The following is a 72089-nucleotide window of genomic DNA, read 5'->3' on the forward strand; positions in this document are numbered from 1 at the left end:
ACCCACACTGATCATCAGTTCCCAGAAATATTATGTCTACTGTTGATTAAGACATCACATCCTCCTGTCTATACCACTGTCACTTCTTTACAATTACACTGCTAAACTGGCCATATCCACATTGAGATTAAGAGCTTAGCAGGAATGGACATTTCATCTAGAAAATAAGAATGGTCAGAGTTACAATCAATAGTCTGTCCCACACTTGTCAGTACAGCAGACTAGGATGTTCAGGATGCACCAATCCTCACAGACAAGAAAATGAAGTGACAAGGTAGATTCGTTTCCCAGATCCTAATGACTGACTACCGGCTTCTGACTGGACTTATTAAATGTAATTCTTTGTGTCAGCTTGAAGCAAAGCTTGAACCCTTCTAACATGAAAGGGCAGAAAATATGTAACAATTGCTTTCCTACTCTAACTTGGATTTTTCTTATAAGTTATTAAGACCATAAATGCAAGTTTTGCTAGTAGTTTAAATCCTGATTCAGCTGTTCACAGTCTTGGACTACCATAAGCTAAGTAGCAATGTGTCCTGAGGAAAATTGATGGCTATCTCTCTTTTGTCTGTGTCCTGGCTTCTTGTTGGAAACAGTTGAATATTGTCAGAGACAGAGTTTGCTGAACTTATCTATGTTTTTATTTCATAATTGAAAAGTAGATTTGTTCTCACTTGGCAGTGTAGAGACTAATTGGATCCAAAGCAAGAGGAAGATTATTAAAATGACTAACCTTGCTCATCTGAATGTGTACCTGACTCATCTCTCTTGTGATCACAGGACCGATCCTAGAAGTATCTAGTATGACTTCAGTTGTCTTTTAGGGTTTGTTAAGAAAGAATTTTCATTTTAAAGAGGTTATGAAGATATAGGCATCTATTAGGGAAATAGGCTTTGCTGTGGACATTTTACACTTTTTTATTTGGACGGAAAGGTCAATTTTCAGAACAAAAGAAAGAAAAAAGACCACTTGTCTGCTATGAGAGAAGCAAACCCTTCCAGCTTTTGCGCATTGGCAGAATTACTTTTACTTTTCAGGTAACTAATCCTACATCCTTTCTAAAACTGCTATTCTTAATTCTTGACTTCTTATCTCAAGGATTAAAGGCCATTGCTGTTTAGAAGATATCTATCTTCCCCCTCCATTCAGTAACAAGGTGGAATAGGAAGTACAACCCACCTCCCTAACCATTACCTCTCCCTGTCTTCAGGGGAAATTTGCTGGGCTTTAATGCTTTCAAAAATTTTTGGGATGGCTTTTTTGGACTGTGCAAGATACTCTCTGAAAAATAAGTACTTTTTAAAATTACATGGAAAAACAAAACCAGTTCTATTTGCTAATGCTTCAGTTTCTGGCCTTACAGTCCCACTCAGTAAGAGGGGTTGTATTCACATGGAGTTCCTTGGCCCCACAGGAGAAGTCTTTGTTGCAGTCTTTACATTTGTCACTTGAGAAACAAAATGTATGATATATAGTATGATTAAGTATAGAAATTCCTCAGCTGGACCACTGAAGTCAGCCATAGGGGCTTCAGATGGAATGAATACTCATTTGTATTCCCCAGGACAGAGCTGGGCAACCAGACGTGTCACAAGAGTCTGCAAATTTAATGTAATATTCACAGCACTTGCCTTTTCTTAACCTAAATCCTCCATTCCTATAGAAACCAGCAGTGTGAAATCTCAGATTCCTTTCTGTTGTTTGTGTCTGTGTGTTTCAGTTTTAGTTCTCTGGCTACAGAAAATCTTGTAAATGTGGCACAGGTGCACAGTGCAGATGATGAACAATAAGACAAGTAATAAGATGCTTGATTCTATAACGTAATTCCAGGGTTCCTGGTTCTCATTTCCTGAATAGTGGGATTGCTACTATTGGTTTTTCTCTTATATTTGTATATTGGGTTTGTTGCCAACACAGTGCTTTAGGTGGTCTTCTGTTGAAAGATATTATTTAAATTATTATGGCCTTGGATACATACTGAAATGATTAACTCAAAAGGTTTCTGGATCCAGTGTTTGGGGAAAAAGTTAAAACATTTAGAGAGAATGGTTGCTTACCCTGCCAGTTAAAACCCCCCAGGCAAACACCACACATGAAAAAGGAAACAGTTTAAATGAAGCATCAAGAAAACATATGCACCAAGTCCTTCTCAATCTTCATTTTTCAGTTATCTTCATTATCACTTAATTGTCCCCTTGTTTAATATTATTTATTTGTTATGCTTGTGAATACTTTGCTTGTAAAATAGACAGGTTTTTTTCACTTTTCTCCAATGAAATCTTTTCCCAAACCAGTAGGGGGAGGGGCAGCTTGAATCTGCTTTCTAGAGAAGGTCCCTTTGGAACCTTCATCCCAAATTTGCCCTAAACCAGGACGGCTACTATGACAGAACTGAGGACATTCAAAGAACTGAGAAAATGAAATCTCAGATTTCATTCAGCACCCAAGTAGGGATGATATATTTTTCATTTTACATTAAGGAACTCCACTAAATTGTAAGTAGCAATACCGACCTACAGGCAATAAAACCCGAGATGAGACTCTCATTATCACCCCAAACTCTGGTATCCACCTGTTTACAACAGGCTCCATTATACTGCCTTAACACTGCCCTTTTCAAACTCTCCAGTTTATTCAAGAGACCCACAAATGGGTTCATAGATCTGACAAGGAGCCTGCTGGAGGAGATTTGCATCCTTTTGAAGCAACAGAAAGCTGCCAGGGGATAGCTTTTCAAAAGGTATTAGGCATCTATGTTTAGGTAACGGAATCAAGATCATTATATAAGCTCCCATTATCATTAATGGAGATGCAATCAGTGTAATCTATAAAGACCAGGGAGCTGGAGAGACTCTATGATTTGTATTGACAAGGTCTTCATCGATTGTAACAGGATCATAGACACCTAGTGTAACAGTAGACATCTGTGTTAGATAACAAAATTTAGATTTTTTAATCTTAAACTGAGCCAAACACCCTATCAACTTCATTTAGAGATTAGGAGCTGAAGTAAATGTTTCTTGAAAGTTAGAAGCAGTTTCAAATTAGTAATAAATGAGAAAATGTCACTGTGCAGTGAGAATGTGATTATATTTTTAGAAGAATTTAGTGAAAGTAGGGAAGAATATAAGAATAGTCTCACTTGGACAAATCCAAGATTTGTACAACCCAATATCCCATTTCCCACAGAGGCCATGAGCATATGTCAAGGGAAATGTAAAAACAGGGTAAGCATGGCGTTACCAGGATGCTCAGAATTGTTGTGACTACGACTTCATTTTAAATATACCTGTAATTAACGACATAAATGCAAGTCATAGTTACACACCTATATCACTTCCCAATAGGAATTTGAAGCTCACAGATTTTGAAGATTAGTCCTACCTTTCATTTTACAATTATGAAAGAATTTCAAAATGATAGGTTTTATAGTAGCTAATAATTTTTAGCCTTCTGCCTAGACAATTTATGTGAAAAGAATGTATTATCCACCAAAGTATGTATTGCAAAATCCATCCCCAAATACTCCTATATAATTAGCAAAAAACTAATTGTAGTTATGGAAGAAACCTTCCCTGTGACTTCCCAGAAATGTGCTAATCTGAAAAATCAATCTTTCGTTTTAAAATGGGCTTTTACCCTCCCTGCTCCTCTACTTCCTTTGTTTTGAGAACTTTCAGAAAGCAGTCTTGTCACATGTTGACAGTGACGAGACGGGGAGCTGATCTGTTCAACTCAATGGGCTGAGGACATCGGAGATGAACTGAACCTTGATCAATTTACAAGGGGGATTGTGTGTCTGTGCCAGTGGCAGCAGGGACTGGAAATGACGATCAGAAAGCCTCCAGCACTGTGTTCTTATTTTAGTGAAGCATGTTTAAACACAGGACTTTTTCTACATTTTTCCTTCGTTGTTTTTTTTGTTTGTTGTTGTTGTTTGATTAGTAAAGCCTGTTTAAACACAGTACTTTTTCTGCATTTTTCCTTTGTTGGTTTTTTGTTTGTTGTTGTTGCTTGATTGGGTTGGGTTGGGTTTGTTTGGGGTTTTTTTATTATTTTCTTTGGTTTTAATTGTCCCTTTTGAACCAAAAAGCACCGAGAAAACAAAATGTCCTGCCTTGCAAAACATATTAAGAGGCAAAATTCAGACCCAAATGAGGCAAGGAGTAAGGGTGGGAAATCCAAACTGGCTGGTATTTAGATATTCTACAGCTACTCTAATAAAGCAACATGTTTATGGCATTGCAGCAACAGGGCATTGAATGACCACATGCATATTAATGAATTCTTATAATCTACCTAAGACAAGAACCTCTGGAAGACACCCAGTGAGACTCATCCCTGTCCCTCCCTGACTCTTGCACTGTAATTGGAAGTGTTTGGGTAAAGGCAAGTTGCACAAATCAGAACAAGTCAGAGACTACTGCAATATTTTTGATATTACAGAAAGTCAAATTCCAAGGCTTAACCATTGGACACAATATTGATACAGCCTATTCATGAAGTCATGGAAAAGCACACACAGTGCAAATGACAGGGATACTCTCAGTTGTGTTCCAGTCAACCAAGAAAGACAAGTATCAGCACAGTCTCAGCTGCTGATGCAGCACAGATGAGCTATGATCTTCCGTATGGATTCTCTGTGTTTCTTCCCAGATATTTTCCCTTTCAATCCTGAGCAACAGGGTTGTTGCAAACTTTAAAACTAACTCATCATCTCTATATGAGTGACAATTAGGACACTTACCATGTGGGTGGAAGCATGAGCATATATCGGTTTTCTTCTTATTTATATTCTTGTCTCTTTCTGTTGCAAAATGAATGCCAATGAAACAGCAACTGGGGAATGTTAATGTGGGCACTGAAACATTAACTTCTCTGAGATATTTTTGTGATCTTAATTGTAAAGTCTTAAATAACATTGACAAATCTTTACTCTCTATTGATTCTATTGCTATACTAAACTCTTCATTATGAGAATTTGTGAATGCTCACAAGAGTCAATCGTAATTATGCATGGCCCAATATAATTGAAATCAAAACAAAGGATTGATTCATGCTGTAAAGTGTTTTACTTGTAGCAATCTCTGTGAGGCAATCAACCAAAAACTAGCTCTTTGTATTAGTGTTTTATTTATTTAAGTATTAAGCAATAGTTAGCAAACTTTCAGAGGTCCTTTTCACATAAGTTCACAACCGCAGACAAACTGATTTTAGACTTATATCACCAAAACTCCTAGGATTTATACTCAAAAGCACAAGGCCAAACTGTTTCTTCATTATAACTTAAAAAAGCAAACAAAAAAACCCAACACATTTTATTGTACTAAACCACGTTCCTAAAATTCTTAGTTTTAGTTCCACATAAATGGAATAAAAGTCAGACAAATTTTGTAAATGGGATGGAATGATACTTTTTATCTGAACCACTAATACGCCATTTTGAGTTAAGGGGAACAAACTACTATCAACAGTGACATGAATGTTTCAAATAACGTTTTGGTGGGATTTTTTTTTGTTTCGGGTGTGAGTTATTTTAGCCAGTCCGGGAAATGCCCTTAACAATTTTGATCCAAAGAATTCTATTGCAAAATGAAGGTTAAGCTTCAAATTTATCTACACATTATTAGCAACAGTAAAAAAAAAAAAAATAAATCTGGGGATTTGGTAACTCTAATGCAGTTTCTACAAAAGTATGACTGCTTAAAGAAGCTGAAATGCTGCCTAGTCCTAATTGCTAATACAGCAAAAGATGGCAAGTGGTAGGCAAGGTGGAATCACTGTGACCAGCTGCTGAGGTAACCATGTGCCTGATATTATACTATTAGAACACCAAATGAAAAAAAACCACAAAACATTGTTGCATGTAAATTATGGTAGGAGATAAGGAAAGATCCTTAAAATATTCTTTGATTTTATTTCATCCCAGAGATGGACCCAGGTTCAGAGCCTACAGACTTTTGCCAAGAGCTGAACAATTTAAGGACAAAAATTATGTACGATTATGCAAAATTCCTATGCCCATCAGATAGAATAAGGTGGGCTTAGGGATGTTCATCCTCTTCCGGTAAAATATAGATTTCTGCCTTAATGTTCCACAGACTGTTTATGCTGAGACACTCTTCTTTTGTCTGTCCCAACAGTTCTTTAAATTCTTCAACATTTTGATTTCATGTACTTCCTGCTTATCTGTAGTGGCTTAGTGAAGCCATTTTTTTAGCCCAGGTAGAAGAAAACTGTCAGTGCAATTGTCTTCCATGTTCAGTCAGGGTACTGGTGTTCCTGATTAGACTCCACACAGTGGGCAAAGGTTACTTCTTGCAAATTGGCCTTCAAAGTAGGCATAATACACCCCGAGGTGTCCAAGAGCAGGTTATAAATGTTCCTTCTTAAAAAGAAAATTGGTAAGCCATAGGAAAACTTAGTTTTCTCCTTCCTCCTCCTTGTCCCTCCCTATTTGAAAGACCATGAATAAAGCAGTATTTTTCTTTTTTTCTGATTAAATTCAGCTGGCTCTCCACCCTGGAGTTCATAGTCCTGCTCCACTGGAGAAGGACGGAAAAACAGAGAGAAATGTGTATCCTCACAAAGCCCTTCTCTGCCACAGGATTCCTCAATGCCTGCCCAAGGAGATAATTTCAAGAAGGCAAATAAGTTTAATTTAGCCTCTGAGCTTTTTCTCTTCTCATTTCTCTGATGAGATGTTCAATTCACTCCATTTTGTTGTCAGATTGGTGACACAGAGACCTGTCTCTGAGCAATGAGTCTAAAGCCAATATCTCATTTCACATACACCACTAAGCAGTCATCACATGGTAATGCTTTCCAGTCACTATGGATGCAAGGCTGTAAGCTTTCATCTATAAATTCTTTTTTAGTTGCTCATTTCTGTCAAGCTGGTCTAATCTACTTACACCTGGCACATTAATTCTTATCTTTTCCCTGCAACATTGTAATTATATGTTATTTCCAGCAATAATTAATTCTCTCTCGGGCGGGCTTTTTATAGCTTATAAGTCAAAGTGGGCTGCACCATACTAAATAATTAATTCAGACTCTGTTTTATGTCATGACATACACACAGCCCCCAGGTGTAACAGTTAGAGAATTCTTTTGAGAAGAAAGTCCTTGGCTCACAGGGGTTTACAGACCAGAAAGCATCAATTGCAATGGTTCTTTCTCTCAGACCAACTGTAGGTGTGTTCAGTTCTTTTTACCAACAATCTGTGTGGGGCAGCTGTTTCCAGAAGGCCTTGCTACAGTCTCAACTCACAAGGTCGTGCAGCTGCAGACCACGTGAATGACTCCAAACAATACACAGAGCCCTTCAGAAAAGCCTGCAACAGTTCACACACTTACCTGCAGTTTCCCATATTTCTTTGGCTTCTTAATTTTACAGAACAGGCACATTCACATGAAAAAAACGTGATATGAAATTGTAGCTATGAGGTATTGACAAGCTGTGCACGTAGAAAACCTAATCATTAAGCAAAGGTCGATAGTTAGATACGGTACCTTACCTAGGGGAAGTGTAATCTCAAATACCTCACCCTCCAGAAATACAGAAAAGAAAAAAATTAAGAGGGGGGTGGAGGGGGGGAAGAAAAATTTAAAACTAGCCAGGAAGACAGATTAGGTAACAGAAGCCTGAAAGTTTCAGTATGCCTAAAAGGATTTGCTGGAATCCAATGAGATAATATTTTAAAGACGAAAGAACTCTATTAATAGGAAAAGTATAATTACCAATCATGAACTATAAAGAATGCAAATATATTAAACAGAATTATAACACATACCTCCTTATCAGAGGAAGGATAGCAACTGTGCAAGGAAGACAAGGATCAGAGAATAACATTGTATAGAAAACATGAATAGCAGCAATTTAAATTGCTTGTGTATAATGAAGCATCAGAAGAGAACATGCTTGAGGAATATTTCCAGATACCTTAAAGCAATAACTTCCAAATTTGCTCTTCTATTGTGTTCTTGTAGTTGCTGGTGTGGGCAGTGGCAGTAGTAATGTGGGGTCTTATCTTCCCTTTTGTCCATACAAAGCCTTTTAACTATTTCAGGAATCATCTCATTCCAGCTACAGTACATTAACGAGTAGCACAGCATGTCCCTTCATCACAGGATCATCCAAGGAGTTAGACTAATTTAAATACTGTAAATTTACTCCTTTGGATTAAATAGGGCAAAATATTATATAATTTTACTGATAGGAAAACCCCTCTACCATAAACTATAATACAAATAACAAGAGGTTCAAAAACATAGATGTCCTACTGAACAACCTAAATAGCTTGGGCAAAATCTTGAATCACACTGACCATAATCTTCTTCTTCTTTTAGATGATATTTTGTCCTATTGATCTGTCTTATTTTCTGATTCCAGTTTTACAGGACTGGACAGCTCAATAGGAAGTTACAATAGCAATAGGACCATATATCTAGGTTTTTTTCTGAGAGGTAATTGTGTGGCATGACATCTTCCTTTCTTTTTGTAGAAGACAAATACTGTTCTGAAACTGAGTTACTAATAGGCAGATGTGATTCACACAAAGACAATCAATTAAAATAGAGTGAGGTCCTTCAGCAGTTGCTACCATGAGCTCTGTGCCTGGTGATTATAAGCATGCAACGATCCAAATCAAGGGTTTTCTTTGCATGTTTTGCAAATAGAAGAGGTTCCTGTAAGGCCCATCCCAAATCTGTTTTCTCCAGATAACAGCCATGAGGCAGAGCTGGTGGCTGAAACCTGATGAATATATTTGAGCAGGGAACAAAGGTTACAGTCCTTTCCCTTTATTTCAGAGAGGAGGCAGAGAATAAGCCTTGTCTTCTAGTACAGTCCAGGACTACTGGACCACAGCACACTAACTGCTGTCCCCAATACAGAGTGGAAAGGAGGATAAGAGTATTTTAGACTGCTTTAGAGTACCTGCACCAAATTTGGATCTCACTGAAGGAGGAAGGTGCCAGCCACTGGAGGGGGAACTGTGTGAAGCCAAGAATGTGTTCTCCAGTAATGAGACAAGGGCAGAAACATTCTGTGAATGCAATCAGGTTATAATGACAGGCTGTCTGTGTACACCCTCACCAGGAAAATGCCTTGAGTTTTCAGACTTCATAAGGAAGCATCATATCCTGCAGTTATCACGGTATTCCTTTACTACTTCTATTTGCACCATGGAGTTACAGCCATCAGACATCTCTGAGCAGCACAAGCATGGTAACAGACTGACAATTAATAGCAACCTTCAGCAATGTGGCTGCAAGGTGGCCCAGAGCTGTCCTGCAGCCCCTCAATATGAAAAGTGCTGGCAATATTTTTCTTTAAAAATTCAATAGATGGATGAGAACTAAACAGTCTGAATAAAATTAATAATTTCTGCAGCATATTGGTAAAAAAAAAAGAGCATGACTTTTCTGCTGTGGCTCTCAAACTTAGCTTGGAGGATAGAGCATACAGTTTTACTAGATATTGTCTAAAGAAAATTACTGGATGCTTTGGTCCTACCGGTGTTGAAATATTTTTTTTCCCAGCTGAGTTAATATTCAAATGGTTATGGTCAGCCAAAAAAAAGGAAAGCCATTGGATATGAAGAAAAAAGCACATACTTTTCACCTTTTAAATTATAGCATTCCTAAGATTTGGCAAAAAGCCAAAACTATGTCAACTTCTTGTCTAAATATGAAAGATTCTTGACAGCTCCATTATGCAAAATTTTCTACATCCTATGAGAGTCCTGGTGCTTATAAAGAGCACACTTGCTGTCTCCTTTCCCTCACAAAAGAAAGGTAAGTGCAGTTTCTTTAAAAGACTGAATAAGGAGCACACTGAAATTCCTTTCAATTTGCAAACTGTCTCACAAGGTCATTAGTGCTGTTACAGCTGTTTGTTTGTGCTGTTATTTATACCATGGCATCTGACCACACTGCAAGCATTAAAATAAAATATCTGTCCATAAGGCGTCTCTAATTGTCATCTTCCTATTAACCACCTCTACTTATCACACAGAGAGAAGAAAGCTGCAGCATTCTGGCTTGGCCCTGCTCATCCAAGGGACAGGGAAAGACTCATCTCAGTCTCTGAGCAGAAGTAAGTCTCTGCCATATACAACACTCAGAAGTGAAGTCCTCGAAATTCCATGCTTTCAGTCAAAAGTTTAAATCTGAGGATTCTGACAGATATCAAAATGTGCTTCCTGAGCTGTGATGATGACTACAGACAGTCCCTTGAGGCTCAGGTGTACATGGTGTGAGCTCTGCAGAGAAAGACTGGCTGGAGTATATGCTGCGACACTGGCATTAAGAAAACTTGAGGGTCTTGGACATCAAATCTTTAATTAAAATTTACAGAAAATGTTTATTATTGATGAACATATTTACTAGAAATTCCCCAGGCAGATCATTAAAATTAGCAATTTGCAGATTTATCCATGTCTTTGAAACACAATATTCATCCTGTAAATACATGAAGAAGAAAAAAAAACCTGCAAAAATAAAAGTGAAAAATACACTGATATTAATAAAGATGCTATTAAGATGTACATATATGTTGGTCAAAATAAGGTTTGTCTAGAAATGATAGCACAAACATTTACTAATTTTGAGGGCTCAGCTCTGAATCCTGCTATTTTTGCTGTCTTAACTCATCAGGTTTTTTCACTATTTAGATGCAAAATTAACCTTGTTTGAAACATATTTGTAAGGCCTTGCCTTCTGATTTAAAAATAAAGCTGAGAAATTTCACCTGCACTTTTAAAACAGTGGCACGGAAATGAAATGTAATTTCCTTAAATGTCAAGATTTCCAAATTTGATTGGGAATATGTTGCACATACATTTTATTTCTGTCTTACATCAACTATCTGATTTGTTAGCAGTATAGATTAAGAGAGCTGAAGGGTAAAAAATATAGCAATTTCCTTTTATTTTGATATCTCCAAAGCAGAAAGAACTGTATAACACTGAATACTGCATGTTCCTCCCATTTCAAGTACTTCTTGCCTTGGTCCCTGTGTACTGCCATGCATACGCCTTTCTGAAATGAAATTCTCTCATTTTGTGTCAATGCAAGTAAAAATAATTCTATATCAGAAAGGATGAGAAAGAGTTAAAATCATACAGACTGTCAGTATGATTCATCTGGCTAAATACAAATGCCTACCGTGCAGACATTTGCATCAATGATGCCAGAGAATATACCCCTTTCATACCTGATTGAGAAAAATTGCCACATCTAGAGCTCAGCTAATTTCATCTTTATGCTGGAAAGCAGACAAAATGACAAGGAAAAAAAAAATTAAAAAGCTCTGGAAGTGTCTATTCCTCTTATTCCTCTTCATCAGCTAAAGAAGGAGTCTAGACAGGCATTTAGATGGAGATGTCTGCTTTGTAGGTGTCTAAAGTCTGATGAGATGAATCTTACCCCAAGTGGATGTCAACCTTTCCTGCATTTTCACTGTGTTAATTAAGAGCTGGAATGCAGACTTTATTCATCATACACCAAGTGGTCTGGTTTATCTGTCATCATCTGGATTAGTGGGGACTTTTCAACATGACTGTTTATTCTTATCAATTTGTCTTTGTCACTTAAATTCTATTGTTTCATTTTGCTTCCAGGATTGAAGAACTGATTGAACAGTTTTTACATAAGGGAATAACACAGTATGTATTTTCTAAATTTTAAGACTATATTATTATCTTGAAGACTATTAATTTGAAATACTTAAAATATTGTTAAATGTGCCTTTAACAAGAGATTGTGGGTTTGGTTGTTTGGTTTTTTTCCCCTCCAATAAACTTTTCATGGCTTCAGAAACCCCGGGTTTGACTACAGTGGTACAAAGTATGCCTCTAGAATTAATGTGTTGTGTGACCTCCAAAAGTAAAAGTGAAACCAGTGTAAAGCCTACCCATTAAAAGGTAGTTGTGATCTCCACAATTTATAAAAACATTTGTCTGGTTCCTTTCAGGAATTGTTCTCATAAATGGTCCTTTCCTCCCTTCAAAGCAAACGCTGGTAGCCAGTGTGCAGCAAGAAATATGCTAGAGAAAAGGGTCATGGTGAGTACAGGCAGTTGCACTTATTAGATCAGACTGTTTTTCTGGTGAAGAAGAGTAAATATTTAACCCTCATGCACTGAATGAAGGGAAGATTCCACAGGTTTCCACAAGCATGTTTTGGTTTGGGTAGTTTTCACAGGTTTTATGGTTTTAATATTTTATGCTGTAACCTGACTATTTTAATACATTGAGTCCAGGGATTTTACCCAAGAAATCTAGATTAAAGATAGATAAGCTACCTCTATAAAGGCTCTGGTCCTGGAGCCCCTGGCAGCAGTGTGGATATTGCCTTACTAAAGCCTGATTTTTATGACCCTTCCAGCCAAAGGAGCAATACAGAGCCCAAGAAGCAGAGGTGCACGTGTTATACACTGGGAGAAGAAATATGTTTGGAATTGTTGCCTCAGTTAGAGGTGCCTTTCCTCAAACTGGCAATGCTGCTGCCAGTCAAACAATATTATATGGTTGATCTCTCCAGATGTGACATGCCACTGTAACAAACCTTCAGCCCATGATACAGATACTGTTTTCTGAAAATTGTGATTATAATAGTTTCAAAACAAAAGGAATTTATGGATTTTTTCTTTCTTTATAAGAGTTTTTGAACCCTTCTACCAAACATCAGAGCCCATGAAACAGAATTATGTAGGGTGCTCAAGTTAAGATGCTGGAGCAGAAATAGAGGAAAAACCTGGGTAATTTCCCATTACCAGCTAGTATCAAATACTTGAAATCTGGGTGCTCTGCTTGAATCATAATAAAGCCCTTTTTTCCCCTGTGAGAAGCAACAGAATCTTAACCAGCTTCATTATTGCCATTTCTCCACTGCTTATTTTTTTATATTATTAACCAGTCCATTACTGGAATCTGATATTTCATACCCATATGTAAGCACAAGGAATAAATCTGCAGGATTTTCATTATTAGAGCTTTGAAAGTATTAATACCTTTAGACCTTGCATTCTACTAGATTTCCTTTATATTGTTCTTTCTCTGACTTTTACTATAGTTGCCTTAGTAGGTGGGAAAATACAGGCATAGAAAAGTAAGTTCACCCAAGTTAGCTTGACACCTTTTGCTCAGGCTGAAAAATAATTTAGCGCTCTGCTTTCCCACTGCAGATCCTTAGCCTCCAGAGTATCCATTTCCTTTATGGTCAATTGCCCATCTCCCTTTCTGTTATATTTCTAGAAATGCTGAAATGCCTCAAACAGGCTGAAATGCCTTTGACCATTTATGCCAATAAGGAGTTTCAGCCTCTCTGCAGGAGTACAAGCTGGAAAAGTGTCTATACCCTCCCTGTATCTTTTTTAAAAACAAATCTGCTCTCATAAGGATATACTGACAAGAAATAATTATCTGTCCCTGAGAGTACAATGGATGTCTTCTGATCTAGCCTGTTTAAGTCTGTAGACAAAAATAAAAGAATTTGAAGTCTGGAAGGGTAGCAAATTAGTCTGTTAATTTTGGGGAGACAGTCAAGAGAATTTGAGGGACTTACACTTCCTTACACATTTAATGCACAAGGATACACACCAATGTCTCACCTAATAAAAAATTTTTGTCTGAGACACATGACTATAAAATTAGACTCAGAACTGTTTCCTTGTCTTGAGTTTAATCATTTTGTACATGCACCCCAAGTTCCTCAGCTGAGATGCAAACAGTGGTGGGACACATTTTCCAAAGTGCAATTCAATAAGGGAACTGAAGGAAATTCTGGCCGACCAGAAAGACTTCTTTGTGATTGCAGGTACTTCCAGGGTTAGACAGCAGCTGAATTTGATTCAAACTGATGGAATATTCAGATATGTCCCAAAGTCATTCAAAGCTGGAATAGGCATTGCAATTCTCCCATGAGGATTTTGAATACTAAGGGAGATTATTTTCTTTAGGACTAAGTATGGGAGGCAAGAGAAGTGGACTTTTGCTCCGAGAAGAAATTGTCATGCTGTGTTTAAAAAAACCTACACTGGGGGTTCAAAACCTAAAATGTAACATACAAGTGAAGGACCAAAAGTGCTGAGTGTCATTATGTGTGTGGCAATAGATGCTCACTTTCCTCTCTGTGCTGGTGTGTGTTTGTGACCAGTCCTGTTCATATTTTGGGTGTGCATGTCCCTCTCTACTTACCTCACCTGGGAACACTGAACTGTAGAAACCTTGCAACTACCAGCCCAGGAAGGATGTCCCTGGAGCCATTGGTTACCTGATGAAGCTACCTCTAAGAGCCCCAACTGGGCACCCAGAACCAGTAGAGCAGCCTGAGAATATATATCCATCCAGACAAGCAGTGGGAAAACAGAAAGTATATTCTGGGGCATTTCACATGACAGCAGATGTCCATATAGGCAGAATGGAACTCAGGTGTTTGAAGAACAATCCAAATCCCAACAACAGCGTTAGACAAAATTAACCACAAACCTTGTCATTATGAGTATTGGTTGATTTCTGTCTTTCAGTTCACCTGCAATATGTTTCCTTGCCTGAAAGAAGGTTCTCTGATCTCCAAACATGAAGACAAATCATCATCATTATTCTTTCCCAAGTAAGTGCTAACTTAACTCTGTATCTTACACAGGAGTGGGTGATTTTCAGAAAAGGTACTTCTAACCTTCCCTGCACACTGCAGCTACTGGGAATACCTTGGGAAAGCAGCAATTGAAAAATGCTTGCTCAGCACTCAGGACAAGCAAAACTGTGTAAGGTTCATTTGCTTTTACAATAATTCATTGTGCTACAACAATTTATTTTTTTTAACCTTTCAATTCCTGATTTTTTTTTTTTTTTAATGAGACTATATGGCAATAGGTCAATAAATAGCAGGTCTATTTTAAAAAATGTGACTTTCACATTCTTTCTCCTGTGAGTCATCTCTGATCACAGGACCACCTGTGATCCAGAAAGCTGCACCAGGCCTAGGCCTTTCTTTGCAAATCTTGTCAGTGAGAGCTGCTAATCCTTAGCACAAGAGACATCATCTGGTGATGATGTGTAAACGGAGCACAAGAGACATCATCTGGTGTCCAGGGATTTAGCTACCCCTTTTCCCATCTTTTTGCCCCAGTCCCTGTCCTTTGGCCTCATTATTCAGGCAACTGTAAAGCCCAGGTAACATAGTAATAAATGCAAGGGTAGGTGGCTTTCCACTGAGTGAACATGTGAAATAAAAATTGACCCAGTGATCTGGTGAAGCTTTGTTACAAGGCCAGTGTTGACCCAAGGGAAGAGATGACTTGGTCTCCATTGTTTGCTCTTAATTTCATTCAACATAAAGATCCTCCTTTTGTGTGTAGAGAGCACGCACTGTTTCTTACTGTCCAAACACCACCAACAACAAGTTTATTTTATTTTCTTTTTCTTTCCTCCAATCAAAGTAAATAACCGTTTTTCTTGTGTTATTAGCCATGAGTATGTTTTTGATCCATTTTTAGACTTCCTCTGAACCCTGTCTTTCTCAGCCCTATCCATTAGCCAAAGTTTAACATTCTGGAACTTCCAGCCTGACTTGAAAGCTGTATGTTAAATTATGCAGCTGAATTCCATCAGTCAATTTCTCCTTTGCTGTCAACACATCAGCTACATTTTTTACTGTCTGAACAAGCTCATCCCATATAACAGACTGCAAAAACATCAGAGGGAAAAGAAGAATCGACACAGGACAATGCTTCCTAATCATGCCCACATTAAAAAGAGAAAGACTGAAGAATTGCTTTGTATTGCTTTTTTCTCTTTTGCAAAATAAATTTTTTAGAAAATCTCTTTTGCATATCAGATAAGCCAGAAATTGCCTTATTTAACTTCTGAAACACTGGGATCATTCAGAGCAAAATTCTGCTGTGAATAAAAAAATATGCAAAGCTGCCTGTAGCAGTGTGGTACAGGTTATCTGACCTGTCAGCTTCATAAAATGAAAGCTAATGAAGTAATGACAGAAAAATCCAACTGTTACACAACAATTGCAGAGCCTTCGCAGAGAATGATTGTAAATTGTGTGTTAGTATGTGGATGATAGTTGTGGATAGCTATGTGTTTTTATAATATGCTAAAACTATTGCCACTGCAATTTTTTTCTAGGCTAGGCCTACATGATCTACTATTCATGTAATCTTAATGGCAGCTAAAGCAGGAATAAAATCTTTATGAAAACCACTATGGTTAGCTCACTTTAAGGCAGGAATTCAATCAGCAGCCCACTGGAATTACTTATGTTTTGACTAAGGTATTTGGCTCCTTTTATTGAACATTCTGCTTTCAATGCATACATCCCATAGATATAAAATGATGGATCTTGCTGGATTTTAAACCTGTGGCACTTTATACCATTAATAAATATTCATTTTCCTGCTATCCCTCCAGTGGTATTTCATCATCAATCATGGCTGAAATCACAGCTGTGAGAGCTGTTTATGCTTTAGTGTTCTCCTCTACATGATTTGGCAGATACTTATGAAATTATTGGAGTGCAGAAGTAAAGGGGGGGTTGGACAGGAGGGAAGAGGGGGATGCTTTTAAAAAAAAAAAAAAAAAAAAAAAAAAAAAAAAACAACCAAACACAATCTTTGTGTCCGTAGTTATTCACAGAGAAGTACTGCTTTGTTTTGCCTTCCAAAGTACACATAAATCACTCCATTGGTCTCAACTGTCCTGTGAAAATAAAAATGATCCCAAACTGTTCAAGAATTACTCAGGGACTATTCAGTGCTCAATATGTCAGAGAAGCAAAGACAGACGCTCAGGAAGAGGAAGATTACAATCAATGAAGAAAAATCAATAGCATGTAGAAGTTATCCTACTGCCAGCATTGTCAGGAAAAGGTTTCTCCATTCCCCAGTCTCATTACATGTAGAAGATTATTAGAAACTGAGCAGCCAAAGTGAAGCTGTAATCATCTCCCCTTTGCTTTTATGTTCTTAGTGTAAATCAACATTTCACTTTGACTTAATAAACAAAACAACCTGCTCTGCTACCAGTGTAGCATTTTATATATTTGCTTTACCTGCCACTGTAAATGAAAAGGGATGAGATTAAAAATCCTTCTTTAAGGCCTTAAAGTAAAAGTTGGGGAAAACTGAACACTGACTGGAGCTGTTGGCTGCAGTATTTTCTGTTTACTTGTTTTTTATATTTTTCCATCTGTGACTTTTTCTGTCTCTCTGCCCAAACCAGTGGATCCTGGCTGCTAAGCCCTGCTAGCTAATGAGATGGTCATTTTTTGATTCTCCTCTGAAAATCAATTACCCAGCCAATGAAATCACTGGGTTTTATAGAACAACATTTGCGTGACCTTGGGGAAATATGCATCCTTTATTGTATCAACTGACAGAAAGAAATAACTGCAGAGCTGGTGACAGTGTCTTTCTGACCCTGACACAGTAAAAGTTTTCTTGGTTTGGAAAATTATTTAACCCACAGCAAGTGAAGTAATTGAAAGCATGATAGATAAATATTTAAATGTCTTCCTAAATTTAGACCTGTACAAATGGAAAATAAAATCCATGTTTAAATTACAATAGTTTATGCCTTAATATATTGTACATTTTAATAAAATATACACACACACTGACATATAGCAGACAGTTTACAGAAAAAAACTCACCTTCAGAAATATGTGTCAAGATTAATTCCATAACCCTTCGCTTCCCAAGACTCTCTAAATTAGGGTGACAACTGTTAGCAAACACAGATGTCCAAACTCATAAACTTTGCATTTCTGTGGGCTAGGATTGTTTGTGCGTGCAGGTGTTTGTTTCATCTATGAAAATGCCAACAGTATATGCAAAAAAAGGGCATTTTTTTCAGACACCCTTCAATAAAATTATTTCCAAATCCCAACCTATCACCATCACCCTCATCATCATCATCAAGTCTATTTGAGAACACAGTGCATCACATATTGATGGGAGATAACAGATGAGACAAGTCAATCTATAATGTTCATGTTTCAGAAAGTACTGCTGTAAAGTCAAAAACATGTCAAAATGGACATTTTTAGGAAGCTGAAATGCCAAATTCTTAATTCTGAGACATTTTTTTAAGTGCTTGAATTTGCTTTTCCAAGGTTCGGTATGTAACTTTTTACTTTGTAGACAATATTTATACTAGAATATTTGTGATTAGCTAAACTAGCTATTTATTACTTTGGTTTCTTGGTTACTACTGTGATTGGTTTTGGAATAGCCATCAACACTATAGGAAGTGCCTACAAACATCTGAGAGGATCTTGGTCTGCTCTGATGAGCATGAAGTCAGATTCATTTGCCTTCATAAACGCCATCAGGAACTCCAGAGGAATTAATAAAGAGCCATCCTTTACTTGTCTTATCTAGAACCTAATTCTAGAATGTTTGTAGAATGAAAATGCAGAGCTAATCTCCACAAAAGGATCTTCAAGTTTCAGTGGGACTGTCTGATGCTACTCTAAGAGCAAATAACAGGAGCATGTGGTGAATGCTCAACCAGGAACAGGAACCTGGTGCTCAGTTCAGCTTCTACAGCAAAGAAAAAATCAAATCTTTTCAGGCAGGAAATCTTAAATAGTGCTAAATTTCACTTTCCCGTGTGATCTTTCAAGTTACGTGCTAGGCAATTTGTCACTTTTTAGAGCCAAAAAGTTAATTATTCAGAAGTGAAACTCTCCAGCAGTTCTTAAAGTAATTGACTGGCATCTGGAAGTGAGTGATTTTTCTTGCCTGGAAAAGGTATCATTTAAGTTAAGAGAGAAAATACCAAAGACAATACTCTAGGCCCAAATACTAGTGTCTGTTTTTATAAAAGAAATCTCTGAAATATAATACCATAATAAATTCTCCTTATTCCTAAATTCTCCTATATTCCTAAAAAAAATAAAAATTAAGAAACTGAATTCTGCCTCACATTACCAGAAACTTTGTTCCAAGGTATTTCTAGATGCAAATTACTGAAAATCAAAAAGTCCAGTCTAGCTTTATTATGGAAGTGGCCCATATCAAGCAGGCAAAGAAATGGTAAAACGAGAGCTTCCATGCAGCATTGCTAATTACGCGTGTCAGATTGATTTTAAGGAAATGTATCCCACTCCTGTCAGGGAATGCCATCAGTTGTCTTTCCTAACCCTTTTTCTACCCTCGTCATACGGATGTCCTTCTGTAGTCAGTGTAGAGACATAGGCAGAAATCTTCTGCAGTCTTTTTTATATGTCCATTCAGGAATAAATTAATTATGTCCTCACCTCTAGTAAGAGGTTTTGTCCTGTCATGGGTTTTGTAAAGAGCATATTATTCTATTCCATCTGGGTGGAGCAGAATTGCTTATCTTTGCCCAAACAGGTCAGTGTCACTTATCAGATGGTAGAGTGCTACTTATCTCTCTTCATTGTTTCACTACTTCCATGGGAATGTCTTCTGCTGATGGACCATTAAGAGCTCATCAATGACATTACACATTACACTGCACTATTGTAAGCTGCTCCACACAGGGAGGAGGAGCCAAACCATCTTAACCTAGAAAAAAAAGAGCCACAGTCCCACTAAGTATCCTGTTTTTTTCCACCAGATCCCTGGAGGAAGACCAGACCCATCTCACCATTACTGGACCCTTTTTCTTCAACGGGACCATCTCTACTCCAACAGAACCACATCTGCCACTCCAGGAGGGCTTACTTTGGACTGCTTCCAACACCCTGACCGACAGGGTGTCAGGTTGTATTTCTGACTCTGTCAGGGTTTTCTAGGATTTCTTGTTTGTTTATTTGTTTGCTTATTCTTCTGTACTACAACATCTGTATTTTTATATCCCTAGTAAAGAACTGCTATACCTATTCCCAAAATCTTTGCCTGACAGCCTTTTAATTGCAAATTTATGATAATTTGGAAAAGGGGGGGAGGGGCTTACATTTTAAGGGAGACTCCAATCCTCCCTGGCAGACACCTGTCTATCTAAACCAAGACATGTCCATATCTCTCAAAAACAGCATATGGACACTCACTCAAGTACAGTTTTCAATGCTGTAGGTGTTTGCATGTACTGAGATAAATCCAATTCTTAATGAGATCTATTCCGAAACTTGATGAAATAGGATCTGGCCAGAACTAAAGACTCTGTAAGTATTTATAATAAAACGTTATGACATTTCAACTAATTTTTCATAGTGTGTGTTAAAACTTGTATTTTATTAGATAAAAATATTTCTTTTCCAGTTTATTTTCTGTCTGATCAACTAATAAATAATGCACAAAGAAAAACTCTCAACTCTTCTACTAAGAAAAAAGGGTCAAATGTGTATCTAGTGAATTCCAATGCAAATTGTATGTTTTTTCACTTAATTGAATGTACTGTACATTAAACTTTTCATCCCTAGCTCTGAAAAGATGAATGTGTATAGATATGCATGTATATACATACAGATATATATCTATATATATATGATCTACTTGCATAATTTTCTTATTTGAAGAAAAATCATTTAAAATTCTGGCGTGCAATGTGAAAGATTCTCAAAATAAATTCAGGTATCTGCTCCAACTAAAATCAGTGGGAGTCAAATATTTACAAGATTTTTAAAATTATGTCAGATCTGTCTGATTCCATCGATTCTTCAAAAGGCGCATAGTTTGTAAAGTACTGCTGATTTATCTGGAGAAAAGGTGGTGCCTTGTCCCATATACAAATAGATAACATTCTTACTTTCAAATCTTATTTTCCACTTCTTTCCTCATAATTGTTCCGTTTGTCTATTTTGGGAATCTCTCATAATATCCATTCAGAACCCAGCACGGGGAAGATGTTTTCCCTTTGATTTACTACATCTTCACAGTAAAAGCATAATATATTTGACATGCTCTTTGTGTAATTGCTCTCTGTAATGAAATGTTGCAGTAGAAAAGTCCCTGTTCATTAGCAGCAAATGTTACACACACACACACATGCACATACATACACACACCTCATTTAAGTGTATTAACAGTGAAGTTAAATCAAGTAAATGTCTGCAAAATGCACAGATTTCAAGCCAAAACAAAGGTGTGTGTTTTTTGAAATTATGTAGCTTTTAAACCATCTCCTGGGCATTGTTCTCATGAATACATTTCTGAAGAAATACATATAATTCACATCTTTCTTGAAAACAATTGCTTTTTATTGCTTCTGCCTTAAATATAATAAAGAAAGAACTAGAATATATTGAAAAGAAGAAGTCACATAATAAGAAAAACAATTTGCAGTATTTCTAGACTTGATTTTGTTTTTATTTTCAGAATGGACAATAACAGTAAAAAGAATTCTTCATGACATGCATGAATATAATAAATATTGACAAGTTGAGTTTTAAACTAACAGAATGATCCATAGAGAAAATTTAAATTGTTTTTGCACAAGCATTATTTAAGAAATTATTTTTTAAATCTATTGAAACCAACTCAGCCGTAGCTTCAGCATTGTTAGTGTCAAGTTTGTTTTAAATCAGTCCCAGAATGGAAGCATTACATGCAAGGATTTTCCAATTATGAGCTGTTCAAATTTCAGTCCAACAATTGCCACATGACCTTCCTCTGCTGTATTACGGTCTTGGATATTACTGCTCATAGTAGTTTAAAAGTTAGGAAAACTTACTTTTTTTCTACCACTTTTATTTTACAGGTATGTGGAAACTCCCTTTCCGAAACCTTTGGAGTTGATCTTGATAAAGTACAAAGTCACTGGCGAGATTGAAGCAGTTGCTTGACATGCTCTTTTTCTTCTTTGCTCCTTAGCTGGACTGCCACATCCCAATCTACTTGCAATTCTCAATATTATCACCCTTTGCACAACTACCAGAACTACAATTCTCTAAAAGCAAAGCTGTTTGGCTGGTTGCTAAATAAAGCAAAGACAGCAGAAATCAGAGACAAAAAAGGCTGGCCTCAAGGTAAAGAGTGGTTTTGACAAAAAAAATACTCCCTGTATTGAAGGACATTGTAATTTTTTTAATCCTTTGCAGTATTTTGTCCTTCACACTAATTTCATTTCTGCTTTACCTCCATTTGTCTTTGGGAAATTTCTTTAAACAGGCTGTCTATTACAGGACAGAAATAGTTTCATTGGCACATAAAATACGGGATATCCATGATTGCATGCATTCAAATTATTTTCTTCTGTAGTGATGCTATCTCATGGTTCCCTCTAATAATTTTACATTTGTAGAGAAAGAGCTTAATAAACTCATCAAGACACTAAGGTAGAATTTCTCATGGCCCTCTTTGTTGCTCTGCAAGGAAGATTAGAGCACACTGATTTCTGTCAGTGCACTTTATTCAATCCACCAGCTCCTTCGATATGTTAATAATGTCCTGTGGTGAAGTGTGTTCCAAAGTATCACAGGGTATGGACCTGTGTGCGGGCCACTGTCCCAGGGCTCTTCAGGGAACTTCTCCTGCAACACTGCAAACAGCCTCACAGAAGTATTAATCAACACCTTATTAAGACAGAACAGGATGGAGCTGTAATGTTCTCAAACTCTTTGTCCAAAAACTCAGGTAGAGTAAAAAATGTTTTTGGCAAAAACATTTGTGACTAGTGATGATCTCTGAATCAGAGGAGTGATTTAATGTAGTTCAGATGTTCTAGTTCAAACACACCTCCTTAAAACTGATACGTGTACTCCCCCAGTACTTTTCTTTTAAAATCTCCTACCACTGATATATAAATGAGACACAAAAATTAGGCTGTTGCAATAGTGTCATAATTTTAGTCACGGTTTTCTACTTCTAGGATTCAAAGTAACTCACATGATGTCATGAAATTATTTCATAATCTTGGTTCAAATATTTTCAGAGTGAGCTCTTCTGCTATCTCAACATCAGTGAAGGCAGAACAGCTTAATGATCTATAGCTTTTTTAATATATTCTACTGAATATCATTTAAAGTTTTTCAGGAGTAGTGAAGAACATAAATGTTGGGCCATTTTTGCAATAACTAAGTAGGCTGAAAGTAATTTTGTTACTGTTATTACAATTAATTATTCGTATCTCTTCATATTTCCACCAACGCCACCCAGTATTGTTCCCATTATGTTTCTATCACTTTCTGTCTGACGCTGAAAGCTCTCCATTAGATATTAAGAAGAATGGTATTTTCTTTGTTACTTAATATTCTATCCTATCACTATGGAAAAATATTTATAGGGAAATATAAAAAAAAGTTCTGTAAAAATAAAATAATATAACATTGGCCCTGTCCTGGATTTTCAGGGGTTTCTGTTCATTTTTAATTGGAGTAACATATTATGCTTTTTCCTAAGTGCAAAAAATCATCATTCAGACGTTCTTCAGAACAGAACAAAATGCATACTTGAAAAAGAGGTTAGGTGGGTATAAATTAAAACAAGAATGGTAAAAGAATTAAAATGCATAACTTGTTTAGGAATATAAATTCTAAAGAATTGCCTGAATTAATCACAATAAATTTAATAATTAATGAAAACTAGCAACCAAACCAAACCCCAGAAGAGTGTAGGAAAGGATATAATGCAAATTAACACTAGGAAAACCCAAGGGGGAAATGTGCTCTCTATAACAAAATTTCCATTCTTGTTTTGTTGATAGTGACCATGAAAAATCCAACTTCCCTAGGAAATGGATTGTTATCTCATAAAGAGCAAGAAAATGTTTTGAGTTACTATGATTGTTTTTTGGATCTCACAAAAACTAGGAAGCACTCAAATGCTAATTAGAGATTTTGATGATCTAAACATGTTGAAAGGAAAAGTAATACACATTTCTTGCATGTCAGTATCCGTTTTTAACATCTATGACACCATCAGAGAACTCAACACCTTCTGCTGTACTGCACTTCTTTGTTTCCTTGCAATTGAAAGTTCTGCAGGATGGGTTTTTGTTTAATTATTGTTACTGTTTATTTTATTGATAATTCGCTTGTTTCTATTTTTCAAGCACTGTCCAAAAATTGGTGGGTGGAGAGACGGTGGAGAGTTTCAAATCTATTTAACGTACCTGAGGTAGGTGATGTGAGTGAGTTGTTCTTTCCTTATGCCCCAACACTGTAACCCTGTTGTAGAAGACCCTGTGCCTTAGCATAAATTACAGGAGGATCTTCTCAATGATTTTTCTGGATAAGATCTTAGGGGGGAAAACCTGCCTGTATCTCCCCAGGTCTTCCTGGTCTTCCTTTTTTCCCTTTTCAAAAACGAGGATGAGCTCAGAGGAAACACTGCTGTGAGAGAATCCTTATTTCAAAACCTGGGGTAGAATGACCTGATAAGGTAGAAAATGGAACAACCCAATAGGCAAAAAAGAGAAGAAAGAAAAGATTAAACTCTGAGGAGTAAAACCACAACAAAGTTCTTTAGGAAGAAAAGCAGTAATTAGACAAGGAATATGGACTGATTAAAGAAGTGTGGGCAGTTAACAACCGAAAAGATGGAAAAACTGGGATTTGCAAACAACAGATACAGAAAACTGGTGGATTACAAAGAACAAAGGGTGGAATGTTTGTCTTACTTGTCTGGTTTATTTGCTGCTTCTACTCTCTGTAGCCCATGTGCTTTGCTGTCTCGTAAAATCCTCTCATGCACTTAAATAAACTGTACTTTATTGTCCTGCAAAAGACACTTGGACTGATGCTATTACTCCAAATGAAATCAATGGCAGAGCTACCATCAGCTCAATGGGAAGAGAACTTATCCCACTCCCATAAAGCAGGGTGAAAGAATTAGCTCTGAGTGTGATCAATGCCTTTCCAAATCATAACTTAGTGCAACACTCAATAAGTCTCCTGACTTGAGCAGGTTGCTAAGTGCAGGTTCTTTTTCACTCGCAGGAGCAATACCTGGGCATTTTTGTAGCCTCTTACCCATGCAAGGACTTACCAGCATACATTTTTATTCCCTTTATTACCTTACAGAGTAACTTATTCTCAGCTGAAGAGAGGTATTTTTCACCACTAAAAATATCCTGAGAAAATACATTGAAAATAGCTTGATCTTCATTATAGGAAGTACTGCTGTGTCAACAAGACAAGATTTTTCAATGAAGATATAATTCCAAATGAATCTTCAGGGAACTTGCTGTACAGTAGTAGAGAGGCTGACCCCATGATGAGTAGTCAAAGATAAAAATGATATTCAGTCTTAAGTAATTCCTAATATTTTACAGTCATTTTGATTTGCCACTACTCCAAAGAAAAAGCAAAGTCAATATTGAGCAGGTGATCTCAATAGCAAAAGAGATTCTTTTGAACTTTTAAAAAACTGACTTACTCCATAACAGAAGACACTAGAAAAAAATAATATTAACAAGATTTAACTGATTTTCTTATATTTATTTACTGCATGCATTGCTATGTACCAAATACAGTGTGTAGATAGCCATTTGTTTGGCTAGAATTTCAAATAAATGAATATTTACTTTTATTTGAAATATTTCTTGAATAATTGAATTCTTTGTGAACCTCCAAACAAAAATATATAGAATACACTCTACATGACAACAGTGAAGAAAATGGGTTCCTTTAGTCCTGAAAATATATTTGTTCATCCATCCATTGTTGCACATCAAATTCAAGGGTAGCTCTGTGGTTCAGAAGTGAGCAGTATGTGGAATGAATGCTGCGTGTTCCCTTCTTTTTCCATTTCTGTGGTTATTTCACAATTTCAAAATGTTAGTAAGTGGCACATAAATTTGGGAGTGAAGTATTTTAGAGTTCCATTTTTCTTACATTTCTGAGCTCTCAGAAGTTCCTTCCACTTCCATTTCATCTCTCTGTTTATCAACTTCCTTTGCAAATAATTAGGCATCCAAAAAAATTCATCTATCTTTGTTGGAAAAGGTATTTAATAATCTGTTTGGAAACAAAGAAGTGGTAGTGTGAACTTGTTAACATGGCTCCACGCATGAGGGTTTTTTATGCACTTTAATTTACACACCTGTATCTTTTAGCTATCATCAGTATAGAAACTGACACTCCTGTCTGCAGACACACACATATACAAAGCATGCCAAAACATTTGGGAAATATATTTCTAGCGTTTCAAACTCCAGAATTCCTATTTGTTTACTGAGATACTTTAAACAGAGTAATTGGATGGTTTAGTACTTAGTGTGAGTATTTATACGTGCATAAGAATTCTAAGCTGTCATAGGAGCATCATTGTAAATCTACATTGAGCTTCCAACTGGTACAGGATCTCTCCAGCATTATTAAAATATGTATTCATAAAAATGCTGGAAAACTGTGAGTTTCAGAGACCAACATTTTTTTTCCCACCTGCAGAAGATATAAAAAATATAGTATTCCTATAAGATTCAGTAATATTCTTCTATTTTCCTTTTAGGACAATGTATAACTTTTTTAAAAGTCCAACATGATACAAATTCAATCTGGTAAAAATACTGACATTTCCACCTGAGGATTTCAAATCAGGAGGTCTGTTATGCTTTCTTTTTATCAATAAATTTTAACAGCTTTATTTTTTCAAGTGTGTTCACTATAGTAACTAATATCAAAAATTTGCACAGAAGTAAATTCCACTATTCAAGTAGTCCAGAAGAAGTCAGGTTGATAAGCCTATATAAAAGTGAAGTTTAGCTTAAAACTGCAATATCATCTCTTTGCATTAGCATTACCTTGTCAAAAAACAGTCAATCTGTATATGTATTACTTTGTAAAAACAGTATAAAGTTTCAGATTTTATATTTTTTTAACTAGTTTTATACTGACTTCAGCGCCTGCAAGCTTATGTGTTTGACTTTACTGCAGTTGCTTCTGAATTGCATGCATCTCAAGTAGCAATAAAAATCAATCTTGTGCTCTCAGAAGAGGTTAAGAATTACTAGGAGACTAAACTGAGATTTATTGTCCATCATTAGAGCCCTGTGTCCAGACTCACAAAAAAGACTATCTGAAGTTTACCCACATGCCTTCCCACTTTGTGACTTTCTGCTGATTAGATTATCCAGCTTTATCACACTTCCACAGCAGCATCACCGAGATCCAAGGACAGCAGAGGTGGACCCAAGATATCAGTCAGATCTCTCCTCACATCCCTTCATCCCTAAGTGTCCTGCTGTAATCAAACCCTGAGACACTGCAGAGCAATTCCAGCTTCAGGCTTTGCCCAGAGCACTAACGAGGCAGCTTTCATGAGAGGAAAAGGACACAGATTGTTCTCTCAGGCAGGTGGGTGTGGGTCATCAGGCTGCAGGACTTGGTCTCTTTAGACCTGGCTCCAACCTGAATAAACTCAGCAGCTTGAAACATACCAATGTGAAGCTTTCTTTATTTCCTTTTCCTGCCTGAAGAATTCTTTTGCATGGAAATTCCGGTGTTGGGAAGTCCAGAGCAGAGGAAAATATTCAGTGGATTTATTTACATGTCAGGACTGCCCCCCCCCCCCCCCAAAAAAAAAAACCTCCCCAGCTCACAGATTCTTCAGAGAAGCAGTGGTGTGTCTGATCTCGAAACAATGAAAAGTTACAGTATTTTTCTCTTTTTATAGGAGATGATTCATCATAGCTGTCCAATTGTTTTTTTCAGCTAGAACTGAAATTCATTATGGTTGGGTTTGGGTTTTTTTGGCTCACATCCCTTTTTAAGGGGACATCAATATATTGAATACTTAAACACTGGAGAACATTGATGTATTCAGTCCTTTTTGTCTTTGTTCTACCAATACAGGTGGCTGACCAATTCCATGTAGTCTGAAAAGGCCCCGTTGTGCTCTCAGTGTCCAAAAATACCATGAAAGAAAGGATGGAAATGTTACTATTATAAAAAAAAATCATTGTGGAAACAGTAATTGCTTTCTGCTCCTAAGGTAAAACAGGAGCCATGACAGGATGGAGAGGAGAGACCTGAAGCTCATAGGTTGTGGCTAAGCCAACCCAAGTTAGACCTCTTGTGCAAATAGGCAAAAATAAAAATTATTCTCAGAAATGTTGCTCAGCACTAACACAAAACTTGGGCAAAAAATGGAAGTAGGGGTGACTTGGTTTGTATTCTCAAATGGCTCATAAGATTCAGGCAGACACAAAGAATAGTCTGAACAAAATATTCAATTTTTATCAAGAAACCAAAATTCTACTTTTGTTTCAACAGCATCATATTTTTTACGTTGATTCAGACACCTAGGAAACTTTTTACTCTGAGCTTCTGATTACATTAGAAGGCTCTATATGTTGTCTTATTTTATTTCAGAAAAGAAAACGTGGAAATATCATGATTTCTAACAAACGAAATTTCATATTTAAAACTACTGCATAACTACTCTCTTACAATGGGGTAGGGAACACCAGCTGAGCACTATGGAAGGACCATACATAACTAAGATGACAAATTATAAATCTCCAGTGTTGCGGGGGGAGGCGGGTCAGTTTTGTTTCTAGTTTTGATCTTGTGGGGTTTTTTTGTTGTTTTGTTGTTTATTTGGTTTGTTTTTGTTTTTTTTTTTAATTGGGACACTACTGAGGATTGTTTTCAAAAACAGTTTTGGAAAAAAATATAAGTGAGTAGGTATTACAAAGGATTTTTTTCTTCAGGTGGCATTAAAAATGTCATTGCCCTTTGTTATAAATGATAAGCCAAATCTGCGAATTAAAAATATTAATAACAAATTTATTAATAAAAAGAAAAAAAATCAAGAATTTGAGAAATAGAAAAAGCCCAATAAAACCACAATCAAAGCTCAGTTCTGATCCCGGGAATCGGCGCTGGATGAACAAAAGATCCTGCCCCTATGGCGCAGAATCCCCCTCTGGTTCACAAATTCGGAGTGTGCAGGGCCCCATCTTTATACAGTTTTTGGGCTTGTGCGACCAATTACTTCATCGGTTCTTTGTGTAATATGGTCCACGATTCATATTTGTATGGTTTCCTTTTTAGATGTGAGTTCTGTGAATAGTTTTTCCGGGGAGACATAAACTTATGTCTGGGTTTACTGGAACCAGGTATTGAGATGTATGTCCTTGATGAGATTGGGATGACGGATATGGGGTGCTGAGCGCTTGACCCACGGCCGATGATGGCGGTGCTCAACTCCATCACCCATGGGCGGTGCCTTCCTCTCTTGTGGTGATGGGTGATTCTCTGCTTTTCGGCAGAGGAATGTCTTCCCAGAACCCTGCATTCCTTAGGCTTAAAACATTATACAGTAACACACAAACTAACTATATAGGTTTATAAAGTATCATAAAAAGAAAACAAAAATTAATCCTACAATATCTATCACACCCTTGTAACAACAGTATATCCCCAGTGTCTTGGCCAAATTCCAATTTGAGAAATTGCATTCTGCCTACCTAAATTTTCTCAGCAGTTGGAATGGATATCATATTAAGCAATATCACCCATTGCTAGGGATCTGGTAAATTATTCTGTCCTTTTCAGATTTGGAAAACAAAGCTCAGGGCTCTTCACAGCACTACCAGCTGACTTTTAGTGGTGCTGGAGCTAAAGGAATTACAAGCACGGAACTCATCCCAGGAAACATTCACATTTGCAGGATCGGGCCCCTGAAGCAATTTTTTTTCTTTTTTTGGTGCCAGTGAAAACTGCATGTCATCTTAAACAGAGGAAGTGAAAGGATTCTTGTTAACGTGGGGCTCCTGTATATAAAATTACAGCAAAAAGTACAGAGCACTTTCTGGGTCCTCTGTCCCAAGGTGGTTAAGGCCCACTGGTCAGCTAAAGAAATCAGCAATTTAAACAGCAGTCTCTGCTGGATGATCAACTGATAGATTCCCACAGCAAATGGGACTTGTATGAACAAAATGTTCTGCCCATGGACGAGCGTGTGCATCAGTAACCCACAATATGGAACAGTGCACTGCTCACTTGGAATTGATTTCAATCAGATGTCACGCTAGTGTTGCATACATATTCATTTACTATTCACTCCTCTGTAGCTACCCACACACACACATTTGAACACAATAAACACTTTGTGTATTTTTCATCCTTATGACCCATACAAAGGAAATAATTTCTTTCTTTGGAAAAAGCACATTGAAACGATAAAGATACAAAATAGAGCTCCTTTCAAGAGATTTTTCATCTTTAAATGCGTGTGCCTGAAGGATGCTGCTCAGGTGGACACCCTGAAGGAATGGAAGAGGATTTGTCTGACTCCTTTGGGGTCAAATGTGGGAATGAGTCACCAAATACATTGCATGGATGTCTGGTGGATAAAACACTTACCTGGTGTAAAGGGCTGCAGTTGCATCCTCCACGTGGATTCCCAGGCTCTGAATTCCCTTCTAATGTCTGTCAGTGTCTGTGCTAGGAGTCAAAGACCAAGTGATTTAGCACAAGGTCACAAAAACAGATGTACTTTAGTACCTTTTCAGAGAATTCCTTGCTATGGATATCACACTGCTCTGTAACTTTACACAGCCCCTTTCTGCATGTCATTTACTGCCCTGGATCCACTACAATTCATTTTGCTTTCTCAGGATCCTTCCCAAAGTGAATATTTGAAGCGGTGAAGGTGTACATATATAACCTTTATTTTCTTCCTTAGAAGCTTTCTTGTTCTGCTAAGGATTGCCTCTGCCCAGAAAAGCTGGGTGGATTCCACATCAAAACCATGGATTCTGTCTAAGGGTGAACAGAAACCAAATTTCTTGGCCACATTCTGCCCTGTCATACCACAGACTTCTTCCTCACCTTCACAGAAGGCAGTAGGAGACTTGACATTTTCCAGTTCCTACAGGGATGGGATGAATTTTGCCTCATATGATAACGGACACCCAGTAGATGTATGCTTAATACCTGCCAGTTATTCTGGACTACTTGATAGTAGGAAACCGTATGGAAGTAGAAACCCACTGAACACATGGAAAACCTTTAATCACAACACACAACACACACACACCAAAAAAAAAAAAAAAAAAAACCACACAAAAACTTGTGGCCTCAATGTACTTTTTGAAAGTGGAAAAACTGTCATTTTTTTTCAGAATCAAGCCAAAAGTTTGAAATTTTACATGAACTGAAACATTCATATGAGGTCAGTCTGGAGCAAACTGAATAAGTTTATGATAATATTAAATCAAAAAAGACTTATTTTTAAAGAACATTCTAAATTGAAAGATTAAGCTAAAGAAATGATTTAAGCCAAAGGGAGTAACCCAAACAAAATGAAACATCTTATTTAGAATATGTGAGAAAGGTGAGGGTATAATTGCAACTATTTCAATGCTTTTAAAAGTTACATTCTCTCTCTTAAAATGGTATTTAAACTAAGTTTGATATTGAATTATGCTTCTATGAGTAGACAGTGTTGTTTCAATAGTCTTTAAATTTACTTTCTTCATTTTAGAAATTATTCAATGAATTCTTGTCCTAAAGATGGACAAAGTATAAGGCCTATTCAATGATATGATAAGAACATAATTTAGCAGTTTAGACTTGTGTACATCTCCCTGATAAGATTATATCTCCTATTTATATCATATTAGTATCTCATTTCTGGTAGAAGGATGGTGTGTTGAGCATGCATTCAAATAAAAGAGCAGTGTAACTTGAATGGCTTGAAAGGCACAGAGGAAAGCTCAGATTTGGGAGCAGAATGAGGAAAGAATATTTGTAACCCAAGATGGTATTTAACGTTGAATTGACAACCTTCACCCTTTTGCAGTACACTGTTACAGATGCAATAAAACAGAGCTTCACACGTAATCCCAAGGAATCTGGAGAATCACAAAATTAATGAATAGTTTTAAGAGAAATGAAAAAGGACAGAAACATATAATGCTCTGAAGTAGATGCTCTCAGTGCATGGCTTCTACGTATATGAACTGGAGCTTGCTCTCTACCCTCGCTTTGGGTTTTAGGAAGATGAAATGTGATATCCTACTTTCTATTAGTGAGGGGAAAAGTAATTTAAAATAAAAACACAAATCCTGTGCTAACATACATGGATACATGTGTATGACAGTCACCCAGACTAAACCTGACTTTCTGAAATCAGTTAAACACCGATTCCCTAAGAATATTGCTCAGGTGGAAACCTTTACATAGTCAGTTTTTATAAAAAGTGTTAACTGTGAGTTTCTGATAAACTTTATTGCATGGCTTTATGAATTTATGATGTGCATAATTCTTTCGTGACTGTTCATAGTCCACTCAATCATGAAGATCCTCTCATGCTGTCAAAAGCTGAATACCAAAGTTCATGGTAGAGATTTTTTTCAGCATCTGGACTATGAGTATGAGACCCTGTAAGTCTGAAACTACGTACCAAAATATGCCAGATAAAAAGGAAAATCTCTATTCTCTATGGCAAAAGCAGACCCATAAATAAGTAATTTCAGTGCAAAAAAATGCAGTAGATTAAAATCAGAAATAATAGTAATTAATGTTAATTAATAATTAATAGTAAATAATGTCTCATGCATATTTGAGACCACTGGAAGTGACAAAGCTCTGAGGAGAGATCCCAAAAAGCATGCCAAATAATCCTGGCAGGAACTTCTGAATTTTAGAAATAAAGCCTCAAGTTCAAAAAGTCAATTCTATTTTGTAATAATTTCCCCAGCCACCAGGAACTTGAATCCTGAAAGTATATAGTGTAAAAAAGGATATAAAAAATATTTATTTCATTGACTGCTCCCCTTTCACCTTCTCATTCCACTTATGGCCGGAGGGACTGGATAAGAGAGTGGACCAACCCTACCAAAACAAGTAAGTTTCAGTCACTAAAAACAGCAGCCATGTATCTGCCAGATACAAATGCTTGCAGCATGAGAGATAGAATCAGTCACTCATGCTGGAAAGTGTGAGGTTAAATAATTGCTATATTATAATATATAGGTCTTCCCCATGGCATGACAGCCTATGTGGAATCTCAGCCACACAGCAGGACTAATTAAGAAGGCAGATTAAGAGTAATGCTAGCAAAAAATTGTAATAAAGACTTCACTTTTTTCCACTCTTCCCATTGCCAATGGAAAGTGGCAAAAAATCACAGTGTGGTCCACATTAGCCCATGCTTGCATGTTAAAAGGAAATTCACTCCCATTACTGCATGGCAGGTGTGCATTCATGGCTACATGTTGGGATTTGACTGCTCACCGTTAATTATATAATTCTCATCCCACAGCTGTGTGTGGAGATGTATAATCAAGATTTCATTCACAAGGTGAAATTCACCCCTGTACACAGAGCTGGAACACAGACTACAAAACACAAACATTCTATTTATACCTTCAGAATTTTTACTCAGTAATTGTATTATTAACCTGTCATTATGTGAATATTCTGTAGTCATTGTAATCTGAGGTCTGGTATCTGCTTTTTTTCTGTACTGAGTTCTACCAGTGGGAGATGTATGTGCAAATGAAGGAAAGTTTTTCTCTTAAGACTATATCTAGGATTAATTTCACCTAAGTTTCAAGGTTTCTAAAAGTTAAGGATCCAGGGTGGAATTTATTGCTTCATGTCATCTAGACAATAAAAAGTAGGTAAAACCAATTTCTTCTTAAAAGTGCCCATTTCTCTTTAGTGGTGATTTATGGACCGTGGAGTGACCAGTCCAGATGAACATGTTGGGTACTGGAGATGGCTGGAGCTGAGGTGACTGCGAGTGTAAGGCTGTCACCACCACTAAAGACAAATACCTTCAGATATTAATCCTCCCTATTTTGGACTTCTCTCAGGATGACATGAGGAAATTACCTCACAAGTACACCATTTCTGTCCATTATTCACTGAAAGAGCACAACTATAAAGTCCAGGTTAGAGAGCAAGTGTTCATGCAGAGTTCAATTCACTTGTTTAAATAAGGGCATTCAAAGACATTTGAATCCTTCAGCAGTATCTGAGACATGTAATGGAGCTGGCAGACCGGATATAGGACTTGAAGGAGACTCATGGAACAGCAACTGGAAATCAGACAGAGGATCTGAGTGTATCAGTTGCCAGCAGGTGCCTGCATAAGGAACGGGCTGCTCAGGGAAGTGGAGTAACCAGCCCTGATGGTGTTTAGCAGATAGGTAGATATGGTACCTAAGGACAAGATTTTGAGGTGGACTTGACAGTGTTAGGTATAATGATGTTCTTAAGGATCTTAAAGTTCTTGTTCAATCAAAATGATTCTGTGATTCCATCTGTATTGAATGCTCAGAGTTAAAAGACATGTCTCCGCACACATATATATGATATAAAGTGTCACTAACACTACATTATTCCCACAGGGTTTTTTTTTTTTTTTTTTAATGGGGACATGCCCATTGATGGCATGCCAAAAGCACTCAGTTAAAAAGTCTTTCTTAAGGTAGTACTTTCAAAAGTATGATCATTAAGGCTCGAACACAGCAAATGCAAATAGGAAGTGAACTTTATCTTTGAAAAGAGTCTTGAAAGGCAGGGCCTTGTGCTTTGCTTATATCTACTCCTATCCAGGTTTTTCTAGGACTGGGAGACAACATCCAGGTGACTCAGTATGGATCACTGAGGAAGGCACGCAAAGCAGTATGTACTCCACCCTGCACATTCATTTTTCCAGCTTCCTACCTGCATGCTGATATTTCATGGTGCTGGGTTATTTTTCCTTCTAAGTCCTAGCAGAACTTTTTGCTATAGGCTCTCTTGGTTTGTTGTGGTTTTTTTCCAGCCAGTCCTTGGGCAGTGGAGAAGTCTTGAAACTACTTCAGGCTCTAAAGGCTCTGTTATGTAGCACCCAGCATTAGAATTAAAGGTCAGGATAAGATTTAGAAAACATGATAGATACTGATAAGACACAAAAGGTACTCTAAGACGGAGCAGGAATGCATAGGAAAAGGTATCACTGAGTAGGTGCAGTTCTACTTAAGTGAAAACAACAAGGCTGTGTCAGCTATTTTTCACTGAAGACCTTGACACCTGCAATTAATCTCCAGTTGTTCACTAGGTGACTCTGAGATACAGGACATAAACTAAGCCACTTACACATAGGGGCATAGCGGGACAAACATACTCTTCCAAGAGCTTTTTGCTTTCAGCTAGTCACTCTCACCTTCCATTGATTGGTAGTTGAGGGCTTCCAGCAATCTAAATGAGTTCAAAACTTTAAAACGTTTCAGGCCTCTTCCAAGGTAAAATGTCACATCTATTTATCATTAAAAAAGAAAATTTTATCTGTTGGTGAGATCAATCTCTTGAAAACAGTAGGAACTCAGGAAACAGAAAAAAAAAGTCTTTGGTAAACAAGAGAGCTAAACTGTAAATACGAGGTACATTAATATGAACAAATAAATGACGTCAAAAGAAATTTCTCTCTAGACAACTGAGTCACCTTAAGGAGCATATTTGGCCCTTTTCTTCTTGTTATATTTCATTAAAATTTTAAACCTTTATAAAAATGTAAAATATGAATGTAAAATGTTACACTTTTATAAAAAGTTAAACAAAAAGTAATATATCCAGGTAAATCAGACTTGCCACACAAAGCAACTTATTAACGCTCTCATAAATATTGCCAATCTTGTTAGAATCTTTGGTTATGTAATTCATTATAATACTATACTATTATTAATCTCAGCAACTATTAACCAAATAGATATTGAAAAATGAGAAACCAGCATATTCTGATTAAATTGGGTTCTATTCCAGATAAATTTGTTTAAATTAACGAACAGATACACTCAGTATACACATAACAAAGACATTGTTAATTTAAATACAGCCTGAATACTCTCATACTCAAAAATCTTTTTTTTTTATGAGTCAGAAGATTTTTTTTTCCTCTAGCCTGTGTCAGGCTGACCCTGGCCGGACATCAGGTGCCCACCAAAGCCACTTCATCACTGCCCTCTTCAGCTGGGAAGCAGAGAAAATACAACAAAAAGCTCCAGAGTTGAGATAAGGGCAGGGAAAGATCACAGCTACAACACACCAGTGACTGTTACGGGCAGAACTGACTCAAATTGGTGACATTAATATAACTTATTACCAATGAAATCGGAGTAGGATAGTGAGAAATAAAACAAAATCCTAAAGGACCTTCCCACTCATCCCTTCTTTCGAGGCTCAACTTTACTCCCTATTTTCTCTACTTCCTCCCTCTCAGCAGCTCAGAGGAATGGGGAATGGGAGCTGTACTTGGTTCATCACACATTGTCTTTGCTAATCCTTCCTGCTCAGAGGAGGACCCCTCACACTCTTCCCCTTTTCCAGTGTGGGTCCATCCTCTGGGAGACAGTCCTCTACAGATTCCTCCAGTCAGTCCAGACAGTCCTTTCCACAGGATGCAGTTCTACACAAACTTCTGCAGCCTGGGACACTTCCAGAGGGTGCAATTCTGCAGGAACTGGCTGCTCCAGCATGGGTACCCCACAGGGTCACAGATCCTGATCACAAAACTGCTCCAGCACAGCCTCCTTCAGGCTTCCCCTTGCTTTGTTGTGGGATCCTCCATGGCTGGAGGTGGATCTCCTCCCCCGTGTTCTCCATCACCTGCAGGGGCACAGCTGCACCAGGGGCTGCACCAGGGGCTGCAGACGAATCTCAACTCTGGGACTGGAGCAGCTCCCTCCCCTCAGCTTCACTGACCTGGGTATCTGCAGGGCTGTTTCTCCCGCTCATTCATTCTTCTCTCTCTACTGGCTGCAAATGTTCCTGTGCAATATCTGTTTTCTCTTTCTAAATCTGTCGTTCCAGAACACCACCACCATTGCTGAAGGGCTCAGCCTTTGCCAGGGGTAGGTCCCTCTTGGAGCCACCTGGGACTGGCTCTGTTGGACATGGGGAAGCTGCACCAGCAGTTCACAGAAAGCATCCCTGTACCCCTATGCTATCAAAATTTTGCTAGGCAAAATTAATACATTGCTAGATTAGTATGCCTTTAACTTCATTGAAACAGAGCAATCATGGACTATTTATAAATTAACATTTATATAAATTTCTATTTATGTTTTTCAGAAATATGTTTCTGGAATGGAGATGAAGATGATTGTTATCTTTGTAGAAAACAGCACAACCTATGGGAAACCTCTCTATAGCAACTGTATTTCCAAAAGCACTGTAATACTCCCTTTTATCTGATTGTTAACAAATGTTCTTACCAATATCCTTTTATCTTTGATCAGACTGCATATTTTTAATCCTAGGAAAAATTAATTTTAGCATATTTGTGTGCACAATTTTAACATATAGACCACTAAGATGGTTAGAAGAAGCCTGGTAGATATGAGAACAATTCAGCTACTTTTCAGACTGAACCTGAAGAGACAGCAGACTTGGTGTCCCAGCACTGCTACCAGTTTTAAGCCAGGATCAAAATATGTAAGAAAGGTAGAAATTTCAAGGTATTTTAATCTGCAAAAATGTCTTACACTTACCAAATATCTCAGGTTTCTTCACTGTCAGGTACAGAGGGTCTTAAACCACCACAAAGTCATGTAAAGTCATTCAGGTTGTATCCATGACATTTTTTAACACATTCTCACTCCACTCTTTTCACACAGTTACTATAAAATTAACTTAATTTTTCTACTCAATTTCCTGGAAAATGTTGTAGTAGTATTGTCATGCTCTAACACTGTATAATTATAGTTACCAAGGCTGTTTTGGTGGGAAAGATGGTACAATTAAGACTTTGCTTGAGGAAATAGAGAAACTGAAAAAGTTTAGGTTCTTTCTTAGCACAGTTTTATCGAGAGAAATAAAGAAGATGAACTGCTACTGCTCAATCCTGAACCAACTCAAAACCCATAGTAGCCAAGATAAATTAATGAAAATGCAATGGGACACAGATTTTTTTGTACTTCACAACAGGAGAGAAAATTTTCTTTAACAGAACTATTGTGTACCTCTAAAAAGTTTTTGTGCCAAAACAGAACCTCAGCCTTGCTCAGCAGTGTAGCTCCAGTGAAGGACTTCCAGAAATCTTTCAGAAATCAAACATAATAAACTCAACACATTCAAGTCAAGACTGTGGCAGCGAGAGTTCCTCAGAAACACTGCAGTGTATCTTTGCCAAACGCCTGAAACTCACGTCTAGGGAGGAAGGAGGGGAGAGGGAGAGAGCAGCAGTGGCAGTTACAGTATGACAGTGCTACCAACAATGCTCAACTTGTTGTTATGCCCAGGATTGTGGAGGAAAGTTTTGGAAGCCTGAGTTGAGGATCAAAAGGGATGCTGGAAGGTAGACAGAGTGTTAGTCCTGGCTTGGGCTCTCTCAGTTCAAAAAGAAACTGGAGAAAGTCTGAGCAGAGCTGACAAGTAGTTGGACCTTATATCACTTGCAAGACGTTGGTGGGATGGGCTTGTTAAGCCTTGTGAAGAGGAGGGAAAGGCTTGGAATTTTCTTGTCCTCTGAATCCATTCCTGACTCCTGACTCAGATATCAGGCAAGTTACAGAAGAAAGGAACACTCACAGATCATTAAACAGCTATTATCCTGGACTCGCAGCCTGCCCAGGGTAACTGACCTAAGACAAGTTTTGATCTAAATTTTCAAATCAGTATTTTTAAGAAGTAGCAATTAAAGTCATATTTTTAGAAGAAAAAATGGAGTCTTTTTTGAATGCCGTTTTTCTTCATCTTTCTCTGCTAATGGACTCTAGTTTGTTTGCTTCTGAACACCAGGACCCTATGAATTGATGTACTTTGAGAAAGATGTACAAAGTTCCTAGAAAATTCACTAAAATAGCCGGGGGGGGGGTCTCTCGGCAAATTAAGTACCTTCTATCAGCATATTTGTATTTTGCCTCTCATTCTCCTTGCAGATTGTCTCTTTGCTAGCTACTAAATAAAAAATCATTACTGTTTTGTGTTAGGGCATTTTGGTGTTTATCACAGGAAAGGTAGTTTGATAAGCCCTGAGTAGACATTCTGCTCAAGCATTGTGTTGACTCGAGTATCTTCAGCAACCCAGCAAATGACAGTATTCCCAGTATTCCATTTTATTTCATAATAAGGAGTCAATATTTGAGACTGACACTCAAAATTTGAAGCTGTTACCTGTTAACAACAGTAACAAAGCATAGATACTCACTGCAAGACAAACGCAAAAATATGTCACTATTTTTCTTCAACTAGTTTAAGACTCAAACATAATGACTGACTGGTCTTCACTAAATTTTAACACACAGTTGGAGAAACATGTGGCTGGTGAGAAAAGGAGGAAATTTATGTAAGGTCAATTAATCATCTAGAGAATATACATAAGATGACATCTTTTATTGTGGTGAACAAAGGTCAAAGCTTCATTTCCATTATAAGTCTTCTCTTTAGTTATATTATGAACTAACTGAATTGATAAAGTGAATCAATGGCATTACTTACTCACTGGTTTATTTCCGATTAAAAATACAGAGATTCTTTCAAGGATATGATTCATAAAATTACTATACTTCCTTTCAAACTCCAAAATATTTCCTCACAATGAAAAGGAAAAAGATCATCTTTCACCCAATAACAGCAAAAATCTTGCCATCCAAATTTGCAAAGTTCTACACTGAATAACAGCAAGGAATACTGTTTTGCCAAGACTCCTTTGCCCAAAGTGTACTATGCTTTTAATTAGACTTTGCTCAGCCATTACCAAAAAAAAAAAAAAAATAAAAAAAAAAAAAAATAAAAAAAAATATCATCCCACTCCCCAGAACAAAGGAGAGTGATTTTTAATAAAAGATCCATTATGGCTCTTAAAGAGAAGGCAGCCAGTGTAGGAAAAAACAGACAGGTGCAATGCTGGTCCTCAGGAGACTGAGCAGATAAACCCACAGAAGCAGCTAATGTGTATTGGATGAAGATAAGTGAAGATAAGTGTCTATCTATGAACAATGGGTGTGAAAAGCAAAGTGATTTGTAGCAGGGCATCATCATGAGAATGTGATTATTGTGAGTCAAAGGGAGAAGAAAGAGTCTTGCTTAGGGTTTTTTGCTTTCTGGCAAGGTAAAAACTTGATCAGTGAAGAGAATTAACCGGCTACTAAGAGCAGGAATTGCTTTGCCTGAATTTTTCTACCTGGAAGTTGAATGACCAACCTAAAGCAGCTGTTCACTTCTTTTCCATGTCAATAGTGCAGGACAGGCAGTACCAGTTACTCTTTTATCCCTGACAAAATGCTAAGGTAGGCTAAATCTCCTTCTGGAGAATGTATTCACCTTTTAAGCAAACAGTCCAGGAGAGTACCTTAGACTTCACCATTTCAAATGGTTCACTTGAGAACACAAGCAGATGGCAGAGCAGCCACAAAACACATGCAGTAACACCTACCCAAAATTCTCCTGGCCTCCGGTGATTTGTATATCAGGGAATTCATGCTTTTGCATTTAATTGCTCACAACACATTCCTTTTCCATGAAGCTGGGTATGACAAACACTGCTGTGAGTTCATGTGAGGGAAAGCAACACTTCCTCATATGTATTTCTAGGAAAGACATCCACCAGATTTGTCTTGTTTAGCTCTTTTTTCCTGTAATACTACTTAGAAGCCTGTGTTTAGCCTGACTGCAACCCACTCCTTTTCACAGATCTAAAGGTATGTCGTTCAGTATTATAAAAGTACAGGTGTAAGCAATTTTTTTTTTTTTTTCTGAGAAGACAGAACTGCACACTATCTCATTTTTCTCAATTAGAATATTCTTTCTCATCCTTCTGGACTAGGTGCCTCAATCTCTAAATGAGCCCTTTACCTCTTTCATGGTTCACTGGGTTTTTGGGTTTCTTCCCACAAATCACCTGTGTCTCTCTTCATAGCTTCCACTATCAAAATAATTTTAAATGGATTTTAAGCACATTAGTTTTAGAGAACAGTTCTGCTCACTTGCTGTCAGAGACAACCTGGCTCTAGAGGTACTACCGTCTATACTAGATTATATGTTCCACAAGACGTCTAATCTTCAACTCTTTTCCCCAGTTTGAGCTGTACTGGTGCCTGTATTGTAATGCAACTCAAAAGCACCACCTAATCCTGCACAAATTATCCTTATTACTCCTACAGAGCACTGAGTTCAACTCAAAATCAGCCAAACAAAGACTCTTTCATGTAATTTTCTGTTGATTAAATTGTTCAACAGTATGCAAGAACTAAGTTCTTGTCCTTTCTCATCCTCTGGGGACTCTATCTTCCAAAAGAATAACTTAATCTCAAACACAGGTTTGCCCTCTTGCTGCAAATGGGTCACGTGGAATAAATGAATATAAGAAAGAAAAGCAGTAATGGAATCATGATTCTACATGGCTGTGTACAGGGGGCTTAGATGAAGCATCATTTCTGGTACAACAACATTTAAATTAGGCAACTACAGGAGATAGTTTAAATATTGTTTATCAATCCCATTGTTTACTTAAAGGTTAAATGCTATTCCTTCAAAGCACAGAGAAATTAAATATTTCTCCAGAACCTCCTAAATTGCCTCCTTTACTAAGATGTGCTTTATTTGCCCTCTGGTACATTGTACATATGTGGTTTTGTGCATGGATAAAATAACACTGAACTAATAGCATGCCGAAGATACAAAGCCAAATACCCCAGCTATCTGAAACTGTATTTTTAAGGTTGCTTGTACAACTTAATTCTGATTTTTGTGTCTCTGATGTTGATTTATTTGCCATAGACTTGTTTTCGGTTTTATCCAGTGTGTAAGGTAGATGGAAATGGATGAAAGAATGGACAGTGAAAGAAACTACTGGTTGAAGAACTACTCCAGTAGACCTGGTGGATACAGCCAGGAAGGCCTCAATCCTCTGATAAAATCATGCCTCTAGATTATAAAATACCTTGAGTTCTGTTGCACATCTAGTGCTTTGTGTATATCTGGCATATCATAAAAAAAATATATCATATTACATATGTTGTCAGGTCAGAGGGAAAACCTGGATTTTGTGGGTGGATGGATTGTCTAAAAGTAAAGACATCATTCTCCAAGACATCCTTTTTTTCCCCATCATGAAGGAAACAATATTGTATGAAAATAATTTTCAAGTGTGCTGCGAGTTCTGAATATAGATTTTAGCTTTGCAGGCAAAGTTGTGTGAAAAGTTCATGTTGAGGAGATTTAAATATCAAAAGATATGAGAAAATTCTAACACCAGCCAACAAGGTGTGACTATATAGAGCATCCTGTAGTGTTCTCGATTAAGAGCTTTTTTACTTGTGCATTTTCCATAGAGAAGGCTTTTGCTTATGATGGAAATTCAGCCAATTACCTATAGTAAGTAATTGATGAAGCTCTTGACGAGTGGTATCTTATTATCACTCAGAGCACATTGTAAGAAACCACTTCAAAATTTTCTCTATTATTTGTATATTTAAATCAATGGATTCATTGATTTTAAAAGTCTTTTGATTAATCCTTCTGAAGTACATAATGTTTTCCTCATTGCCAAGAAATTCTGTGCAGGAAATCTGTTAAACTCTGTACATTCACTCTCTAAGTAAAGCAAAGAAGGGTCATCTGTTAGTGACTGGGGAGATGCAGGATTGTTTTTCTTTCCAGCCAGAGGTATTCTGAGTTTCTTCCTTATTCCTTCCTTGATAAATAATTTAATAAATCCTGTATGTATTTGGTTGATAAATGTCTCTCCATAGAGAGACAGAGATATAGACAGCTGGACATATATAGATCCCTCTATGTAAAAGACACTACCAGCTGAACTTTCCTCTGGCAGACAGTAATGTGAGCAAAGATGTGTCAAAACTTTTTCCCCCAAATCTTGGGGTCTTGGTGGGGAGATGATACACTGATCATTTCCTAGTCCATCTCCTACAGTTGTCTACATCTTGCCTTGACCTTCTACTCCACCTGTTTGTTGCACCCTTACATTACACCTGGATTTGTAGTCAGGGCAATTATTTCAAGATTAAGAAGTTTCACTGTTGTGTGTGATAGGTGGTTTCTTCTGTTAGAAGAACAGAATAAGACTGTTAGAATCTACTGAAATTCAGCAAAATAAAGTCAGTTGTTCTTCTATTTCTTTGGTTTGCATGTAACTTTATGTCTCCTTTCTCACTGGAATTCTTAATTCAGTAAGGAACATGGCTATGCATATTCTTTCCTGTCTTTTCATTGTGTCTCAAAGGAGGTGTGCAAAGTAGCTGAATTTGCTAAGGGTTGTCTAAAAGTTCTGAAAATACTGATGTTGCCTAACTGTTTCTTTTAGCCTGTACTGATGAGTTTGTGGTCCCCAGTTTCTAAGAAAGGTTTTATTTCCATTTGCGTGCTTCCTTATTTACTTTCCTCCCCAGAATTAGATGGCAGAACATACAATTTACAAGGCGATCCATTGCACTAGATCCCTTATAGGATGGTTTCCACTCACAACTTCAAAGCAGTCCTAAAATGCACAGAACCAACCAAAGCTGAGAACTCAAACCCCCCTTTAACCTGAGCGAAACTGCACACACATCTGTGAGGAAGGCAGCAAAAGATGCAGCACTGGTAACTGTGTGAAGTCTTTTAAATGTTGGAGGCTCTGTGTCCAGTTATATCACATTATTATGGTCAAGATGAAAAGTAAATAGAGATGTGAACAGCCGATAACAGGCACCACAGATGAACAGACACCGGAGTTACCTAGCAACTGGAGAGAAGGTTTTGCTTGTGCTGGGCTAGAGCTTCGCCAGAGCACTCAGAGATTATGGGGCAAATTGACAAGTTGATGAATTGCTGATAAGTATCCGCAAACAAAAACCTGGAAGAGGCCAAGGAGCTGAAAAATTTCCTGAATGCTGCCTTCTCTCTAGCAGCATCACTACCGTCTTACTTGAGGTTTTAGTATTTATGAATTGCTGATGTCTTTTAAGCATAAGACTGTTTTGGAGGTAGGAACACTGTTAGAGTGAGGGACAAGTAGTTGCATCAACTGCATATTAATCCATATCTTTTGACAGTCTATTGAACATCTATGTGCTTATGTAATGGCTATTGGGGAGAATAGAACATTTTAACACTTCCAGGGTAGTTGGATTAATATCCAGCCTTGGCAAACAGAGGTTATAAACTGGACCACATGTACAACTGCAGTGCAGTGTAAGCCACTGCTTTTGATTTCCTCTTTTTTCCCAGGGTAATAGGTCTGGAAGGGATCTAGATAATTGCATCTTGCCAGTCTTATCTTGTAACCTCATCACATAATCCTGTTATCAAGTTCCCTCAGAAAATGGTTTCTCGCTTCAACTACTTTTATGAGATGGCTGCTCAGGCATCACATTGATGGTTGGGAACACTTTAATATGCAACTTAATTTGCTCTTGGCAAGTTTATACAATATTGTTGTGACAATATCAGTTTATACAGACATTTCACCTCTTTATGTCTACCATAACCCTGTGTTTAACAATCAATGCCCATATCTTTGTTTTCCATCTGAACATGACTTCTTTTCAAACCCCTTATGGCTTGAGAGTGAACAGAGTTCACTGCCATTGCTCAGTTGTTACTCAGTCATTTTTCCTCTCCTTCAGAAGTTCCTTTGTGCCTAAGCCCTTGAGACATTTCCTTGGCTCCTAGGCACAGCCCTCCTCAATTTTCTCAGTGCACTTTTTCCACCCAGTACCTGCATCTCTCAAAAGAGGAGTCACTGTCTTCTGTTGTCTGACCTTACCTTACTGTTCTCCTCAAAGTCATACACCAGGACATAATTTTAGGGAAAAATGTACTTGTAAGTGAGCAGGACTAGGCCTTTATTGGTTTTATTTAGCAGGACCCCAGAGAAGAATCATGTTATTGGCAGTCTATCACATAATTCTGTAGGGAGTGATATCTTGGTGATATTTTAGCATTCATTCAGTGAATGCAACATGTTGAATATGAATACCCAGAGTTCTATTTAAAAGTCTCTTAGTCAACCACCATAGAACATACTGAGATTTTCTCACACTGAAGTAAATCTGCTAATTTCCCAAAAGCCAGCAGGCCTATCTAATTTCCTTGATGTTGCTGAAACATTATGTAGCTACAGCTAAAACGATCTTTGAATGCTAGAGCAGATTAAGGATTTCCATTACAATTTGCTCCAATTTGTGACAAAAAATAAATGGAACACTAGATAAGCTTTCCCCTACACTGATGATAAACCTGGAACTCAAATTTGCTGTGCCCAAATACTTCACATTGAGGCACGACAGGTTCAGAACCAGAATATAGCAGCACCCAGGACTCCCCCACATGCCCAAACAGAAGAAGGGGACCTTTTCATTAATGGAATACTTGCAATTATCTAAACCTTTTCTCTTTTTTTACATCAGCAGGTGTCCCTGGCTCCAGTGTTTTCTGGTGCAGTAGGTTACTAAAGCTCTGAATAGAAGAAGTGGGGCAAGCTGCTAACCAGAGCAGCCCCTCAAGGCGTCTGCCACCTGCTGCCTCCTCCAAGGAGCTCTTCTGATTAATTTACTGATGTATTTGCCTCCTGCATATGCATTATGACTGAAGCTAATGGGACTACTTTCCACAGACATGACAGGCAGAACTTGGCCCAGAAACACCACATTAGTTCTATTGGGGGTCATATCAGTACCAACTGGCTATCTTGTCTAAACCAATTAGCAAGATTTGGGTTTGTCTGGAGCAAGATATTTTTAACCTCGTTGACCTAAAACTCACTCATACCATGGTAATGGGTCTGCTAGGCTTGCTCCTACTGCTGCTTCACATAGCTCTTTCCTTGAAAACACAGAGATATTCCATAGTAATCAGGACTGCACTGTGGATATAAAATTACCTGCTTACTATTCTTACCTATTTATTAAACAAATTAGTCCACCATCCATGCTTAGCATGGTAGAAAAATCTTAAATTATAATACCAGATGCATGTTGGACAACTATTATTTAGAGTGCATTTTTTAAGCAACATGAAAGAAAAGTTTTACTCTTTGTAATATTTTTCACAGACTATAATGGCCTATTTATAGGCCACTGCTGTAAGGAAAGTATAAATGGGAAGATATGCTGTCAGAATATTTCTCTGTCTAAATAACATTATTGGGAGCCAGAGGAGTAATAACGCAGGAAATCAATTGGGAAATTTTGTAAAAAGTGATTCTCATAAAAATTCTTCAGAAAATGCATGAGTCTACTGTGTTCCTCTCCTTTACAAATATTCAGCCTCAAAAGTTATCACATTCTCAGCTGAGGGAGTTTGGACAATTCACCTGGAGAGAAAACAGTCATTTAAAGAAATAAAGCAAAGTAAGCTGGTACGAATACACCATGCTCAGAGAGAGAGGTAGCTCTTCCTCTCCCATGCTGACAGGTATCTGTGCATCATGTGATCGTTATTAGAGAAATAATATGAGAAAGAAAGGAAAGGAAAAGTAGACAGGGAGAGAGGGATAGAGAAAGGGGGAGAGAGAGAGAGAGAGAAGAGAATAAAGACTAAAATGAGAACTACTGGAACAAAAGTAAATCATGTTGAAAACAAAACATTATTCTGTGGGATATGGTATAACAATATACATTGTCACCAAGTCTCACTTTGGATTTAAAATAGCATAGGAAAATACAAAAATTTAATTAGCAGTGTTCAGCACTGTCTGTAGTCACAATCTCTTAGACATATAGCAGTATTCCTCCCTTTCCTGCATTTGAAGTTATTCAATACCCCTCATCACTCTCACAGTTGGCATTAATTGCGGAAGAGTCTTTCTCACTTGCTCACTTTTTTGGCATGATAACAAATGTTAGTCTAACAAAATCAGGGCTTTCCACACCCAAGTGAAAAAAAATGAAAAGGAAAAAGATTTTCCTAATGGGAATAGCAGGGAGGCATAGAAGAGAGAGCTACAAAAATAAAAGTTTCACAACTGCCAAGCAAGGTATGCTGACGGGGAGGAGAAGTGGAAAGGAAGAAGTGAAGAAAACAGATAAATATGAAGATGTAAAGTCAAGTGGGTTCACCCCGATGATAGCTGATACTAGATTGCAGCATCTTTGCCAGCATCCAGCCTATATCGATTTTACATCAATGTATTTGGCTCCAGCTAGAACATGTTTTAAAGTGGTACAACTAATATCAGCTGTAAAGAAGAGGTGATTTTAAAACTTATTTTTAATTCGTAAGTGGAAGAGAAAAAACAATTCAGATACATAGACATGTTCTGCCATAAACTACAGTAGACAAACATGTTGGCAATTTTTCCACAATATTTAGTATTTTTCTGCTTTTCTCATGAAACTTAGCATCAATGTGGGGCAGCATGTGAGAATTTCACCTTTCACCTTTGTATTTTGCCAAATGGTTTAAGCCTTAACCCTGCCACGTAAAGCTAAAAACAAATGGAACAATGCACATTTGGGCTTTGGACAGTTTACATTTTCTTCTTCTCTTAATCTTTCTTTAAAACTCACCTTATCCATGCAGAGTCTGGGCTTCTGGTCTGATGTATTTTTTCTGGTGGACAATGTTGAAACAATGACATTTCAGACAGAAAGAAAACTCCACAGTTTGGGTTTTTTTTCTACAGGTCACAAATAAGCCATTAGAGAAACAGAAGAGTGATAGGATGCTTATTTTTCTTCTTCATATAGGTAAATTTTCATCAAAGATTACAAATGTGATAATTTAGGCCATCTTGGTCATCTTTTTAACATGACCATGAGGAATGTGAAAGAATGGGAACAGTGAACACCACATAGAAAACCTAAAACAAAGCCAAATTATTCAGCCACAGTGGGGAAATGTGAAGGAGGAAAAGTGCCTATTATATTTTCCCTTTTTCTCCAAATACCCACCCTGACCCATTGCTTGCATAAGCCATGGCTCTCAGGTGGAGCAGCAGTGCTGAGCTGATGCACCTGTGTACACCAGGGACAGCTGCTTTGGCTCATCTCCTCCCTGCTTCTTTGCTGCTCTGCAGATACCAGATGTGTTTCTGTCTCCACGGGAGGAGGGTAATCACCAGCAGCTGTTTCAAGCACAAGGAGACAGAGATTTGTTTATTGGTGCTAGTCCATAGGCGTTAGGATAACTTGTTGGATGTATTATTTTCTTCTGCTGAAGCAGAGCTGCCAGAGTGGAGAGTAAACTTAACATTTCTATAATGAGCAACAGAGTTTCTGAAGCAGAAGTCTGCATGCTGTGTGTCACACTGTCTCAAGGAGCAAATGCTTTCTTTCAGGCTGTGTCAAGAATAATGCACCTCAGCTGATAGAGTCCCGGCTTGATACTCCTACGAAGAAAAAAGGAAATAGACCTCAGCAGCAAAATTTGGTCAGTTTGCAACCTGATTTTCTAGCACGAGCACAGGTGAAGGGTGCAGTTTGACTAATTTTTTTTAACCAATCCTGCTTTCCCTAATTTACTTTCTTAATAGTTGGACTCAATGATCTTGGAGGTTTCCAACCTTAATGGTTTTATAATTCAGTACATTTCAGAGATGCTTTCACTGTGATTCTCTGACCCATTGTTTGCCTGAAGTTGTTTTTTTTTTTTGTCTTAGTTAAGTGGAAAGATGGTTTCTATTAATTTATTTCAAAAACCTCTCCAACATACTGAATAACTTATATTTTCAAGGCTCCATGTTATTTTCAGATATTCCTAGTCAAAAGAAACATGGGACACAGGGACTTAGGTAGAAATCTAGCTGGCTCAGCCAGAAACCACAGATTCAGTGGGAGAGCTGGTGAGATTCTTTTCCTCTATCAGGCTCTTTGGAAGAACATATTCAAATGTAAAATCTGAGTCCATTTCTAAATATCCATTGAAAAGAAGGAAGTTTTACTAGGGTAATTATTATTGTTATTATTATTATTATTGTAAACATTATTACTTTGATCTGTTGGAGGAAAGAACTGAAAAGTAAGATAGGAGAAACTTTGAAATGAGACGAGAATTAAGGTCTTTTAGCCTTTGACCAAAAGCAAGTTTTAAAGTCAGTTCATAATTGCACTGGCACCCAGTGGAGAATCTTGCATATGTCAATACCAATGAGCGATTGTCAATATCTCTGATCAGCAACATTTTGCATCATTTGTAACTTGTACACTGAGTCTAAAGGGAGACTTCTAAGTAAATCATTACAGCACATTGTAAATGCAGGAACCAGTTTCTCTTAAAACGCTTTAGTAACACTTCATTAGTTATATTGAACCTGCAGACCGAAATTCTACTTGCCTATATTCATCACCTACCACGACCAGTTGTCTATATATTGTCTCAGACACCACTATTTCAAGCCAAATAGGCAAATTATACCCCACGGATCTCAGTAGGGAGATAGAGAGCCAAGCCCCCGCTGGTATCAGCAGTTCAGACACCGGCTGAGTGTGACATCTGACAGAAAGAGAAACAAAGCAAGGCACGTTAGCGAATACTTTGGCTATTAAAGCTACCCATTCTGTCTTTTCAGGCATTTCCCACAGGCTGACTCAAAATCTCCTGCATTTGCTATTCACAGTTACTCACCAAGGAGTTCTCACTCTGCACCTAGTGGCACTGGGTTATTTGTGAGCTGAGTGTTTTGTTCAAATGATGAGGGTAGATCGCATGCTCCTTACTTTTGTTTTCTTTGATGAGAATCAAGTTACTGATCTTCTGATACTCGGGGTCACGGTATCCTGTTTCCCTCTGCTGAAGATACTTAGAAAGCACTTAAAATACAGATGAACAAACTGACAGATTTTACTGTGGAGAAAAATAGCCTCTTGAAAGTCATTGAAAGGACTCTTTGCTTACAGAGAATTATTTTGGCAAACATTTGCACTGAAGTTACACCTCCTGTAGATTTCTGCATCTACTTCACTTTCTTTTGTGCAGACAGCCATGCAAAGTTGATCTCTTTGTGTCAAAAGCCTTGCAAAAGGAAGACAACATAACAGTGTAAAAATTTTCTGCTGGAACCTGCCATGATTCCCAGCAGCAACTTTGTGCTTGGTGTTAGAGGTGGTTTCTAAGTGGACCCAGACCCCCTTTCTCTGTGCTTGAGTATTCCTGCATGGTAAGCCAGTTAGCTCCTCTGCATCTCCCTCCAGACCTCCACAGATCTGGGAATCATCAGGGCACCTTACCTGGACTTTGTCACTGTGTCCCATGAGAACATCACAACATCAGTATCTCCTCAGGCCTGGACCATTAATCCAGCACTGCCAAGGCCACAATTAAAACATAGAATCATAGAACAACGGTTGGAAAGGATCTTGAAGACCACCTAGTTCCAATCCCACTTCCATGGACAAGCTCAAAGCCCCATTCATGCTTGGTATACGGCATTCACAGCTTCACTGGGCAAACTTGTCCATCACCTCACCATCCTCACAGTAAAGAATTTCTTCCTAATATCTATTTGAAACCTACCCTTTTTCTGTTTGAATCCATTCCCTAAACGCCATATCTATACTTTTTTTAAATACTTCCAAGGATGGTGACTCAACCACTGCCCTGGGCACCCTGTTACATGACTTGACAACACCTTCTGTGACAAAATTTTTCCTAACATCAAATCTAAACATAAATGCAGCAGAACTCTTACCAGATACAGTGCTTCAGCCACAAGAAACATCTTCCAGGATCAAAGTCTAATTATCTCAAATGACAGAATGCATTATCATTTTTATTACACCCACATTATGCATTATTCTTCATACAGTTGTATGAGTAGAGCTTTCAAACCACTTTTCTTTTAATCTCCAGTCTTTTCTCTTCATCATCACATTGGCCTGTGTTTTCCTAATACCTGCACCAACATTAGTCACAACTGGCAGGAGCCCATAGAAAGCTTAAGAGAACATTATTTTTTGCCCTCTGTGCATACATTAGTGTTGCCCTTTGAAGACACAGCCCTTTGTCCTTTTAATGAAGAATAAAACTCATTTCCAAGCATCCCAATAAGATTATCTCAAATAATAGAAATCCAATTAGCTCAGGCAGTTTGAAGTCTCACTTAGGCTCCCGGGTGGTGTTGTCCGTCATTAAAAATACTGTTTTGAAACACTTTCAAAAAGCTGTGCAGCATCCAGAGACAAAGATGACTCTAGGCATGCATGGAGCATCCAGGCCTTAATACCAAAAGCATTTGAAAGAGGACACATATGAGGAATAGCCACACTTAGCACACTTTTCCTCTCAGCTGGGGGGCGCTTCAGTACGCTCAGGTCACCTCTGCCACCCTAACACAAGATTTTGAGCCTGCCTGCACTTAGATAGGAATATTGAAGCAAATAATGTTGCATTTGTCAGTGAACTACAGGACCCTTTCATCCTTCAGGTCTTGCTGTCCCCTTGCCACTCTCAGTGCCTTTTCTTCCTTTACTTCTTAATGCAGGTCTTCTATTGAGATGAGCTATAATTACCTGGACAGCAGCCCCTATCCTGCCATGGCCTTCAGGCATCTTTCCTGGCTACCACCACTTTCTCCTTTAGTTCCCACTGCTAACTTCCCTTTAGAAACTGTTTTCTGTAGCTGGTTTTAAATATTCCCAACTTCTTTCATACTCTATATGTTTAAAAACTACTGTTCTTGCCTCCAGCTTAGGCTTTATTTTCCTTTACACTTTTGTATCCTTTTGGGGAACTTTACTGGTTCCAAAAATCATGAATTTCAATTTACCATATTTTTAAGCTTTCTTTTAAACCAACTCACCTTACTAAAAAAAAGCTTAACTATTAGACCATGTTATCACTCACTTGTGAGAGAGGATTGAGGGAAGAATTAGTTGAACTGGAAGTCAGGCTCTTAATACATGTCAAAAAAGCTCAAACCTTTCCTGTCTCACAGCCTTAGGCAAAAGGAGATTTAAAGAGGGCACAGAAAGCACCAGGCTGTTTTGTCTTGCATTTCTCTTGTTCAGGTTGGCTGTGCAAGTCTGAAAATGTGTTCAGTCCTGGAGAACACTCAAAACATGAGGAAACCTCTATAAAAATATTATTTTCCAGTGATGGTATTCCCATCATTTTCCAAGGCAATCAAGTCTAAAGATAAATGGAAAAATCCTATCAGACCTCTTACTTCCTACAGTTTAGCCTGTGTTTAAATGGAAATACTTTCTTCAACACAAAAAGGACAAATTAAAGAAGTCCTAATAAAGTATATATGGACTAATTTCTCCAAATTGACTACTCTATTTTCACTCTAATTTGAAGAGGAAAATCTGATATAGAAATGCAACATGAATTATTTCAGGCAAAGTCATTAAAAAACAGAAAGTTATCAACAAATTAAAAAAAATGTAGCAGATATAGACTGTAATGGAATCACCCAGACTGGGCCTCATCGCTGAGGCCTGTAGGAGTTTGTGGCACAGGTAGAAATCCAGTGCCAAGTGTGTGGTGCAGTTAGAATTATAGCTTAAGGTGTTAGCAAGGGTCAGAGGGCTTTCTAGTAGTTAACAAGTACAGTAAGTAGTGTGGACACAGTAGCTGCCTTAAAAGTTTATTCAACAATGAGTGTTTGCATTCTTCCCTGTGCTGTATGCCAATAAGAATACACCTGTAAATGTAAACTACTCTATAAAACCTGCCATCACAGAGATAATAAACGGAGAACGTAGCATTAATCATATTGATCAGATCTGCGTTTTGCTCTCGTCCAAACTCCCCATTCATTTTAGGGTTTCCTTGCTAGTAAAAAAGATAGTAAGAACATCTTAAAAAAAACCCCAACAAACAATGATGTCTGATACAGCAAAAAATGTACAAAAATACAAGGCCACAGAGTCACACTTACTTCCTTGGAGGTATAGAGAAGTAGTGAAGAAAAAGTGTTCAGATTCAGCTAGATTCAGATGGTTTGGATGATTAGACCTGTGGGGAACAAAAGTATCCCACAGATACTTTGTGAAATAATTATTCTTGAGCCAACAGAAAAATCCGTAGGATGTTGGAAGAAATGGCTCAATTGTTCAGTTCAATGACAAATGCAGTATTTGAGAGAAAGAGCTCAATTGTCCTGTGCAATGACAAAAATGTTATTTAGGGCTAATGGAGAAAAGGAAACCTTCAAAATCACAGCCAAGAAGAAAATCACAGCCAAAGGGAAAAAAAAGTTAGGTGTAATATTGTAATATACCCAAAAAAGAATCCGGAATAAAAGTAAAAGTGCTGATTAGGTTGGTGTTGGTCAGCCCCAATCTGTATTCAGCACGCATTGAAGAGGAAAATAATAATACTGTAGTTTGAGGTAACATGGCAAATCTGAGAATTTGAAAGCCTGGCATCCTATAGAAAGTAACATGATATATATGCGTGATCATATGTATGCAGGAGAGAATGCAGCACTAAAATGCCAACAAAAGCTGTACATTTATATCGGGAAGAAAATAGTCTTTTCTTCTTTTCTGTCTCTGTGGTTTTATTCTCAGACAGATTCAAAAATAGGAAATAGCTTCTCAGGGTTAAATAACACGGTTTCCAATCAGATACAATTAAATACCAAAGAAACAAAACCCTCTTGTAATTTAATATCTTCTTAATTCCATTTAATTTGCTACACATTGGCAATGAACCAGAGATTCTTTAGCTGGATTGTTGAAAATCAACTGATCTCTGCTGAAATCAATGGGATGATGCCCTTTACCACTTCCACTGCAGAACTGTCTCCCTTTCTCCCTGTACTGTGGTTGCTTATATGTGTCATAATCTCGTGAGACACAGGCAAGGTGGACTGTTTTCTGCTCCCAGCATGGTGGACACAGTGTTTTTTGCTGCCTTGTTCCCACTGCTCACGCTTGCTCATGCAAGTGTTATTTACACTTGCCCACTGCACATGCCTTTGCCCCTGAGGAAATTCACTTTGATTCAGTCTTTTGTCTTTGGTGTCACAAACCAATCCATTGCATAACATTACTCTGTAAATTGGTAAGGAACTCTCACAGAATTATGACTCTTAATCACCTTCATCATCATGTCTTTAGGCCTGCAACTGCATGTCCTGAAACACACTTGCTATTGCTTTGTTGTTTATTCTGAAATACACAGCCCTGCAGAAATTGTTTTTTATTTATGAACCCTAATTCCTTGTTCAGGACACCTCAACATCATGCTGTGATTGCTTCCATTGCATGGCAAATAAATCTAGACTCTGTCACTTGTTTTCTCTTGTACTCTCTCTTTGTAACTCGGTGTACAGTTTTTAATTAGATCATTGCTAGCTAACGCTATCATTTGGACTGCACAATTTTAACATGACCTTGATAACCACTGCCAATTTATTGTAACCACCTTGTTTTGGACTATTTATCCACAACTTCACAAATCATTCACTCGGTCCTTAATTAGTTCATATTGAATCATTCAAATGTATCCAAGTTAGCTATATTGTACAGGTGAGTGATGGGATGATGAGGCTTCACCAGCCAGCTTTTTTCTCATTACACCAGGCTCAGTAAATGGCTGTCTGTGTACACATAAATATGAGATCAAATGATGCCAGAAACTAACATTCAGAAATACATAGGTTTTATAGAAGCAGTAAAACTTTGTTATGTGCCAAATATTACTTCTAGTTGTAGTTAGAGAAATGCAACTTTGTGAGACAAATGGCTGCATGAGAGGGTTGGTTGTAAAGACACACAATAGCCCCACTCAGACAAATTTTTCAGGTGCAGGACATAGGTTGAGTTGACATGGGAGTTTCTGCAGTGCTGCTGGTGAAAAATTTTCCTCTCTAATGCACCCCCTGGTCTCATCATCAGGCCTTTGTGTGTCCCTCAGACCCCAGCCACACGGACCCCATGCACTTCTACAGCAGGATCCCAGTACAGCAGAAAGGGAGCAATGCTAATACATGAGGTTGTCTGGGAAGGCTGAGGTCTGAGCTTTCTCTTCACCTTCTACAACTTCTAAAGTTCTGAGATTTTTTCTACAGTAGGAGTTCATATCATATTTCCACAGTTATTTGATTTACTTCTAATTGAATACAATACTGCATGTGCAAGAAGTGTGCAACTAATTATCTTTCTTGGATATGATTGACTTAGTTTCCCTGTCATGACAGAATTCTTCACTAGGAAAGCTGTGCAACTAGAGCTCTGGTTACAGTTAATTTTTCATTTTGATGGCCAAGGAAAACTTAAAAAACCTTACATTCTATCAAAATTAAACAAGATTTGCTGTTGCCTTGCCAAGTCAAAAGACCCTAAAGATATATTTGAGGGAAGTTTTTATTTACACCAGTAGTAATGAGATTTTTTTAAAATTAATTTTCATGTAATTTTGTGTCTCATTCATCACTTTTGATAAAGACACTAGTTTTCTATCAGGTTTTCATTCTTCTGGCATCAACTCAAATTTTCTGGCAATATCCACACCAGTGAAAAGAGCTCGTGTCCATTTTCTGACCCTGGGTTTAAAGGGTGCAGAATGTTCCTTTAACATAGATGGAGTTTACCTGCCAAAATAAGGGTCCACAAAATGTGTATTGAGCATGGTCCCTGGTACAACTCCTGAAACATGATCAGATGTTGTCAGTGACAGTGGAGATCAAAAAATCAACAGATACCACCAGCAATTGACACGATCATGATGATCATGGGGCATTACCTTGCCCCAGCCTTGTTTAATTTGCTCCTATGTAGAGAGACTCTGTAAATAAATCCTCTGAAGGTTATGTGATATGCAGCTGTAAATAGACAAGCTGAAAAGACAAATGTTTCCCTGCTTAGCAAATATGAAGTACTCAGATTTATTCAGAGGAATAAAGTCTAAATATTTGGTTCATGTATAAAAAAAGCTTTTCCTAAGTAGTGTTGTCTACCTGCAATATTCTCCACTGCTGCCTAGAAGTGGATCCATTCTAAAAAGTAACTCTAGTTGCTTACTACAGAGGTAGGGAAGGATCTTCAATCTTGTTCTTACTTACTGTGGCTCAAATTGACTTGACCTGAACTCTCCCTGCTTTCATGTAGAGCAGGATCCACAGGCAAGCTCCTTGCTTTTTGAACTAACATGCTGACTGACAAATAAGTAATTGTAAGGAGCTGATTTATTGCCCAGCCAGACACAGCTGAATGTAAAATATTAATTTTTAATGTAAGAAACAATTTCCATTTCTTTTACCCATAAAATCCAATGAATTAATCCAAGCACTTACAAATAATTGATATTTCACAATGGACACTTTTTTTTTTTGTCACTTACAAATGTACCCCTTTTAAAACCAAATCCTTTAAAGAGAAGATGGTTTTGAATTTCAAGGCTACATAAATATCTCAGGACTCCACTGACATCAAAATAAGCCATAAAAGCAAAAAACAAGAGTATTTTATGATGCCACTAGGACCCCAAAATACACCCTTGTCCAAGTTTTATTTTTATCTTATATAATACATGGTTCCTACTACAAATTACAAGCTGCCAATTCCTTATTGTAAGTTTTTTCACTTTCAGAGTTCCCTTATTCTTCTGAAATCTTACCCTAGGAAGAAAGAGTAATAAGGAAGGGATCCTGAATGCTCACACAGCTGGCACTAGACTGCCGATCTTTTAAACTCTAAGAACTTTCTACTTCACATGAAGAATGAAAAAATTATTAACTGCTAATTACAAGAAAAAAATGTCCATCTCAAAGGTTAATTCAGCTCTAGAATAGATTACTCAGGAAGTCTGTGCTTTCTTCATCATTGAAGACATTTAAAACCATCTGGAAGCACCTAAGGAAACATCTGTCTACAATTTTACTGTACTTGATTTTGATGAAGAAGTGGACCCATGTCACTCCCACAGTTATGTTTTATGACTCTACTACACAAATATTTAATCTGACTTCATTACCAGTTGACAGATGCTCAGATGACAATTTCCCTACTCAAATCTTTCAGGAGTTTCCTCTCCCCAGTCACTAACTAACTCCTTACTGTTTCTCTATCAGTAAACAAAAAAGACTAGGCACAGTGCTCTAACACTGAGATGCAGTGTGGCACAGCTCACCTTCAAGCTGCTGAACCTCCCAACCCTGACCAGGAAGGAAGAGATTACCCCCAAAAAAGTACTGGGAAATATTCTTGACTTGTGCTAACCACTCGCTGCACGTAGGCAATGTTTGCTGGCATGCTACCAGACACCAGTTTATTCCATGCCAGGAATTTTTGAATCATAGAGTCTCCAAAGTCAGAAAAGACATTAACCCAGCACTGCCATGTTCACCACTAAACCAAGTCCCCCAGTGAGACATCCACACACTTTTTGAACACTTTTTGAACACTCCCAGGGATGGTGATTCTGCCACTTCCCTGGGCAGCATGTTCCAATGTCTGACAGCCCTCACAGTGCTTTCAATTTGTTCACAGTATAGCAGATGGGTGATCATATACAAGCTCTCAGATTCATGCTTTGTTCTGTTTAACCTTCCAGTAAAGATATGGCCCTTGATTTGCTTTTCCTGCCTAGAAATGGAAGCAGAGCTTCAGCAGAGAGATAGGAGTACATGAACCTCCAAACTTACTCCATTGTAAATAGACATACAAGGCTCAAACAGGAGGAAGGAAGCAAAGATTTTGTGAAAAGGCTGTAGACCATACCTATACATCTATACACTATCACAGTCACAATCTGAAACAGGAAAACCTGATTATCCTTATGTAAAAGACTTGTATGGTTCTAGTATGGGCTTTCAAAGCTGCACATTATTGCCCTTTAAATCATTAGCACTTAAAAAAACCAGAAAGCAATGGATTTTTTAGAAGCTTGAAAATATTAGCTGACCTTGTATCATAAAACCCTTTTACCTTTGGCCATGATTTCACTTCTATTTTTAGAAAAGTTCAGACACAGGAGCCAAAGTTTGCTTTTCTTGGACTGAATGGATATAACATAAGTAGCAGATATATACTCCTTTTAATGATATTCTGTTATTCTGTGGTTTTAATTTTCTGATGATGATTTGTGTTACAGCAGTCAATGAAGATTGCTGATGAGTGTAATCCCTTTCTGTTTGTACACAAATGTAGGATGCCATAGCCCACAGTGTTTATATTACCTAGTCCTGCAGGATGGGCAAAGGCTTATTATTAGTATTGCTATTTTCACATGAGCAAAACAGGTTATTTTCCAAGATCAAAGAGGGAGTCCACGATGAACTAGGAACGAAGCGCAAATCTTTTGAGCCTCAGCTCAGTGCCTTCACAAAAGACCTTTTCCCCCCAGAGAGAAAACTGACAAAACCTTTAAGAATATTACTAGCACATCTGAAATCTCTTTAGCCCTGACTTCATTACGACTCTGTAAGTCCCTGCAATCTTTCGGACTGATAGTGTCTAGGGAGACTGTGGAGCAAAGACTGTATTAATGGTTATAGAAACATGCTCAATTTTTCATTTACTTGTCTGCACCTCACACCACTGCTTGGGTCTCATTGGAAGTATAGAATCTTAATTGGTTTAAATCATCCCAGTTCCATTAATTTATGTGGTAATAAACTCCATTGAAGATCTATCTGCTCCATCTTAGGTCAAAGCACTGATCCTTGATTGGTTTCCCTTGTCACCACTGATGATCAAATGAGTAATAATAATAATAATAATAATAATAATAATAACAACAATAATACACCATCATCTGCTGATTTCATAAGAATATCTTCAGTTTCTTCATTAAATCTTTGCTGAACAGTGCCATGTGAATATCAAGTGGGTAAGCAAGGAATGGTACCTAGAGGGATTCAAGAGTACAAACAATGCAGTGGCGGTCTTGCTGTTATTAGCAAAGTGATCAGGATTCAGAAGTGTTGTGAGAATTCTTTTGCCATGTCAACTATCAAAGAGAGACACCAGAGAGATAAAAGTTACAGAGTGTTAAACCCTGCCTGTCGCCTTCGGCATGTTTTTGTTTAGTTCAATTCATCTCAACATTTGATTTTTAATAGTTCACTTCTGTTGTTATGAGTGAAAAGTAAAAAGGACTATTAAAAAACAAGTTGTGTGCAGGCAAAGCACTGTTTCTGGCACTTCACACCACCCAGAACACAATGCTCTCTGCCAATTTGACTTGCTTTTATTTCATGTCCAATTATAAAAAAAAAAAGTATGAGAGAGGCCTACCTTTCCCTTTTCTATTTGTTTTTGTACTTACTTTTGTTAAAAAAATACAAGCCAAGTTAACAGCATAGGCAAAAGCAGCCCCTGCAACCCTAAGGACCAGAAAGCTATTTTTAACTTCTTTGAGGAAAATTATATAAATACTATCCACTGCAGCAAAACAGGAATTTAATAAACCCCAATATCATCACTGGAAACAAAGCTATTTAATTTAAAGTCTAGGCTATGGCCTTGAATTTAACAAAGAGAGGTGATATCAAGAAATAGGTAGAAAAGGTAAACAGTTATAAAAACAATGTCTATCCACCTTTTGCTTTCCCTAAGGTGTTTTCCAGCCAGTAGCATTTCCCTCACCCCATCAGCCTGGATGGCAGCAGCAGCAGCAGCAGCAGCAAGTGAAGGTTAAACTTGTATATTCATTAGAGACTCTTCACAAAGGATATTTCTTACCCCTGAATGCACAATTCTGTAACATTTTACAACATCGACTATTCTCTGCATCTCTCATGTTTGCAGGGCTTAGGGTACTTTCTGTATCTGTCCTTTAATTTTATTTGTGTGGGGGTTTTGCCTATAAAGTAATTTCCTCGGCTCTTATCTGAAAGTTAGTTGTTTTATCCCACTATTTTATTTTGCACATGTCCCAGTCTCTTAAATTTCTTTGTTTTCTGGATAACAATCATTCTGACTTACTGGACCAATCACATCAAAAAACACTGATTTTTTTGTTTTGTTTGGTTTGGTTTGGTTTGGGGTTTGTTTGTTTGTTTGTCCTTGTTTTGTATTGTTTTGTTTTGTTTGTTTTTGTTTTGTTTTGTTTATTGATACTACACCTAGCTTTTCTTGGGTTAATACAACTCAGTTAGGTCTACTATGGTGTCCCATCTCATTTATCTGTGTGGGGACCCTGACTTGTAGCACATCCTTGTGACGGTACTTGCTCCATTCAGAGAGATGCACAAATTTTTCAGTTTTAAGATTTCTGTAACAATATATTGTTGAGCTAACCTTCACAGAATCTTTGCTCCCTTGAGAGCTCCATAGTTTATTTTCTGCTCCAATAGCTTCCATCCTTCCAGTTAGTTGTCTATCAGTGGTGCTAATTTGTTTCATCTGAAAGCTCAGTGTTATCTTTTTGGTCTGTTCACCCTGGAGAGGAGGAGACTGAGAGGAGACCTGAGCACAGTTACAGCTTCCTCATGAGGGGCAGCTGAAGGGGCAGACAGTGGATTTCTGCTCTGTGGTGAACAGTGACAGGACCCAAGAGAATGTCCTGAAGCTGAGTCAGGGGAGGGTAAGGCTGGATATTAGGAAAAGGCTCTTTACCCAGAGGGTGGCAGGGCACTGGAACAGCCCCCGAGGGCAGCAGTCACAGCACCAAGTCCGATGTTCAAGTGTTTGGACAATGCTCTCAGGCAAATAGTGGGATTCTTGGGGTGTCCTGTGCAGGGCCAGGAGTTGGACTGGATGATCCTTGTGGGTCCTTTCCAACTCAGCATGTCCTGTGATTTCTGCAAGATAACAGGAACAGACATTCTTACTGCAGACTGGTGTGTCAAGTGGGCTTGTTGATCCAGGTGCCTGGGCACAGATAATGTGAAACTTGCCCATATTTCTGCTGCCATTTTTCCTCAGGGATCAAAGAGAATTATAAAATAATTTTTCTCATTATGTTATCCTAATTTCACCAAAATTTTCAAACATTTCAAAGTCAGTGTTTTAGTCTAACCTGGTCAAGAGGGAGGGCTCTGCATGTATTCAATCATCTATTTAGATACTTATTTATATTCTTCATGTTATATATATTTAGAAACATAGAATGTCTTGGGTTGAAAGGACTTTAAAGGTCATCTAGTTCAACCTTCCTGTAATGTTCAGGGACATCTTCAACTAAAACAGGTTGCTCAAAGCTCCAATCAACCTTACATTGAGTGTATCCAGGGGTAAGATATTTATCACCTCTGTGGGCAGCCTGTGCCAGTGTTTCACTACCTTCATTGTAAAAAACTTCGTCGTTACCTCTACATTGAATGTACTTTCCTTTAGTTTAAATACCTTACCCCTTGCCCTATTGTTATAGACCCTTCTAAAAAGTCTGTCTCCATGTTACTTTTTGGCCCCCTTTAGGTATTCAAAGGCCACAATAAGGTCTCCCCTGTCAAATTTAAAGTAGACATGTTAAATCACCTTCAGTTCATTTTTCAACACTGACTTTAGGGAGCACCAAGGATGGTGTTCTTCTATGCCCAGCCTCCAAATGACTAAGCTTAGGCAAGATGAAGATGTTCTCAGACATTGCATGGATTCATCCTTTTTCAGAAAGAAGGATTCAATTTGTGGACCTCACTGACCACAGAGAACTGGGACTCCTGCTAGGCAAGTGCCTATACTTGGGATGGGTAAAGGGCACAGATTTTGACAGCATAATAAAAGAGTTTCTAGTTTTCATCTATACCAACAACCTACTATAGTGCATGTACAACATAACATTGCCCCATGCAAAAAAACTTAGATCTTGACAATTCTGGCTGAGAGCACAAAAGAGGTCAATAGTTTCAGCAAAGTACCATACCACACTCGGGAGCAGTAATACAGATTTCTAAGTATTATCATCTTGTATGTATTCAGCCTTTTTTGTAAAACTTCTTTCTTTTGAAATTCCCTGAAGTGGCTCAATACATTTTGATACATGTTCTCTTTGAATAGTCGCGTGCTTTTGCTGCCTCTGTAATAGATTATTTTTATCATCATCATCAACTGCAACAATTACAACAACGGCAAAGTAAAAGGTATTCATCTGGATTACCTTTCAAATTTATGAACAAACAATTTCTCGGTGAACCATTTCAGATATCCTCCAAACACTACAACCTTTTACAAGTTCAGACTTCCAATTAAGATCATGCTAGGAATGCAATCAAGGATCTCAGCACTCAGAAGTTAATTATCTCCTCAGGCTAAGTCATAAACATACTTGTTTTGTTTTTGTCCACTTCATCTAATGATATAACGTACTTGGAAGATACAGATTTTTTCAGTTGTTATCAAGAGGGCCTATGGTGAGGCTGTGGGAGCTGTAGTCACTGCTGAAATACAGCAAAAGCTAAACAGTTTCTGTGAAATAACAGCACCGGGTACTCTCTGTCCAAAACTACCCACAGTTTGCCACACCACATAAAACTCCAAGATTGCTACACATCTCTGCATGCTCAGCCAACATACTCATCCCCAAAATTGGCTGGATTTGAGCCATGCATATACATTTTCTCTATACATGTGCTCTAAGGGAGATGATTTAGACTGACCTCATGGAAAGCTGAACAGGGCAGAAGATAAATAACTGAATAATCCTCTCTGTCCGTGATCAAATGATTGTCTTATTCACAAGGGCCAAAAACCTCTCTGACTATCAAAAAGCAATGACAGTGTTTGAAACTTCCAAGTTAATCCAGCTCAAAGTTGCATTGACTGCCCCGGAGACTTCTAATTGCCAGATGGTTCTGCTAATGCCCACCTGGGAAAGAGTGTGATTTGTGTAGCTCACACAGATAATCTGATCTGCTGCCAAAAGGCAGTGCCTGAAAGAAATGTATCCACTGTCAACATTTCTAGGTTTTAGATGTGTTTGTGGACTGATAACAGCCATCACTTTCCAACTCCACTGTAATTCTTGAAATTCATTAGAGATAAACTGTTATAAATGAGGTGCATTTTCAGGAGAGATATTTAGCCTTGTTCAGTTTCCACTTCCCGAAAGCAGCAGTTTTTAATATCTACATTTTCAGCTCAGTGCTGGTCAGAACATGATCAGATCTACCCCATTGTAGGCACCACAAAATTTCACAAAAACCTTAAGCAGCATGAGTGAGTTCTCCCATGGGAGAGGGATATAATTGAGGGGTAGTCTCCAATCCAGTAACAGGAGCTATTCTGGGCCCACAGATCAGGCCAAAACTGCACTTGTTCTTCACCAGCAATAAGAGTGAGACAGGTGCACCCTGGTAAGATGACATCTACCCAGGAGAAACTGAACTCCATTCTTCCGTCATACAGCATTAATAATTTGAGCTTTAGCTACAGACATTTTTGCAGACAGCCCATACGCAGCAATATGGACCAGTCTTCTCTTTTATTGTTTTCTTGCAGACATATCAAAGAATCACAGAATAATGGAACGATTTGGGTCGGAAATGACCTTTTAAATATCATCTCATCCATTCCCCCTGCCACTGGCAAGGATATCTTTCACTAGATTAGGTTACTTAAAGCTCCATCTAACCTGACCCTGAACACCTTCAGGGCTGGGGTATTCGCAACCAATATGCTGTTGGTTTTGAGGAGCAATGCCATAGCAAGTAATTCACTTAACAGTGGGACAAATAACACAGAAACTCTGCTAAAGAGGAGTACTAGCAACCAAGAAAACACAGACTGTATTGGTATCTGAAACAGCTTTAAGTGAAACACAGTAGGTTCATGACAACCACCTAGTAAATATTTTCCCAGTGACCATCATCCACAAAGGAAAGAACCAATGACAAACGAATAATCAGTATTTCCTCTTTTCCATCAACAACTCTGAAAGCATCATCCTGCTGCACTGCTTGCTCACCATTGCCAGTGCCACAGGTGATCAGTGTTCTATTTCACCCACTGAAAGGCAAATCTTTATTGTTACTGATTTGCATGGCAAGGTTTCTATAGGAAGAAAACCATTCCCTATTAAGAAATAGTGATAATTCACATTTCACATTCACCATTTCATATGCTCTTTGTGGTTTAATACTTTACATCAATCACAGACTGTATCCTAAAAATCTGCCAGAAAAGATCCCACTTGTTTTTGTAACTTCAGCTGACATGGACAAACATTTAGTACCAGTAAATAAAATACAGTATCTGGGAACATGACAAAGCAGTAGACTTTACAGGAGCTCCAAAATCAACACAGTCAGATGGGGAGAGCTGGAAAGGTCTTCACTCTATTCTAATTGCTAATCCCTGTTGTCCTATTCAGTGCACAGAGCAGGACAAATACACTGCTGGCATAAACAGGCACAGCAATACTGAGGAGCTGCTCTCTACACCACCCCTGAATTTGGGACGATTTTCCTATATGCCTTCCATCCTTCTTTCACACTTATTTTTTGCAGCTGTCAATGATTTCCATAGATTCATCCTATTCCTCCACGGATTGTTTTCTGGACATTTAAGAGGCACGGTCCAGATCCAGAAAGTTAAACTTTCTGTCTTACAGCAGGAGCTGCTGTGCTGAAGCAAGTCTGTTTCCTGTGTGTGAGGGAGGGCTTTGCCCACAGACTCAGACCTACAAGAGGCAAACAAAACCAACAGCAGCTCAGTGCTGGCAACACTAGGAAGTGTCAAGCACAAGGATGTCTGAAATTTTTTTCTCAAAGTTAAACACAGGTGTGAAGCCTACCACAACACACCTCTGTGAAATGTAGGTCAAGCCTACTGTTTTCTCAAAGGAACATGGGGGCAAAATTCACAAGGTTGTCATCATGGTTTTTCAGTAGGAAACACCTGAGCAGGAAGAAGAGGGCTCGATATAGGAGGTGTTCTGAACCCACTATTTCCAAAGTCCAGAAGAGTGGTGTCATTGTGGCAAATGCCAAGTGAGGGCCAATCTGGCTGTCTAGTAGGAGAAGGAAAGAAAGAAATTGAAATTAGCAAGCATGAAATTGAAATTAGAGGATTACAAAGCAGACTGACAAAAACATTGCTTTGATAGTCTCAAGGGAATTAAAACACAGTGTTAGAAATAATCTAGAACTAAATGTTTCAATCTCAAGATTCCCACTTACCTGGAGACCTCATGATCAATTAATCTGTTATAACATGGCACTTTCCAAGGTCATCTCCACAATTTCAGATTAATTCAGTGTAGTACAAAAAGCACAGGAAAAATTAGTTTAAGGATGTCTTCTTTTTCTGAATCCCAAAAGTCTGAGGAAGAAACTCCCAGGACCCCAAGAGCTGCAGTGAGGGATCACTTGTCTCACTTTCCCAAATGTCAGTGTGTATATTTAATTCAAAGGGCACTTTAGGCTCCAATCTTTTTAACTTGGTTTTTCTGATACTATCAAGTTTTCTTAAGAGAGTGAAGCTTTCTGGGTATTAATAAGTGTTTTTTCCAGCCTAATATAGAAATATTTAATCTTTCTTTTTTCTTTTCCCCCCCTGTGCTGACTGCCAGAAAATACTTACTTAGATTACTAACCCACTGGCAAAGTAGCCCAACACTTCCTTGATAAACTACTATGAATCTCTCATGATTCCATTTCTTTTTGAATAGGTTTTTCATTTAAATCTTGTTTTTTTTTGTCCCACAGCATGTCTGAGGCAAGAAAAAGGAGGCTCTGGATCTCAAAATAGGAGTTGCAACTCCCCCAACTCAAACAGCTAAACTCTTCTTGTCAGCAAAATTATTTTCTATGAAGCCTCAACAAGAAAAAATAACTCCAGTGTGGAACTGTGGGTTTTATTTTGGTCTGAAATATATTTATGCAATTACTTTGGCTGTCTCAGGGAAGAATTTCTGAAGCACACTGGAACTCTGTAAAGATGTAAGAGTGACTTTCATTTTTGCAGTTTTTAACTGCCAACAAGCAGAAGAAATGTAAGAAATTGCACTGGTCTCTGAAGTCTTTTATTCTTTTTCTGTACACTCAAGAGTGACCCAAGGATGGTCCAAAAGCTTTTCACTTGCAGCATTGGAATATTTATCACTATCCAACCACTTGAATTAAAAAAGAGTTTCTCTTAGGTGGTAGCAAACCTAACTTTGCCATTGTCTTTTTTCCCACAAGTCAACAAGCTCATTTCACATTGTAAAGTACTTTAACAAAGCAATTGATTCTGTACGTCAAAACTGAAACAGCAACAGCAAAATAATGTTTATTTGGGAAGTGCTCACAGATACAAAAACACACATATGTGCCTGGCCCACTCGGAAAGCACAAATTATTTACAGTTCTAATAACGCATTTTTCACAGATAGTTTTGGTCAATGAACAGAAAGAATATATCATTGCAAGAAGCTTCATTGATAATATAAAGAGCTGAGTATTGACTAAGAGTCTTATTCAGCCATCAGCACTGAGTCAATAACGTTATAAGTCTGCTGTGGTCAAAGAACCTGTACTGTATTACAGCAAAGCAAAATCCATCTAGACTGAAAACTGAGGATGCACATGTCAAGTGTGGGACCACACCCTGAAAGAACAGGGATTTCCAAAAAGGTCATGACAGGTATATGGACATAAACTGGCCACAATATTGATCCAAATAAGTACCAAGACCTGCCAGCTGCTCTCTTCTGTCCAAAATTCTCTCCCACAGCCTGAAAAAATACTCTTCTAATGAGAAGCTAGAAAAAAATACCCAGCCTACTTTTATTTAGTGACAGAGATTGTAGAGAAATAACTGGACCTCAATGTTAGAATACTGACCTAAGAAGATACCAGAAACATGCATGTATGTCCTTTTAATGTTGTGTCATTAAAGAAAAGAAAACCCCAAGTCTGGAGGCTGAAGCAAGCAACAAGCAATGAAATGTAAGTTCTTCATTTTTAGAAAGAGTAAATTTTAAAACTGGGGCAATTTACCAGTGAACTTTCCATATTTAGGAGTCCTTTGAAAAAGACATGCTATCTTTTTAGAAGTTATGAATTTGGTGTTAAGTTATTGGTTCCAATAAAAAGTGAAGTGTGCGTGTCTGCCTCCTGTGTAATGCAGATGATCAGAAAGGTCCCTTAAAATTGATTAATGCATTTCTTGGAGGCTAGATCTTAACTAGCTTGGATCTTTTAATGAAATTCCTCTGATCTCAGAACAGGATTAATGTGAAGAAAAACTCATGAAGAGATTTGGATTTCCTTGCATTAGCTTGAAGTGGTCACTGGTATCTGCACTATTTTTCTAACCACCCAATGATTATCATTGGATTTTTCAAAATCATGTCAATTTTAGTCACACAGATCCTATTGCCTTTCAACTTGCACTTTCTGCACTGGCTACAAATCTCATCAGTGCAAAATGAACCTTTGCCAGGACCATAGCTGTTCTTTTCAAGAGTTAACTGCAGCAAATTGGTTACATAATTAGAGTTTCAATTTGCCTCATTACAAACAAGCAATGAAAACTTTAATCCGCCCTCATCCCAAGAATCAAAGTGTGGAAGCTCTAAATCTTGTCTGAAATGGCAAATAAGAACAAACCTTGACAGTGCTAAATGGAGAGAGGGAACTATTTTGGAAGACTTGTAAGACAAATTGATCATGCATGACTCTCTTTCTGCCTTAGGGACAATGTCGATGAACACTAAAAATGCTGCTGTACAAAGGAAAAAAAACAAACCCAAAACTAGGGAAATAGATATTTTCCTGCTTTAATTTATTCTAGACTTCCTGTAATTAGAAGAAATTATTGTTGCCTGATATTCGTTCATCTCATTAGGAAGAAACAAATTCATCCTTTCTGAAGAGAATGATGCTTTTCTAGAAGTGGCAAAAAGTTCTCAGCCTCCATTATAAAAATTAATTGTAGTGTTTATAATATCCTTTTTTTTTTTTTCTCAGTGTTGCTTGTAGTCTGTTATAATACCATACCTGAGGAATATATAAATGCCATTGCAGGGTTTTTGGCTGTTCCAGTCCCCTTTCTACATAAAAGCTCACTTCTTTCTGCATAATGATTGCCTTGCAAAATATATGTGGCTTGCCCCTATGCAGCCTGCCTGGTAACTAGGAGGGAGAAAAAGGAACCTTTCTCCCTACCCAAATTTGTTACTGAGGATGCCACTACCACCCTATGGGGTACATATCCATAAAAGAAAAGTCAGAATGGTTAATTCAAAGATCATCATCTACAGAGAAAATTATTGTCTGAAAGAGAAGCTGACCCTCAGATGCCAGTTCCTGTGGCCTTGGATGTTCACCTAATGCAGGACAGCAATGACAGTCTGCAAACAGTCAGGCTACGCTGGAATTGCAGTGCACCACACACAGTCTGGGTTTTGCATTTATAGAATTGGAGAAGGGTTGGTGTCCTCCGGAGATGCAATATCCAAGGCACTAAAGAAGCACTCCTTCAAAGGAAGCCTCTGGAATTCATGAAGGGTGGGACAGCTCCAGGCAAGTTTGAAATAGAACAGCTTTGTCAGGTTAGATGTCTGTATCCTTCAGTTGCTCCAGAGTAGGCATATCTGTTTGAACAGCCCATCTCCTCATCACCATTCTGGAGGAGGTGGATGGAACAGTAGGATCCTTTACATCCAAGAGAAAAGCCTGGAAATTTCTCTGTTTGTTCAGAGTGGGCTCGGTTTTGGTCTGTTGGCTTGCAGGGCTTTGCTATAAAGTAGGATCCAACACTTTTCCAAGTCTCTAAGTGTCTCATACAATCAGTGAAAGCAGGGTGCTGGGCTTTGCTATGGTTTGAGGGTTTTTTACTCCGAATAAACAGGAAAGCAGGGATTATGTTTCAGTTGAGTTGTAAAGAACATTTTCATAATCCAGAGGCAGGAAAAACAAATAAACAAAAACCACCTGCAGCACAGACAACATTTGATGACTGTGTGGTAGCCAAGCCATTGAAATCTGTGTCTGTGTGTGTGTCTTGCAATTAAAGCTGAAGCAGGCTGTCCTCCTGAGTATGAATCCCTTTTCTGCAACTGTCCCCTCCTTGGCTGACTTCTCATCTCAAGCCGAATCAAACCACATGGCTTGTGATTAAGAGTGCTTAGACAGATATAAAAAACATGCCTCTCAGATGTTATGAAACAGCCTCTTTTTTGCAGAGAAAGAGCCAGAACAAGATCAGATTAGTGTACTGTTATAATCCCCCTGTCTTTTTTTCTCTTGCTCTGGTGCAAACGTAAAGCCAGGCTGATTGCTTCAAAAGCATGGGCCCTCTGCCTCATAACAAGTCTTTGGTTTTCTGTGCATATATGGGTCTGTGTCAGTATAGCCTCAAGGATCTACCTTTTTCTTTCTTGGCTATTCCAAAACAAACTGTTAGTGGCATATAGAACATATTTCAAAGTGTTTCTAAACATTGCTTACATGCAAAATACCTGATGGAAAGCAATGTTGATGCTTACGTATTACATACACTTTAAAAAAATCACCTTTTCAACAGAGATTCAAAAATTTCCCAGAAAATCAGTGAAAGTCATCATATCCTGCAAATTTATTACTGAAAATGGGACAGTGTTATGACCCCCATCCCTGGTTTGGATCTACGGTGAAGCTCACATCTGAGACACTCCCTGCTATTCTCAGAATACACTTAGCTCCCTTTTTCAGTCCAATCCCCTTATGATTAATACTTACCTACTATGTTCCACCTTTTTTCTCCCCTTGATATTCCCACCAAGGATATTCCTACTCATGATGAAACCTACTAATCCTTCTTGTTTCCCTGTCTTTGAGAGTGTTTCTTTCAATAGAGCTAGAAAACTTGAGAATTCATGAAAAAGTGATGCCAATAAAACAGGAGATGAAAAAAGAACCAGGAGACAATTCTAAATACCTTTGGTCATAAACTTGTATGACTGTTCAGTAATCAAGATATTTAACAGGTTTTGGTCAAATCAAAGCAAGTATTTATAGGTTTCTTTCAGAGTTAACAGAAAGAAATATTTCCTAGCTTAAAACTACTCTCGTGGAGAATTGAGATTGATCAGCTTCCAATAATGTTGATTCCTCTCCATTAGCTATAAAATGTGTCCTGCCTAGACACAACCAAATAATTTTTTGGCATCTGATATTAGGAAAGCCAGATTCCGTCCTAACTATTCTCCACTAATACTCTTTGACTACACATCAGTATTCTCAAGACAGAGATATCTACTGTAACTGTATTTTAATGTGGCGAAAGGCCCACGGACCACCTGTGCTCAGCCAGGCTGCAGATGCCACCTGGACACTTGCAGGTGCCTGCTCACTCCCTGCAACCAAATATCCTGGCAAATGGCCTGAGCAACAACCCCTGTTAGGATGAAAACAGGAAAGAACACATAAAAAGGACAACGGAGTCGGCAGTGTTTTTGCCAAACCCCATCATAGCAAATAAATAAGTATTGGCTGGACATTCAGCGGGGAATTTCAAAGTTGCTTTTGAAAGATAGAAGTCAACCTGAAGGAGCACACTGGCATAGAATAAAATTTTTTCACAGTTGGGAGCAATCTTGGAGCAAGAGAGGCAGCAGTTTGAGTCAGCTTTGGGGCTGCCAGCAGTTGCCTCATGGCATCACTACCCTTCCCAGTCTGGGCTGAACATCCCCTGGAATGCTGCAGGGAAACGGCAGCCAGCCAGGGACAGCCAGGGCAGCAAGCAGGGATGCTGGAACGAGCACCGATGCCTGTGTTTGAAGGTTTTTTCCTTTTTTTTTTTTGTTATAATTACAAGTTTCTTTCCAATTTTTTTTACTCTTGGCTAACTTTTTACCTTCACTTTCTCTCCCTCTCTCTTTTTCTTTTTTTTTTTTTTAATTGTGTTATTTTCTTCAGCTGGAGACACTATGAAAAATTGTCACCAAGACATCTGGTTTTGCCTTTGAGCTATATCATATTTCATCCGTTTTTGATGATAAAGAGGATATTTTCAGACATAGTCATGTATATCAAAACAGGGAGAATGTTTACAAGAGAAGACAACTTCCAAATCTAGCTGAGATGTTTAATCTCACAGACAGGTATAATCAGAACCAGACACTGGAAGATAGAGAACAAGAAATTCAAAGTGGAAATAAAGGTGCTCATTCTTAATGATTCAAGTAAATAATTGCCAAATCAAATGCTATTGGACCTCTTGCCTCTGGAAACCTTAAAAATATCAATATATTTCTGTGACACATATTTTATTTCATCTTCAGATTATTTGGTTTGAGACAGGAATTATGAAGCAAAATTAATTGTTCAGTGTTTTACTAGCCACAGTTGCTTTTTAAGACATATGAATCATCAGAGCTAATTTAAAAATAGTTAAAATTTTGTTATTGTGAAAATACTTTGCTTTTTTTTTTCTTGTATTAATATATCTTAGTTTTCTATGGTGGTCTTTTTCATTTTTATTATTTTAAAAAGGACTTGTTTCTCACTACAAGTTTAAAGTGAAGAACGTTTATTTGTGTGTTTATTTGCAGTTTTAAAATTTCAGGTTAATTTCCTTTTGCACTGCAATTTCTATTTCTCTATTTTAAAAAATACTGTACAAAATTTATTCATTTTTGTGTGTGCAAATGCTCTTCTCCTGTGACAAAACCAGAAATATTCTTTGTTCTGAAGTGAGTGCAAACTAAGGGTTGAAGAAGGAAGTTTGGGATTTTGCAAAGCAAATCCTGAGTTGATTTCTGTCTCAGTTTCATTTGATCTCAAAGTAGCAAATCCTTGCACATTAGTCATTAGAAAATATAAGCTGTTGGGCTCTGCTGCATGTCCATGCTGATGCTGTTCACAATTCCAACAAAGCATAGTAAACAGTGAGCAAGATATGAAATAAGGAGAGGATAGGAACATTAATACAGAAATTTGATGAAATAAGGAAAAAAAAAAGCTACATCAGAAAGAAATTTCAGAGCTAAAATAAATTCCAGAGTTTACCTATATGTTTTTAAAAGTGACTGATTTTCAGCTTATGGTTAAACATTAATAACCAGGAAGGACAGCTGCCTGATGCTCTGTTTATTTTCTGGAATAGTGTAGAAGTTTAGAGAAAGAGAATTGGTAGAGAGTAGCTGTTTACCAGAAATATTAAATGCATCTATAAAGCACTATTAACCCAAAAAGAGATTTGTGAATATGTGAATGTGTCTGCACACATTCATGTCACCTATTTGTTTTCCGTTTCCACCTGTGAGTTTTTGTGAGACTTTATACATCTCCCTGACTTTTCCTTCTATGGGTTTGGGTTTCTGTCATGGGTTTTTTCCCCCTCTGAATCTCTATTTCCTTCTTAGTTTCTCTCATTGAGTTTAAAATTATGTGATCACTAATATCAGACATAGCATTATAGGTGTTTAATTTAAATTTTGCTTTATATCCCCAGAAAAAAAAACAACAACCTCTGATGGAGTGAGAATGTGCATGCGAGACAGAACGTAGACAAGCTGGGGATGTGACAAGTTAGATAAT

At 37.8% G+C, this 72089-nt stretch overlaps 1 long non-coding RNA gene across 1 annotated transcript; it reads right to left on the reverse strand.

Moving 5' to 3' along the window:
• Positions 1–28419: 28419 nt before the first annotated feature.
• Positions 28420–47645, reverse strand: LOC136287871 (uncharacterized). The gene is made up of 3 exons (XR_010720405.1): positions 47320–47645; positions 30239–30319; positions 28420–30138 (listed from the first exon to the last, which is right to left on the reverse strand). It is a non-coding gene; the product is annotated as an uncharacterized lncRNA (long non-coding RNA).
• Between the last annotated feature and the right edge of the window lie 24444 nt (positions 47646–72089).

Source organism: Chamaea fasciata, unplaced genomic scaffold (genome assembly GCF_029207755.1).
Source record: "Chamaea fasciata isolate MVZ Bird 193981 ecotype frontalis unplaced genomic scaffold, bChaFas1.0.hap1 SCAF_3, whole genome shotgun sequence".
Classification (NCBI taxonomy): Eukaryota; Metazoa; Chordata; class Aves; order Passeriformes; family Sylviidae; genus Chamaea; species Chamaea fasciata.